At 38.4% G+C, this 72,089-nt stretch overlaps 2 protein-coding genes and 1 pseudogene across 2 annotated transcripts; 1 reads left to right on the top strand and 2 right to left on the bottom strand.

Annotated features, from left to right (window-relative positions):
* Positions 1 to 34,825: 34,825 nt before the first annotated feature.
* LOC149228918 (uncharacterized) lies at positions 34,826 to 35,770 on the bottom strand. The gene is made up of 3 exons (XM_089375748.1): positions 35,590 to 35,770; positions 35,404 to 35,496; positions 34,826 to 35,231 (listed from the first exon to the last, which is right to left on the bottom strand). Exons 1-3 carry the CDS (start codon positions 35,716 to 35,718, stop codon positions 35,088 to 35,090), a joined length of 366 nt encoding a protein of 121 aa, XP_089231874.1. The 5' UTR covers positions 35,719 to 35,770; the 3' UTR covers positions 34,826 to 35,087.
* A 1,718-nt stretch (positions 35,771 to 37,488) lies between these two features.
* LOC149228919 (scarecrow-like protein 1 pseudogene) lies at positions 37,489 to 40,855 on the top strand (annotated as a pseudogene).
* A 21,085-nt stretch (positions 40,856 to 61,940) lies between these two features.
* Positions 61,941 to 71,805, bottom strand: LOC149228920 (disease resistance RPP13-like protein 4). The gene is made up of 2 exons (XM_089380907.1): positions 71,064 to 71,805; positions 61,941 to 64,585 (listed from the first exon to the last, which is right to left on the bottom strand). Exons 1-2 carry the CDS (start codon positions 71,803 to 71,805, stop codon positions 63,132 to 63,134), a joined length of 2,196 nt encoding a protein of 731 aa, XP_089237033.1. The 3' UTR covers positions 61,941 to 63,131.
* Positions 71,806 to 72,089: the final 284 nt, after the last annotated feature.

Genomic DNA, 72,089 nt, shown 5'->3' on the forward strand with positions numbered 1-72,089 from the left:
TTAGGAATCAAAGATATTTTCCTTATGAATTTGGCATTGGTTGGAGAGCTAGTTTTGAGATTGGTTACTGGTCAAAATGATTGGTGAAATCAAGTCCTACTAAAGAAATATCTTTGGGGAAATAGAGAAAACTATTTCGATTCAGCCTGTTCATTCAAGGAAGGATCTTAAATTTAGAGATTAATCTTGGCCAACTACCCTTTAATCAGTTATTAGTTATCCAAGATTCCTATAAAAGGGCATGATATTTGTGCATGTATCAACTCTTTTCAGGGAAAACCACCTCTCAAGGACCAACAAAATTTAGCTGTCCTCCAAAATTAGATGTTCCCTCAAAATAAAGCCAACTTGTTTGACACCTCCTTGTGGTCATATAATGGAAAATGGGTCAATTGTTCATGCGAATATGTCCCTATAAATTCTTCTCCTATTGTACAAGAACTTGAAAAGGGTTTGCATAGGTATGTCCCTTCCCTATTTTTAGCATGTAATCAAAGATGACGGGTCTTGTGCTATATTCATTAAAACGATTCTACAATGCTCCCTATTTCCCTAATAGGATCCCTCCTAAAGTAGTTATGTGGTCTAGGATATGGAATTATGATGGTCTTCGTAAAGTGAAGATTTTTGTTGCATGTTAGCTCAGAAAAAGAATCCTGACAACTAAAAGCCTTGTTGGAAAATGTAACTCCTACTTGTCTCTACTTGTGATTCTTACTAAGTAAAGGAGTTTGTTCCTAGTAGTCAGGATATATTTCCTACATTGGTGTGTGGTTGAAATATTCTCTCAAACAACAGATTGTGTGTGCATGTATATATGTAATTGCATTTGATTAATGAAGATAAAGAAATTATCAGAGTTTATCATGGTACTAGAGCTACAGGATGGAGGGACCTGTACGCTGAGTGGAGGATTTGAAAAGCACAACTTAGTCGAAATCTTCACAAGTGTTAGGTGCACAAACATGCCGATCTCACTGTTACTTCCCTGTGTTTTCATGTTAGCGATCGTAGCAGCTATCTTGTGTACAGTCACAAAGACCTTCGCGAGACCGTGCTGTATAAGAGCGCCGATTGTAAGAGAGGTGTTGCATGAAGGATGGATCGTAGAGGGATTGTATTTTCTCTGTTCCCATGCCCACAAAGGTCTCTTTCCCTTGCCGCTGCTATTGCTGGTGGTGGAACCCTGTTTTTTATTAATTAATTAGAGGGCACACCCCATCTTGATCTGTTGTTGTTATTCCATTTGGATCGGGGGCTTCTTCCCGATGATTGCTTACGCTTTATTTGTTACTGGAGCAGCAGAATCAGTTTATTTCCGGAGCTGCTGAGATGGAGAAATATACAGAATCGGTGGCTGCGAGGGCTGTGTGTTGGCTTCACGACCCTGTAGCTACGTGTTTTCCTTTGAAAGTGTGCTTGAGGTGGTTGTGGAAGTTGTGGCATAAGTAGAGGTTACTGCATGGTATCCTATGAAGGCCGCGCACAGAAGTACTTAGATCTGATTGCTGTCCGTAGTGGGCTGAGAAAAGCCATCGAGTGCTGCTGCTGATTGGGTTTCCTGTATTGAGCTTTTACATTCATGGATCTGTCTCTGCTATTGGGTTTGTGTTAACTCATTCTTTTATGATGAAATTTATTGCTGCTATGGATCTTGCATGAGTATGATGAATCTTGAATTTTTTGTCAAAGCAAATGACCTTCATTCCAACAACGGTTCAGATCGCCTGGTGGGGATTGTCAAGTTATGGTATGGGGTTGGAAAGGCATTGATTCTTCATCATTGAGCTGGTGGACTTGATCCATGTCCATTGGTAGAACCTGATTTCGATATTGATAATTATCATCTTGCATTCCAAACTGGATATTTCATCCTTGGACGGTATTAACAGAGTCAGATTGTCGCTGAAGAAACTGCAGCCAACATGAAGGCGAAAATATCCTTGCTCTTGAAATCATGCGACTGAGTTGAAATCAATGATTCAAGGTTGATCTTGAGCGTTCCGTTTTGAGTAAAGATTTCGCTCCGTTTTAAAGTAATCTACCGTTTTAATATATGTTGAGGTGGCCCCTTGCATAATTAAAGTTTTTTTTCTAAATCTTTAATTAAAAATATGGAGTTTATTTAAATTGAAGAACTCTGCATTATTTGAAGAAATTACTATTTGTATAAGGGGAGCATTTGGATAACAACAATATGGTATTGCTGCCAACAGATTTGTTCTGGAAATTTAAATTGTTTGAGTAACCTAGAAGTTGCAGGTTGTGGAGATCTGAAAACCAATTGGGTAAATTTATCTTATAAGTTATTATGAAAATGCGAAAGTTCGTGCTGATTTGAAGCCATCTTCAGAAATATGTGCATTAGAATTAGATATTGAGAATGTTTCCAGCTTGTGCAACAACGTTTGCAGAACTAGCAAGTAGCGCAACAACCATAATGATTCCCACGCTTCTGCTGCGTAGGTCATCTCCATGCTGACAACAACTGATTATCACGGTGACAATCTCACATAAATATATTTTTGATGATTGCGGCAGAGAACTCGTCTCTAAAATTCATCCTTCGAATCTACAACCACTGGTGATATCGATCTGCACATCCCAGCAGCCACACCAACGATCTCTACTGCACCGTTGCTTCCACGAAACTACGGCGCCTTCACTCAGATCGTTCACCACCTCCGCGGTAATCTCGAACAACCTCCACGGATCTCCAGAATGACACCCTCATCGACGCTGAGGATCCAGACTCTTGTTGCGAGCTTTGCACCTGGATCCAGTGATCTGAACCCCAATCGGTGATGCTCGGCACATGTTGCCTTCAACAACACCGATCGGACCTCCACGGACCAGCCATCTGCACCTACAAACCGCAGGCTCAACCTCCACTATCGATCAAACAGGCCCGCACCTATTCACCAATCTCCTCCAGCAGATTTTAGATCCACTAACTTCGACCAATTCACACAAGTTCGATCCACGCTATCAAGATCTGTTCAAGGATCTTGCCTTCCGCTGCTCTTTAATAGGCTTGTAATGTATTCGATCCACAACAACAAGACAGGCAAACATCTACTATGCAGATGCACACTTTCTGACCAGCACCAACGCTGCCGGAGCACCATAGAACCTCCACTTAGATTCAAAAAATGAGAATATGTAGCCAACCTGCCACCTCTACCACGATGCCAAGCTAACAAGAACGCTGCCACTGCAGCCGCGTTTACTCGGCCTCAATTGTGAAGGAACCACCGACAACCCTCACGCTGATCCACTACAGGAAGACCTCTTCCACAACGATCCGCTGGTCCATGTTCACCAATCGATCCACATAGGAACAGATCCAAAACTTTGAAAGTTGAAAGGCCAAACACTGATCCTCTACATCCTCTTTACCAGTAGTGGAAAATGCACACACTACTCTCTACACGCCAAGATCAACCCGAATTAATGGACAACCCAATAAATGAATAGAAAAATAAACATTCATGAAACTTTTTATTTTCGTCAGCCCAGGATGGGCCAGGCCCTCAGGGCTCTGATACCATGATAAAATCTGATGTTCTATTAATTAAGTGGCTCTCCAGGTGAGATACCTGGAGAGTGCCCAAGCACGTCACAATACACATTATATTCAAAGAGGAGAACAACCTAGTACATATAGGCTTTCACACTATCAGGGTGGTTTCAACCACTCCCTAAATAGTAGGATCTGAGACTTAATCTTAGAGTCTCAATCCTATCCTTAAACAACTAACTGTAACTTTCTCCATTAATTCTAATACAAAATAGGTTTGGGAGTTTGCTTTAACAGACATTTCCCATAAGTTGGACTGGCCCTCCAATATTTCTCAATTTTTTTTATTTGCGAGAAAAGGAATCCAATGGTTCTATCTCTAACAAAACTCTTCTCATAATAATTTGTTGGCCCTAACCAAATATCTTTGTTGGAAAAATTTCCTCGCAAGAAACAAGGCACTCTTTCAATATGCCTTTCTAGGCTACAGGTAGTTGTGATTTGGGTAGCTCAACTTCCTCCGCATTCTCTCCCTCCTTTCCCCTTGATGTCGAGGAGGAAGCTTGGTTAAGTTAATAAACACTTAATAATAGACTCCAATGGATGGTGTAAAACAACGTAGCTGGTAGCTTTTGACTCCCTCCAGAGGAGCTTCCCCTCTCGCTGTCTCAACACGAGAATTTTATTTTATTTTTTGATGGGGCATCAAAAAGTAAGCCATGGGTGGCAGACATGGGGGATAAGCTTTGTTGTTGAAGAAAAATTAGAAATTGTGTATTCCTGGTATCTTGAGACTATCTCTAACAACCAAGCAAATGCCCATGGTCTATATCAAGGTTTTCTTTAGGCTTTTTCGTTAAATCTTCATCAAATTACTATTATAGATGATTCTCCCATTCTAATTTAACACTTGAAGTATGGCTCCAACTTTGTTGATGAAAGACTGCATTCTTCTCCAAAGGATTCAAACTTTATCGTCTAATTTTGAAGACACAATAATGATAAAGATAACAAACAAGCTCATTTTGGAGTTAAGCTAAAATGAAGGGAACTTATGATTAACCAATAGTCATACTACTTCCCCACTCCCTGAGTGTTAATGATTTATTTTTTGGGAAGTTTTAGTCCTAAAAATGCCATAGTAAGTTCTTTTTGTTTATAGATGATTTTCTTTTTAATTGGTTGGCTTAGTGTGCACTTACAGAGACCACTGAGCCTATAGGCCAAATTTTATAATTATGATGTAATATTGTTGCATGTCTCATGTATATTTTTAAGACAAATTTCTCAATTATTGTGTTATAGACATGTTTATTTTGGAATAGAGCTTCCATAATTTTAATTTACTTATAAAAAATAATTAGGTGGATGGTAGAGATTTAACATCCATGGCCATTCTAGAATATTCTTAGTGGTAGTGAGAGAAAAATGGTTGAATTGATTAATTAAAAAGCAATTGTAACATGAACATGTGTCATATTAGGATGAGTTTTGTATTTTTAACCATGCAGTGTTAGTAATTGTCTATTTTACCTCAATTCTATTCTAATTATTAATTTTATTTATTTTTTGTTTTTAATTTTATGTAATTTGACCAAGTAAAAATGTTATAACCCAATAAAAGAGCACATTACAACATTTCTTCCACACAACACTTTTACCATATAATATTCAGAAACATAATAGCCCATCACACAACACTTTTACACATAATAGACCCACTTTCTCCTCAGCTTCCTCTTCTTAGAATTAATTATGAATAATTCATAACAGAACAAAGAGAAAAACAGATAACCTTAAACAATTCATAACACAACAAAAACCAGATAACATTAAACAAATATTAATTAATTCTATAGTCTAATTTTAGCCATGTCCAAATTACTCCAACGATAACAAATTACGGATTCATTGCGATTAAAAAGAAGCATGTGCCATAGCCGACGGCCTCGGTCTTTTCTGTCTCACACGTGGAAGTAACCATTCTATTTTCTCTTTGTTTAATGTATATTTGCCATGCTCAGTGGCCATCGATTCCCTCAACCATCACATCTTTAAAAAACATAAAACTGCACAGATAGTCTATCTAATGATTACGAGCTCTTCCAACAAACAAAAACTTGTTCTAATGATTACGGGTCCTTGCAACAAACAAGAAACTATTTTGTGTAAATTAGAAAGAATTGAAATATGATCCTGCTGTCTCAGAAAATACTCCTCTCCTCAACCTAGAGGAGGCCATCCTCGCAGATGTGGGGCTGTACTCCTCGTCCATTTCTTTGTAATTACTCAGCGCCCTCTTCAATGATTCGCGCATTTGTTTCTAGGGCTGGTTGCACTTGTTTATTGGGAAGTACTTCAACTTTGACATGTCTAGGTAATCGCAGGGGCATTCGTTTCTCCAGGCTGCAGTTCTTCATGAGCAACTGATTCAACATTGGCATTGCTCCGTTCTCCAGACTTGGAAAATTTTCCAAGGAATTAAAGTCTTCTATCATCAGCTTTTCCAGCTTGGGAAATGTCTGGGGTTCTTCAAACTCCTTGGGAAACTCTGTGCATTTTTTGTTGTGCGACAAGTGGAGATTTTTCAAATTTGGAATGTTTTGTAGCCCCTTATACTGTGCACTAGTGTTGTCGCCTTCTATGACAAGCACCATGAGGCTCTGACGTTGAAACATCCATGTTGGAACCACACAGTTCCAGATATGGAGCTTCTCAAGGCGTTCCATGCGTTGTGTGTCATCGGGAAGATGAAGGAGGCCGCGAGCGTAATTTAAACTATTTCGGAAATAGAGGGTCCGCATATCTGTCAAACCCCCAAAGGTGCCCTCGAGGCCAATACGACCTGCCGAACCCGGAGATTCTGATGCAGATGCTGATGATTGACACGGAGATTCTGATGCAGATGCAGATGCTGATGATTGACCCGGAGATTCTGATGCAGTCGATGTTGATGAATGTTGAGCGTCTATTAGTGTAACTGATAGGCTTTGCAGATGGATCAATCCTCTTAGATCCGTCCATTACAAATCCGGTGCAGTTGGTGTGCTTGATTAATCACCTATGGATACTATAGCGCCTTTCAACGTCCTTAAATAGACAAGCTTTGATATTCTAGCGGGCACTGTCTTCAGATTTTTGCAGCCCTTCACATTCAAATGTAGCAAATATTTGTGCCCGCCTATCCCCATATGCAGGCTGCTCAGATTTTCGCACCCACTAACATCGAGATACTGGAGGTGCTTTAGACCGCTCAAGGACTCCGACAGCTTCCTGATTTTTGTCTCCGACAAATTGAGTAACTTGAGATGCTTTGAATTTTCAATGGATGTGGGTAATGAGTCGATGCAAGTATGACTGAAATCTAACACCACCAGATATTTCAAGTTATCGAAAAAATTATGAGGAATGGATTCAAGCTTGGAGTTGTTCCATAGCAATAGAGTGTGCAGCCCCGGACAAGGAAGGGGCTGATCGCTGATTGTGGAGATTTCGTTCTTGATTAAAGAAATTCTCCGTACGCCCTTGCACTTATCCATTGGCACTTGTTTCTGTTGGGGATTTTTCTGGTAAAATCCCAAAAACAAAAAAAATACAGAACAGCACACAGAGAACAATGCTCTGTTTCCTCCACAAGATCTTTAACACAGCGGAAACCAAAAAAAATATTTATTTGCAGCTGACAGAGTTTTCACACACACCACAAATTCATATTCATTAATAAAAATTGCTGTTACAAACTATGGTTCTTCCTCTCTCACAGAGGGATTTACAAAAAAAAAACAAAACAAAAAACTCAGACTGTTGTGTCTGCTGTATATTCTATTTTGCTGCTGCTGCCTTTCTTTTTTTCATTCACGCGCTGCTGCATTCTATATTTTCACTTCTTTGCACTACTGTGCATTACAATACAATTACATGAGTGCTGCTGCGTCTCCCTTCTTCACACTCACTCATAAACACAACAAAAAAAACATTACATATATATATGACAACAAAAGGAAATTACTTCACGTTTTCACTTGCCATGCTTCTGTAAAAGAAATAAATGTTTTTACCAGCCTTTACTTGTGCCCATACTCCCGCTGAAATAAAATTAAAACTTCATCAAAACTTACCAACCCACAGTAAATTCCATTTACTGTTTTACTGACATTTACTGGCGGTAAGTAAAACTTTTACTTCACGTAAAATTTCATTTAATGCTGGCCTGTACTTCGACCATTCACTTCATTTAAATCGCATCGCAGAATCCCATTTGGTCGGAACACAAAATTGGGGCACACACATATGGTGCGATCTGCGATATGCGATCGTATCGCATCGCATCATCATTCGTCATCACAGCGCATGGGACAAGAAGTGGAGGGGGCAGCAATCTGCGATCTGCGATGGATCGCATCGCAAATAAAATAAAGCTGCAGTTGAAATTATATTTCAACACTCCCCTTTAATTTCAACTGCTGGGTTATCAATCATACCCAGACGTTTCCTCAAAAATTCAAAGCTCTTCTGATCCAGTGGCTTTGTCAGGATGTCTGCTACCTGTTCCTGAGTCCTGCAATGTTGTAGAACAATTTCTCCATTGTTCACCAATTCTCTGATGTAGTGAAACCTTGTATCAATGTGTTTCGTTCGCTTGTGAAACACAGAATTCTTGGACAATGCAATAGCAGAGCTATTGTCACAAAAAATCACCGTTGTTGTTGCCTGCTCTTGGCATATACTTTTTAACAGTCTCCTCATCCAAACCGCTTGACACGCTACTACTGTAGCTGCCACGTACTCTGCTTCTGCTGTAGACAACGCCACAATTGGCTGTTTCTTGGAAGCCCATGAAATGGATCCTGAACCCATGTGAAAAATGTAACCGGATGTGCTTTTCCGGTCATCTACACTTCCAGCCCAATCACTATCGGTGTAGCCAACTAAATCTGAGCTCTCTGAAAAAGTATACAAAATGCCAAATCTTTTTGTACCTTTGACATACCTCAGAATTCTTTTTGCTGCCTGCCAATGTGCCTCTTTTGGCCTCTCCATGAATCTGGAAATCAAACTAACAGCATACATTATGTCAGGCCTAGTTGCAGTCAAATACATAAGGCTGCCAACTATGCTCTTGTACAAGCTAGGATCAAAATCCTTGCTGCTGTCCTCTTTGCTGAGTTTTAATCCCATTACTGTGGGAGTGATTGTTGCTTTGCACTCTTGCATATTAAACCTGCTCAACACTTCATTTACATATCTTGCTTGAGAGATAAAAATTCCATTTTCATTTTGATCTACTTCTATTCCTAAGAAGTATCTTAGCAAACGCATGTCAGTCATCTCAAATTCCTGTTTCATGACTGATTTGAAGTTTTCAATGAGGTAGTCATCATTGCCTGTAAAAATCACATCATCAACATATAAGACAACAATTAAAATCTTACCATCCTTTTCTTTGATGTAGACAGTGGGTTCTCCCTTACATTTGTCAAATTTATTTTCCAGTAGATAGGAATCTATCCTACTGTACCACGCTCTTGGAGCTTGCTTCAGCCCATAAAGAGCTTTCTTCAATCTGCACACTTTGTGCTCTTGGCCTTTCTTCTCATAGCCTAGAGGTTGCTCAATGTAAACCTCCTCCTTTAACACTCCATTTAGGAATGCTGACTTCACGTCCATTTGGTAGACTTTCCATTTGTTTTGTGCTGCTATGGACAACACTACTCTCATGGTTTCCATTCTTGCAACCGGGGCGAAAGTCTCCTCATAATCTCTCCCATATTGCTGCTTGTATCCCTTGACAACAAGCCTTGCTTTGTGTCTTTCAATTTTGCCTTCAACATTGCACTTGGTCTTATAGACCCATTTAACTCCAATAACTTCTTTACCTTTTGGTAGCTCAACCAAATCCCATGTCTTGTTTCTCTCTATGGCATTCATCTCTTCATCCATAGCTTCTATCCATTTCTTATCTTTAATTGCATCTTCGAAATGAATAGGATCTTCAACATGACAATACAAGGCAAATAAGGAATTCATTCCTTCATTATAAATGTCACTTAAATTTCTAAACTTCTTACATCTTTCACTTGGTGTGCAAGTGCTTGAAGATGCACTTGAATTTCCTCCTTGTGGTGTGCTTGGAGAAGCACTCTCATTTCTCCTCAAGGGTGTTCCTTGCTGTCCTTGTGTTGGCATTGCTATTTGGGGATGTATTTCAACAATCTCTTCATCATCTTCATCATGAGACAAAGAGTTTTTAACATTAACTGTTTTCTCTATGCTTCCATCCCAAGCTTCCTCCTCAATGAACTGAACATCTCTGCTTACAAAGAACTTCTTGGTGGATGGGATATACAACCTATAAGCTTTGGATTCCTCACTGTATCCAATGAAGATACATTTTTCCCCTTTTCTGTCCAACTTCCTCCTTAGCTGATCTGGAATGTGTGCATAGGCCACACATCCAAAAATTCTCATGTGGGTGACTCCTTGCATTCTCCCACTCCATGCCTCTTCCGACACTTTGTTCAACACTGCTTTTGTAGGACACCTGTTCAAAATATACACTGCACAATTTACAGCTTCAGCCCAATAATCATTTGGCAAATGCTTTGCCTTCAGCATGCTCCTCGCCATATCCATGATGGTCCTATTCCTCCTTTCAGCAACTCCATTTTGCTGTGGGGTGTACCTAGCTGTAAACTGTTTGTGAATTCCATTTTCTCTGCAAAAACATAAAAATTCTTTGGAGATATACTCACCTCCTCTATCAGTTCTCAAAACTTTGATGTGCAACCCGCTTTGGTTTTCCACAAGTGCTTTGAAATTTCGGAATTTTTCAAACACTTCTGATTTGTTCTTCAAGAAATAAATCCAAGTCTTTCTTCTAAAATCATCAATGAATGTTAGAAAATATTGGCTGCCTGCTAAAGATTGATTTTGCATCGGTCCACATAAATCTGAGTGGACAATCTCTAAGGGTGCTTTCGCCCTTATGCTTTTCCCTGATGGAAAACTTTCTCTGTGTTGTTTTCCCAATATGCAGCCTTCACAAACGCTGTTCGGTTTCTCTATCAATGGTAATCCCCTTACCATTCCTTTTCTGCTCAACAAGTTAAGACCTCCAAAGTTGAGATGTCCAAATCTCAAGTGCCACAACCAATTTTCATCCTTTGGCACACTTTGGAGAGCCTCTTGGGTAACTGCTGCCATTGCATCTTTGTTTTTCAAATCTACCCTTATTCTGAGAGGGAACATTCTGTTCCTCGTCATCCTCACTTCAGCAATGCATCGCTTGCTGGGTGGAATATCCATGATGGTGCATACATCATTTTTAAAGAAAACATTGTACCCCTTATGGACAAGCTGTCCAATACTCAAGAGGTTACATCTCATTCCAGGGACATAGTAGACATCTGCTATGGTTTTCTTCTCACCTTGCTTTGTAAATATTTTAACTTCTCCCTTACCCATAACAGAAATTTTGCTATCAGTCCCAAATGTGACTTGTGACTTCACACTTTGATCTAAAGCAGAAAACAAAGCTATGTTTCCTGTCATATGGTTGCTGCATCCGGAGTCTAGAAACCATATGTCTTCATTGTTTGTTTCAGCCATGTTACAAGCTAACAATACATTATCTTGGCTGACATTTTCTCTAGTAATATTTGCACTAGAATTATTATTCACATCATGCTGCTTCATCCTACATTCACTGGCATAATGCCCATATTTTTTACAGTAATAACATTGGACATTGGATTTTTCATACCTTTGTCCTTGAGCATGATGTTGTCCTCCTTGTTGGTTGCTGCCTTGACCTTGGTTCTGATTTGGATCGTTGCTTCTTCCTTGAGCATTTGCTGGACTGTTCCTTCCACCTCTGTTTTGGCTTCTGCCTCTTCCTCTCTTGTTTCCTCTGCCTTGACCTCTTCCTCTTCCAAAAGACATCTGGGTCTTGAAGGCTTGCTCTAGAGATGAGTTTTCATTTCTACTCAACCTCTGCTCATGTGTGATCAATGATGCATGAAGCTCATCAACTGAAAAGTTTGAGAGATCCTTTGTCTCTTCTATGGTGGTGACAATCACATGGAACCTTGAGGGTAAGCACCTCAATAGTTTCTCCACAATCCTCCTTTCTTCAAGTATCTCTCCATGAGATCTTATTTGTGTGACCAGGCCAATTACTTGAGTGAAGAATGAGTCAATATTGTCTGACTCCTTCATGCACAAGTTCTCAAAATCTTTCCTCAGCAACTGTAGTTTTGCTGTCTTCACTCTCTCCATGCCTTGATAGGCCGTTTTAAGAGTTTTCCATGCTTCTTTGGATGTCTTAGCTGCTGCTAACCTTGGAAACACGCTTCCATGCACTGCCTGATACAAGAAGAAGAAGGCTTTTGAGTCCTTCTTCTTGTGGCTCTTTAACATATCCTTCTCTCCCTGAGTTAATGCATTAAACTCATTTTCATCTGCTGGTTGTTCAAAACCATCTTCAACTATTTCCCATAAGTCTTGGGAAGCAAACAAGGCTTTCATTGTTATTGCCCAATAGCCATAGTTTTTACCATCAAATAATGGGAGCTGCATACCCATGCTATTGCTGGTGCTGGTGCCAGCCATTTTTTCACTCTTAACTATGCTTCAAATACTTCACTGTGTATTTAAAATAACAGACTGTCTTCAACAGCAACACAAAAAAAAACTTGAGAAATACCTTGGATACTTTTGCCTGAGTCTTCACACTGCTGGAGAAGTTGCTGCAATTAGAATCCTTCCTTCAGCTTCTTTGAACCCTTCAAAGAGCCTAGACTAGCTCTGATACCAGTGTTGGGGATTTTTCTGGTAAAATCCCAAAAACAAAAAAAATACAGAACAGCACACAGAGAACAATGCTCTGTTTCCTCCACAGGATCTTTAACACAGCAGAAACCAAAAAAAATATTTATTTGCAGCTGACAGAGTTTTCACACACACCACAAATTCATATTCATTAATAAAAATTGCTGTTACAAACTATGGTTTTTCCTCTCTCACAGAGGGATTTACAAAAAAAAAACAAAACAAAAAACTTAGACTGTTGTGTCTGCTGTATATTCTATTTTGCTGCTGTTGCCTTTCTTTTTTTCATTCACGCGCTGCTGCGTTCTATATTTTCACTTCTTCGCACTGCTGTGCATTACAATACAATTACATGAGTGCTGCTGCGTCTCCCTTCTTCACACTCACTCATAAACACAACAAAAAAAACATTACATATATATATGACAACAAAAGGAAATTACTTCACGTTTTCACTTGCCATGCTTCCGTAAAAGAAATAAATGTTTTTACCAGCCTTTACTTGTGCCCATACTCCCACTGAAATAAAATTAAAACTTCATCAAAACTTACCAACCCACAGTAAATTCCATTTACTGTTTTACTGACATTTACTGGCGGTAAGTAAAACTTTTACTTCACGTAAAATTTCAGTTAATGCTGGCCTATACTTCGACCATTCACTTCATTTAAATCGCATCGCAGAATCCCATTTGGTCAGAACACAAAATTGGGGCACACACATATGGTGCGATCTGCGATATGCGATCGGATCGCATCGCATCATCATTTGTCATCGCAGCGCATGGGACAAGAAGTGGAGGGGGCAGCAATCTCCGATCTGCGATGGATCGCATCGCAAATAAAATAAAGCTGCAGTTGAAATTATATTTCAACAGTTTCAATTCCTTTCCAGGATCTAACAAACAGTACTTAGATTCCTTGCTAGATTCACGAAGAGCTAAATCATGCAAAAGATCATGAAGCCGACAATATTTGACTCGCCCATCAGAAACAAGCCTTGAAATTTCGATCATGCATAGATTAATAAGTTTGTTTATATAAGAGTGTCCTACCTCTATTACGTCTCCTACATCTCGATTAGGAGTAGAAATAAAACCTTCAGCGATCCACACATGCACTAGGTACTCTGATTTTATATGAGAATGTGGAGGAAAGGCAGAACAGTAAAGGAAACAAGGCTTAAGGCAAGCTGGCAAAGCTTGGTAACTTAGCCGGAGTGAGTGCATAACGTGGGCTGTCTCTCCCTTTCCTAATTCATCTGGACGATCCAAGCTGGCTTTGAGATGATGCAAGGTACATTCCCACTCATTAGGAACCATCTTTAACTTTGTCATAGACGCTGCTATTGTTTTCACGGCCAATGGTAGTCCCGAACATTTTTCTACAATTTGGCAGGCGATGCTGGTCAGTCGGTCATGCTCTTGGCCAGATGGTCTGATGTTCGAGTTACCCTTCTCGCACACTGGCTCTTGGGGCGAAGTAGTAGCGGGAAAATTAGGAGGAAGAGTATGGGTCAAATTAGCATAAGCAAGGAATAATTTCCAGCTATCATCAGTAGACAAATGCCCCATTTCGTAGATGTGGCGAGTCCCCTTACGAGGATTTCCTATATGCTCTGCAACATTTTTGTTCCGAGTGGTCACCACAATCTTATTTCGTCTGTCAGATGACAAATGCAGCCCAATCTTTTCCCAAGCTTCTTTATGCCACACGTCATCTAGAACAAATAAACAACATTTTTCACATAAATGTCTATTAATTCTGTCTGAAAGCTCCCCCTCGCTTAGCCTTGACATCTTATGACCTTGATCGTCTTCCTCCCCAAGCCTCAGATACTGCCTTCCCGTCACCAAAAGGAGCTCTTTAACCGAGAATTTCGGCGAAACTGTCAGCCACACTAGATGGTCGAAACCCTTTCGGACCTCTGGGTTGTTGAACACGTTTTGGACCAGATGACTTTTGCCCAGCCCCCCCATACCCACAACCGCAATCACCCCATATCCCTCGTCTTCCACTATCCATTTAATAACTTTACCCATGTCATCAGTCATGCCCACTGTGTGAGACTGACACCTATTGAGTATAGCACTCCGTTTCCTCCTGGCGCCGTATTGCTCTTCTAAATCATATGCGTTGAATGCGTGAAGACGAACATCTGCATCGAGGACGGACGTTACATATTTCAGATATTTAGCACTATTGTGTATCATCTTGATCCTTTTCTTTAATGCCCTAATCCTACGGCCCATCTGATACTTGAAGATTATAATGTTGAAAAGATTAAGGTCACGATCCTCGCATTCCTCTACTAAGTATACAACATCGTACAAAAAGTCCTGAACTTTGTCGACCCAGTTCAAAATTGATGAATTGGAAGCGCTCTTTCCTCTCGCGTCATTCAAGAGGGAATTAATGGAATTCACCTCCTCACAAATGAATTCAAAATCATCTTTGAAGTCAATAACAAGCGATACCTCCTCAAATAGTTTTTCAGCTACCATTGAAGCCATTTTTTCTGCCAGCGTGCTAATAACCGCCTGTTCCATCTTCGGTCTAATTCCAATTCGCAATTAACAACCTCTGCAACAAAACCCATGCACAGCATATCCGCACAAAATCAGAGCCACAGTAAAAGATATCATTCAAAACAATAAGCTTGTAATGTAATGTTTCTTCTGATCATGAGACAGAAGATCAGAAGGCACAAGGACTCTAGACTGGATTCAACAACAGAAAAATCACAATATTCTAGTCTGATAATGGTTTTAAGATAACTAGTCTGACCTCTTACACAGAAAACGTTACAGCCACCGATTTCTTTCTCCAATTGCAGTCTGCAGCCAATGATTTCTTCAGTTACTTGGAAAATGGCATTTAATTTATGCCCCGATTCCCAATACTTTTTAGCCTCTATGCCCCGATTCTGTTCTTCTGCACTTTGCAGCCTCTATAGCACTGTTGCCCCACGCTCTCTCTTCTACACCCTCTAAACGATTTTCCAGCGGTAGCTTTTATACATTCAGGAAAGGAGACGACAAAATAGTCTCCTGCAACCCAGCTCTTTCACGCGCTTTTCTCTGCTCTTTCCCGGTTCCTGCTTTGTCATTACATTGTAATGTCCGTTAGTGTAATTAATTTGACATTTTGCAGCTGTTTCACGCGCATTTCTCTTCTCTTTCCTGCTTCCTGGTTTGCCATTACATTTTAATTTCTGTTACAGTGTAACTAATAATTCCAAAAAGATATCGCAAAACAGTCCCAACATACCAGCTATCCACAATCCTTTCTCAGTCATTACACGAACATCAATTTCTGGTTGACTGACAGTAAGGGAAGATTCCAAGGAATGAGACTTGGAACGGTCCACCTTCATGCACATAAATCAAAAAGATGTTAACCGATAATAATGGAAGGTTCAAGGAATGAGACTAGGGTTGTTCAATCTGCCTGCACATATATAAAAAAAATGTCCTGCAGATATATCAAAAACAAATGTCAACGGCCAATAATGTAAGATTCAAGTAATGATACTGGACTGTTCAACCCGCCTGCAGATATACCAAAGAATGGAAGATGCAAGGAATGACAAATATCAACCGACAATAATGGAAGATTCAAGGAATGAGACTGGACTGTTCAACCTTCCTGCAGATATACCAAAGAAATGTTAGACGTACAATAATGGAAGGTTCAGGGAATGAGATTTCCTTGAACCTGCCTATATACAAATCAAATATATGTTGACTGACAATAATGGAAGATTCAAGGAATCAGATTTTGGAGTGTTCAACCTGCCTGCACCTATATCAAAGAAATTGCACCTTTCAAGACATGAATTGGTGTTTAGTTCGTAATGGATATGTGAGTCTTGCTGTCGACTCCAGTGAAACCTCCTTAGCATTGGTTTTTTCTTTTTAGGATCATCGGTTGGTATTTCATTTCATTGTTATCCTCTTGATTAATCTCTCTGCGGGAATTTGCATTACACAGTTTTAAATTTTATGTGATTTTTTAGAATGGCTGTGATTTTTTTAACTAGCATTTTGAGTTTTGTAATATTTTTAGTTTTACTGAAATACTATAGTTTTAAATTGATTAATTTAAAAAAAGGTCGTGTGAACAAGTGTCATTGTCAGGCGGAAAGAGTCGATTGTGCGGACACAACCAACCTCCCTAGGAGCCTAAGACTCTCTAGTGACAAACAAGACAAACAAGAGCAATCCTTCTCTAAACATGCATTTACTATATAAGAAATCATGTGTTTAGATCCTACCTGTAATCCAACGCTGTTGTAGCAGTCCAGCTCCGCTGATCCGGATGAGCTCCTCCTTCACTTTGGAACCTGCATACACTAACAATCAAACGATTAAATAGCACTTGATAATCTCATAAAATAAACATATTTAACACATAGACCAAGGAGTACATGAAACAACTCATAAATAACAAGTTATTGAGAAGAATGGACTCATTTGCATTAATAGGTAACAAAAGGAACAAATACAACCTGAGCCTTGGTGTTGTGCAAGTCCCTCTCAGGGTCCATCAAGAGTTCTCCTTTACTTTGACAAAGCTCACCCACTTCCAAATAGAACAAGCAAAGATAGCAATCTCTCCTCACAAGCTTCTAAATAGGAGTCCTAATTCCTGCAGCATTTACCCTTAGAAATGTATAGCTTCCAACCCCCTTTCCTTCTGGCCCAATGCCTGTATTTATAGTGCTCAAGAGGAAGTTAATCAGGTCCACCATCAATGGGATAATCCCCTCTTTGGATGGGATAGCTCCCTTATTGATGGGATAAGTTCCTCTTTGGTAGGAGTGCATGAACCATCTGGAGGCGCTCAATACACGTCGAACAACCTTCTAGAATACTCTAGAAATGACCACAAGTGACTTTTTAAAGATGAAACTTGCGCATTTTAACCTTTACAGGGGGACGCACCTGCCCCTTTACATACAGAGCGTCCAAAGACGCAGCTTTTGTGAACATTGGGTGCGTCCCCGCAGGTAAGGTTGAGAGAACCTACGTCCCCAGAGATAAATACATTTATAAAAGACTTTCTCTCTTTTGGAGTTTGACATGGAGAGCAGAGGCATAAGACTTGCCTAAGAGGATAGCATGACTTTTGATTGAGCCATACTAACTGTAAATATTCATGGTGACATTTTTTAGTGTAACAGATTGCCCCCTAAAGTGCGAATTTTGTAATAGATTAGGGTTTTGTATTATCTAGGAAGGGTGAAGCGCTTTATCATTTCAAGGATTATCTCGTGGAGAGCCTGGTCAGAACCTGCAATTTTCAACACAAAATACATGTATAAGATTATATCATCACTGAGGTAGGCATTCCCATACTCAGATTAAAACTTTAACTAACAGACTAACTACTCTGATACAAGAATAATCTTGCAGTACATCATAATCATAGACTTTTGTAGACACAGTATGGGCACAGCCATCTGTTTATGATTAGTCTACTTAGATAATGAATACAAAACTCCTCGCAGCCTAGATGGTGGAAACTAGATCCAGGGTCTTCATTTCTACTTCTCGAATTGGTACGATTCTAGCCATGCGAATAAATGAGTTGATGTCGAACATGGTAGAAACCACTTGATTACCAGTCGATGATGTAAACTGTTAACAAGCGTGAGAGAGACCACCAGTAATGTCAATGGTTCTCAAAGTACCCAGTACAATCCATGAGATGTGAATGAATGAGTTGATGTCGAACATTTCACGGAATCCTTCGATCGAAAGTCAATGATGTAAACTGACGTCAAAGGCGAGATACCTGCCATTGATGCATGCAGACTTCAAGGTACTGACGATTTCTAAGTCATCTCTCTAGATAATGTGCTGATGTCGATAGAAAGCGACCCGTTGCAAGCAAGCCCGCAACACGAAATCATTGTTCAAGTTGAAGAAATGTTGTTGTAAGGACTGACTCAGGGATGGTCAAACGGATGACAAGTATTTTGCAGATGAAAGTTTTGCTTGCAGACCTCTTGAACACATAACGACACGACAGATGGCTTGGTGATGAATAACTCAAAGTTAATCCCTGGAACCCGGCTGAAGACTTTCAAAGTGGTTTGATCAACTGTGAGGTAAAGGATTTCCCAACCCAGGTGAATGAAAAGTGTCGTGTTCAAGAGTGGTAATAAAGTTTCTTCTGAGACAAAAGATAACAAACAGGTTCATTCTTCTCTCTTTTCCCCCACCATTTCTGGCAAGTACCTCTTTATTTTTAACAAGCTTGAGGAGGATAACATATGCTTGATTATAAGCTCATCCTTCGGATGAGTCCAACCTAGTTTTGATTCGAACCCTAGGAAGGAGTGGTTCGTTCCTGTTTGTAATTGAACAGGTCCTTTACTGTGAAATGTTTAACGAGCCCAGTATAGGAGAAACTCGGCGTTTTTCAATTTTAGAGAGTCTGAAAAACTTAAGAAGACTCCAAGTTGAACTTTTTCGTAGATTTGTGTCCCTCAAGCCCGAAAAAGTATAAAATAATACCTGGGGGAACCGCTTGATCTTGCCACCAAGGAGTACTTTCATAATTAGTGCCACTGACCTGAAAAGTAAAAAGCGATCAAGGACACGTCGTTTTATTTCCGTATCGAGTTTGAAACGACAAAAACCCGGCAATCTTTTCCAGATTTTACGGTCAGAAAAGGGCTATAAGGGGACCGTCTTTTAATTCCATTTTAACGAGTGTAAAAGAAACGCTCGGCAATCTTTTCATATTTTAGGAGTCAGAAAAGGGCTTAAAAGATGACTCTGCGGTTTTACTTTTTCGTATGTTTTAACGAGTTCGAAAAAATGATAAAAATGTACTCATGGTTTTCACTTTTTCGTAAGTTTTAATGAGTTCGAAAAAATGATAAAAATGTACTCATATGACCGACTTTCAATTTAATTTACGAGCAGGAAAAGACGGAAAGAAATCGGCTTTTCATTTGTTTTACGAGAATGAAAAATAGCAAAATAATCTCGGTATTTTCATGAGTTTAACGAGTCTTGAAAATAACTGAAACTGACTCGAGATAGGTTTCATTTTTACAAAAGCTTGAAACAGAGAAAAACTATGCTTCAAAGTAGTTTCATTTTTACACAAGCTTGAAACAGAGAGGAAACTGTGCTTGATGCCCCCTAAGCAAAACTGCTAGAGCGCATGCCCCCCAGCTTCATTTCATTCAACCAGTTGGATGAAATGAAGGTTGAGTTACGAGATCATTTGAAAGACTCGACCTAAAACTGTAAGAAAATTATGCAAAACACTGAAATAACTAACCTAAATATACAACTTAACATTTACGAGATCTAGTCAATCTCTCGACTCAAGTAGAGGAGGATTTGTTTCATTTTTTAACGAGCTTGACACAGGAAAAGAACTATGCTCGGATTCAGTTTCATGTTTACGCAAGCTTGAAACAAAAAACTATGCTTGTTACAAGTTCACATGCCCCCAGCATAATGACGCAAAACGAGGTACATGCCCCCCAAGCTTCATTGCATTCAATGAGGTGGATGGAATGAAGCTTTACTTTCAAGATCTTGGAAAGACTTGTGGGAGATGTTTCATTTTTTAGTGAGGTTGACACAGGAAAAGAACTATCCTCAAAACCCTTGTTTCATTTTTTAAACGAGCTTGACACAAGATAAGGAACTATGCTCATAACTACTCTCTACAATCTACCTAACAAAAACTCTACTCTAAAACCTTGATTCATTTTTTAACGAGCTTGACACAAGACAAGGAACTATGCTCTAAAATCCTTGTTTCATTTTTTAATGAGCTTGACACAAGACAAGGAACTATGCTCATGACTACTCTCTACAATCTACCTACTTAACCTGCCCTTGTTTCATTTTTTCACGAGCTTGACACAAGACAAGGAACTATGCTCAAAAAGTTTGCATGCCCCTAGGATAATGATGCAAAGCGAGGTACATGCCCTCCAGGCTTCATTGCACTCAACCAGATGGATGGAATGAAGGTTTACTTTCAATATTTAACTTGAAAAGGGAGTTGTTTCATTTTTAAGGAGGTTGACACAAGAGAAGAACTATCCTCATACCTGATTCATTTTTTAATGAGGTTGACTCAGTAACAGGAACTATCCTCATTCACACTGATTCATTTTTTAACGAGGTTGACACAGTAAAAGGAACTTTCCTCGAAACCCTACTTTCTACAATCTACCTACATATCCTAAAACCTACCTGATTCATTTTTTAATGAGGTTGAATCAGTAAAAGAACTATCCTCATGCTCACTGATTCATTTTTTAACGAGGTTGACTCAGGAAAAGAACTGTCCTCATAACTCCTTGTTTCATTTTTTAATGAGCTTGACACAAGACAAGGAACTATGCTCATGACTTCCAGTTTCATTTTTTAATGAGGTTGAGACTAGAAGAAACTATCCTCATGCTAGCCTGTTTCATTTTTTAACGAGGTTGATACCGGAAAAAACTATCCTCGTTCACACTGATCATGGCTTCCAACTGGAAGAAAGAAATTTCAATGGACACACCTTGATCATGGCTTCCAAGAGGTCTTCATCAGAAGGAAGAATATTTCTCTGGAAGGAACACATGTCAAGGGACTCGAAAAGGATAAGAACATCGTGTTCAAGTAATCCCATAGAGTTTTCCATGTCAATTACCGGATCTAAATCAACAGTGAGAGGCTCACTTACATCGGTAACTGAAAACATGGGACCAGTTGCCACATAATTAACCCGTGGCAGGGTAGAGACCACTTTAGAATCAGGAACATTTAGGGGTGTCATATTATTGGTAGTTGAGACAAGACTAGGGAACGAAAGCTGGTCTACAGTCACAATATTTCCATTGTGAGGGAAAGACATCACGCGAAAGAGTGTCGATACGACAACTTTCATTGCATAAACATAGTCTCGGCCAAGGAGTAAATTGAAATCCAAGGGACCTCGAACTACCATAAGATCAATACAGACAGTTTTACCTTCCAAGATAATAGAAAACTTAGGAAGGATCCCTAAAGGTTCACTAATGGTTCTGTTAAAAGCTTTCAGATTTTGCGTAATAGGCGCAAGCTGAGGGGAACCCAAAGCTTTCCAAACAGTTGAGGATAAAATACTAACAAAAGCACCTTCATCTACCTGAGTACGATGTATGTCTCTACCACCAGCCTTGACAATGATTTGGAAAGGGATGGAAGAAGGAAGACGAGGTTCTGTCAGTCTATTCCAATCAAAGGAAAAGACCTCAGTACTTGGAGGGGGTTCTGTAGAAACAGGTGAAATGCCCCCTGGCGTAGAAGAATCTGATGTAACAAGAAGAACCTGAGCGGTATGAAATTCACTTTCTAAAGGGAAAGTGGGATCGACCGAATGTGAAATTGAATCGACCACTTGATCAACTAAGGGATCATCAACCCGAGTGACATGAGTTTCACTCTCCAATGGGAGAGTGTGATCGACTATACTTGAATTTAGATCAATCACTCCGTCAGTTGACGGCAGGTTGGGAGAAAGTTTACGGTAACCAGTTGGAAATTCTTGCTGTGGAACAGTAAGTTTTTCCAACAATGTTGAGGCTTCATCCATGTGAGGGCAAATGTGAGTTTGATGACTCCCTTTGCATAACTTACAAGGAAACCTAACTTTACCCTTTTTCCCAGGAACCTGACTATCACTGGTTGATGGATCAACGGAAAGTTGATGAGATTTTTCTGACCATACTTCCAAGACCTTTGGAATACCAGGACAATTGACAAGGAAGTGGTCACCCTTACAAAGCCTGCAAGGGTATTTGGGTTTACGGTGCATGTCGGAATTTTCCTCAACACAACTAACACTTACAGCCATGGTTGGTTGGTTGACTTCTTTCTTATCTTGCTTCTTCTTCTTCTTCTTCTTCTTCCCTTTCTTCTTCTTCTTAGCCTCCTGGTTACTAGCATCAAGGCTTTTACCAGGCGAAGAGGAAGAAATGGAGGAAGAAAAATTAGGCGAAGAAGGTAAAGGGTCAACAGAAGGTTGGTGATGTTGAGATGGTGAACTCTGTTGAGGTGAAGCATCCGGTTGAGATGGAACAATTGGAGTATTTTGGGCCAACGAAGTTGAAAATAACCATATCTGTAAACCTATTGTAAATCCAGGTAATGACAAAGTAGCCATATAAGGAGGACCAACATTTCCAAAGTAAGGAAAAGTACTAGGATTCTCATTAGGAGGGGTTCCTAGGTTGATAAATTCCGGAACATTTGCCATTATATTCAACTTCAGTGAATTTTATTAACAATTTTTAAAACTAAAATTAACAATTCACAATTCACACCTAACAATTAAAATTCACAATTCACACCTATGGTCTCTAAAAGTAAAAACAAACAAATTAACACGCGCTATCAAATCTAGGAGTCAAACCATACACAAACAGTAGCCTTCCGGACCGAAAACACTAGTTGGTGATGAAGCCCAACATTGCCGAATTCAGTACAGAAGTGGTGGGTGGAATAGTTACCCCGGCAACCTGCTTAATGAATAGACCGGCACAAGTTCCTCCACTTTAACCGTCTCGAGTGAAGTGAACCCCCCGGAAAATCCAAGTGAGTCTAGCCGACGTCTGCTCCAGGTACAGTGGGATCTTCCCTCCACCGTCACCTCGGGTAGAACCCTAAAGATAATGGTCACTAAGGTTACCAACAGCAACAAATGCACCTGGGGGAACAGTCTACACTCCGACAGCACGCAAGGGCAGAGTATCAAGCTCAATCCCCTTGCCGGCTCCTTGACAATAATCCAAGGTTTACCGACAAGTGACCCCTGGCTCCTCGACAATGGTTAATCCGAGGTTTACCGTTTGTAATACGTGTGTGTCTGGCGTCGTTCCCAACGAGGGAGGATTGATCCCCTCACTGGTTCGGACACGAGCTCGTGCTTCTCCTTTAAGAGGAGCTTTCCCAGAGTACAAATGAAACAGTTGGATTTATCCTACCACAAGATGAGCTACTTGTTTGGTTTTGCTGTCTTGGAGAGTTAATTACTCTCCTACTCCAAGACACTAGCCTAAGCTATATTGGTGTATCAGAGCCCTAGAAATGTAAAAATTACTAGATGAATTTTAATTAAGCGCTGTGTTATTAAGGCTGTTATTACTCAAATGGGTAAATGGATATGAAACCAATGGTGTTATGACCCGACTCAACTGAATGCAATCGAATATGATAATGTAATTTTTTCAATTCGATGAATCCTAACTAAAGTAAGGAGAGAGTTTCCATTCACTTCCGACAATGCAAAAAATTGATCACTAAGAGAAAATATAACAAATTCTCTAATGCACTAATTCTATTCAAGAAAAACTAATGCAAATCAATTCCAAACCATTTTTTTATTTTTATTTTTGTGTAAATTCAAATCAAAGAAAACTGATCTAAATCTACGATTGATTTTTTCAGAATGTAAACTATGCAATTGTCATCTATGCACAATTCATTTGAAAAGTATGCAAATGTAATCTATGCACATTTTTCATTCATATTCTGAAAATGAGAATTCTAATTATGCAAATGTGATCTATGCAAGAGAATTCTCAAACACAAGACGATTCTAATGTGATCTAAGAACCAATCAAGTGCAAGTCGAGAAAATTGGGTGAGAGTTCCAAAGATCAAAACATAAAAACACTCAAAGGCGATTAACACTCATACACAATTTAGCCCCCCCCCCCCCCGGCGAATGAGGGGGAAATTTTTTTGCAAAAACAAAAGCAAAAAGATGCAAAATTATGAAAGTACTGAGACAAACCTCCAAGTAATGACCAAAGGAAATCAAATTAAGAATTTCTCAAAAAAGAGACTCAAAACACCCAATTGATGAAAGCTTAAAGCAGGAATGCCAATGAAACAAGCTTAGGTGAAGATCTTTGACCGGAGACTAATGGATCTGGGTAGTAAAAACTAAGAAAAAGCAAAATCTAAGAGAAAAAATGCAAAAAATGGAATTTTCTTAAATTTTAGCAGGGGACGCAGGCGACCCGTTAGAACAGCTGCGGGCCCGCTCTGTGCACACAGCGACAGTGCGTCCAGGGACGCACTGTGCAATACTCAGAGGGTGCGTCCTACTGGAAAATTCAAGAAAAACCAAAATAAATCTAACCCTAAGCTAACCCACCCAAAGACAAAGTCACAGAGCCAAAAACCAAAAAAATAAACCAATTTTCTCAGAGCAAAGTTCATACAAAGGAAAAGACTTTCACATCAATGGAGTCCCCAGTGGAGTCGCCAATTTGTCAGGCGGAAAGAGTCGATTGTGCGGACACAACCAACCTCCCTAGGAGCCTAAGACTCTCTAGTGACAAACAAGACAAACAAGAGCAATCCTTCTCTAAACATGCATTTACTATATAAGAAATCAAGTGTTTAGATCCTACCTATAATCCAACGCTGTTGTAGCAGTCCAGCTCCGCTGATCCGGATGAGCTCCTCCTCAAATTTGAAACCTGCATACACTAACAATCAAACGATTAAATAGCACTTGATAATCTCATAAAATAAACATATTTAACACATAGACCAAGGAGTACATGAAACAACTCATAAATAACAAGTTATTGAGAAGAATGGACTCATTTGCATTAATAGGTAACAAAAGGAACAAATACAACCTAAGCCTTGGTGTTGTGCAAGTCCCTCTCAGGGTCCATCAAGAGTTCTCCTTTACTTTGACAAAGCTCACCCACTTCCAAATAGAACAAGCAAAGATAGCAATCTCTCCTCACAAGCTTCTAAATGGGAGTCCTAATTCCTGCAGCATTTACCCTTAGAAATGTATAGCTTCCAACCCCCTTTCCTTCTGGCCCAATGCCTGTATTTATAGTGCTCAAGAGGAAGTTAATCAGGTCCACCATCAATGGGATAATCCCCTCTTTGGATGGGATAGCTCCCTTATTGACGGGATAAGTTCCTCTTTGGTAGGAGTGCATGAACCATCTGGAGGCGCTCAATACACGTCGAACAACCTTCTAGAATACTCTAGAAATGACCACAAGTGACTTTTTAAAGATGAAACTTGCGCATTTTAAACTTTACAAGGGGACGCACCTGCCCCTTTACATACAGAGCATCCAAAGACGCAGCTTTTGTGAACATTGGGTGCGTCCCCGCAGGTAAGGTTGAGAGAACCTGCGTCCCCAGAGATAAATACATTTATAAAAGACTTTCTCTCTTTTGGAGTTTGACATGGAGAGCAGAGGCATAAGACTTACCTAAGAGGATATCATGACTGTTGATTGAGCCATACTAACTGTAAATAGTCATGGTGACATTTTTTAGTGTAACAGTCATATAAAGCGACTTATTGTTTTTTTGGTCATTAATAAGCCATGTTATTGACCCATGATACAGCTTGAGTTGACTTAATGGTTAATAGCGCCTCTTTCCTCTTAAACGGTCACAGGTTCAAAACCACAGGGAGTAGTGTATGTATGCCTCTGTAGACTTAGCAGTCAAATCGTTGCCCAAGAGGCAGGTCCCTTGTCCCACAAACAAGGGGGTCTAGTACGCCAATTTGGTGTTTAGCTTAGCTATGACTTTAAAATTAGATAATAATATAATAGAATAGAATTAATATTTACAATTATTAATTATTAAACTAGCCTAGATCCATCTTAAATCTGAATCTATCAAGCACTGAGGGGGATCAAATTTCTTGACGTGCAAACCTTTCCTCAAGTTTCGCAATAAAAAAGAGGTCCGCGCCTCGAGAGATTTGATCCTTGTTTGTGCTTGATAGATTCGGAGTTAAGGTGGATCTAGGCCGGTTTATTAATAGTTTTGCCAAGAGGTGCTTCCAAGCCACTGTGGAAGAGATGTTGTAATGTCCTCTTGTATCCCATCTTGTAAACATTTTGACTTGCTAAAATCACATAAAAAATAAACTAATTAATAATTAGAATAAATTTGAGGTAAAATAGTCAATTTACCTTTGGTGGTTTTTGGGCTCTTTGTTTTGACAGCTCATGGTTTTTCCAATAACGTTCACACACACACACACACATATATATTATAAACCAACCTAAATCCATCTTAACTTTGGATCTACCAATCCCCGACAGGGCTCAAACCTCTTTTCACTCTAAAAGTGATTTGAACCCCAAGTGATTTAAGGAGGGAGAGAATGGGGAGGAATTTGACCTAAAAGACTCCACTAATAAAGTAGTGGCCCAAATCACAACTACCTGTAGCCTAGAAAGGTATATTGGAAGATTGCCATCTTTCTTGAAAGCCAAATTTTGCAGCAAAGAAATTTGTGTAAGGCCAAGCAAATTATTATGAGAAGAGTTTTGTTAGAGAGAGAACCAATATATCTCTTTTTCCATGAATCAACAAATTGAGAAATATTGGAAGGGCCAGTCCAGCCTGTGGGAAATGTCTGTTATAGCAAAGTCCCAAACCTATTTTTCCAATTTACACCTTAAAAAAATGAGAAATAGTTTCTACATTTTCTTTGCACAACACAATGAGAGGACCACTTATTCAATGTTTATAGAGGTTTCTAGTTTTAAGGATTTTTTTCTGAGTTGAAATCCAAAAAAAATATTCACTTTACGAAGACCATCATAATTCCATATCTTAGACCACATAACTACTTTAGGAGGGATCCTATTAGTGAAACAAGGAGCATTGTAAAATCGTTTTAATGAATATAGCTCAAGACCCATCATCTTTGATTACATGCTAAAAGTAGGGAAGGGACATACCTAGGCAAAGCTTTTCAAGTTCTTGTACAACCATCGACGAATTTATAGGAACATATTCCCATGAACAATTGACCCATTTTCCATTATCTGACCACGAGGAGGTGTCAAACAAGTTGGCTTTATTTTGAGGGAACATCCAATTTTTGTGGAGAGATACAATTTGTTGGTTCTTGAGAGGTGCTTTTCCCTAAAAGGAGTTGATACTTGTACATATGTCATTCCCTTTTCTCGGTTGATACATGTACATATATCAATGCGAACATCAATGTAGAAGTGTTGGGTATGGAAAATTATTGCACCTTTGACCAAGTTGCTCATTCAAAAAAAAAGTACCCGCAATGGATACACAATATGACTATAGTAGTTGCTGAGATGCTTGATGAGCAGACCATTGGAGCTAACAAGGAAGAATCCAATGACCCTGAAGAAGAAGCCACACCCCTGGATGAGAATGTTGGTTCCATTGTTCTATATTTTGAGGTTATCTATGGAGGGGAAGTCCAATCTGTCCAAGAAGTCAACACAGAATACACCCCTCCCCATAAGCCACCGAGGATCTATAACTTGAGAAGTAAGGGGGCGGTATGAGATCCTTCAATGGAAGAAAAGAAGAAGGAATTGTTAAGAAGAATTCTTCCACTTAAAATCTCAAATCAACCCTCAGTCTCCACCCCCAGGAGTTTTTCAAGCCAAACTCCCAAGGATACTTCGGTTGGTAGAAAGGGAACCCCCTATATTCTCGAAACCTCAACCAAGTCTACACAGTCCCCTTCCGTCAACATCACAACAAGCAGCACCATGAACAACAACTGAAGTCAGCATACTGGATGTAACGAACGTAAGAGGGAGGTTGTTGACAACAGAGAGGTGGAACAAAGTTGCAAGCTCAAGGAAGAACATGTGCTCCATAGACGAGAGAATGAGTTGCAGCAAGAACAGGTATAGGAGGGGGCGCAACATGCACTCACGGATGAAACTGCACCCATACAAGTAATAGATCCATCCCAGCAGCTGGCACGGGGTAGACGTGGTCATCAGTGTTGTTGATTGCATGAAATGGAATTCAACAGTATGCATGTCATTCTGCGCACTCATGTGATCCCACCCACTCAACACACTCACCCAGGCAAAGAAAAGAAGCAAGTCCGACTGGAGCTAAACATGCAAATGACAGTTGATGTGCATGACCACTAGCACACACAAGAAGATCAACATAGACACTGTGCGTTAGTGTGTTGCTAGTTCAGACGCACCCAAGAAGACCATGCGCATGCTAGCAGACGAGTTGGATGGAGTAGAACCAATGCACCCAGGTGCAACGGATGCAAGAGTTCGCTTCAGCAGGACGTCACCATGGAGTGCATACACACCATCATGGATGACCAAGCTTGGCATCAGCTCACCACCTTCACCATCACAAGCATGTCAAAGAGTTGGTATCGCCACAATCGACCGAGTGTTAGTGATGTCTTGCATGGCTTGCTCAAGCCATTTTTTCTCACATGGGAACATGTACATTATAATGGAGCGTCTTATCAAGTGGAAGTTCAAGTGTCGATAGTTGGATGTAAAATTGTCAGAGTAGATGAAGGCTCATCAGGATAGATGAATTGTCACAAAGGGGAATGTCAAAGGCCACCCCACCCTTTTCTATAAATAGAACCTCATAACTCATTGTAAAGGCTTTTGGTCAGCCAAGCTTCCGATAAGACTATCTTGGAGAGAGCTTGGATAGTATTGTAATGAGCCTTGGCTTCTCCACTACGCAGAGCTAGTATATCTATTTGAAGGAGCAGGCGGTTGTGGCTGTAACGTTCCGCTGTCAGAATTAGTGGTTAGACATGGATGTATTGTGTGATTGGAACTTACACTTCTTAATATAGCAGAACCAACGCGTTTCATGCATATGTTGTATTGTATTCTATGCTATGTAGTTTACTCTAAATGATTTATGTATTTGATTGCTCACGCATGCATGTATGGACTATTCTATATAAGTATGTATGAATATTTCTGAAATGTGTTGTTGGTTTAACCATCACTTTGAATTGCTTGCTAACTTTCTTTCCAGCTTGTGATGCATCTTCGCTTGTGTGTTCCCTTCCAAGCCATGTACTATTACAGGTTTCCAAGGGGCGCACTCACCTCACCCTCAGTGTGTTAGAACTTCTCATGCGCCTTCCTTGACTTACTGCAGTTGTCACACCCTTGCTACAAGAATGGACATCTTACCTACCTCTGTGAGAAATTGTGGTCAAGGAATTACTGTACGACCCACTGTTGGGACTCCTACACCAAACGGTCTGAGGTCTAATTGGTACTTCTTATTGGGGAGATCCCTTACATGTTTGCGGGTCCAACACCGTCAACATTTTGTTTGTAGAAGGAGGGCCAGATGACAAGCCGAGTCCTCACATCTGTTTTGAATATCTACATATCTGCCATGACTAACTATATAGTTGCTCCTCCAGAGTGTATGTATTATGGAAATGACTTCATAATCTCAGAAGATCTCTCAGAGAACTTGTCACATAAAACATAAGATGGTGGAGGCCACGTAGCCTTGGTTAGGCACGCGGTCAACGTTGTAGGCTCATAAGAAAGACATGGAATCTTTGAAGAATGCATGACCTGTGCGTTGTTCATCTACATGCTATGACGACACCCAAAGCACTAGTGTGACATACTGCCCAAAAAATCTATTGATTCTCTTGCTCATTCGGTCACAGAGAAAAACCATGCTTTCAATCACTTTAACCATAAAGCCCTCGATCAAGAAATTCTAAAATTACGAAAAGCACCCGATGAATTCATTGATCAGTTTTACACACGATTTTTTAATCTTGCATACCAATTTCCTGAAGATGAAATTGATTGCGAATTTCTTTTTTGGAGATTTGAGTATCTTCTTCGCATCCTCAAGGTGAAAATTTGGAACTTTTTTACCATCCAAGAATGTTTGATATTTGTTTTTGAATTCTGGATTTCTTTGTTAAAGATGTGACCACCCCACAGTCTTGTGCCCGCAATATTCAAGCACGGTGGTCAACTGAGGCAGTCCGCAACAATGTTGGTGTTTCCCTTCTTGTACTTAATGTTCAAATGGAATTGTTGCAGGTATGTGGACCACTTCTGATGGCGATCATTCTACAACTTCCCTTCTGTGTGTATAAACTACAGGGGTTGGTGGTCTGTGTGGATGACCGTTTCCTTCTTCAAAACGCAATGCTTCCATTGTCGACAAGCCTGCACAATGGAATACATCTCTTTTTCATAGGTGGGATACTTTTGTAATGTGTCTGAAAATGTCTCACTGTGATATGCCATTGGATGCCCCTGGTGGGTAATAAGTGTACTAATAGCATAGCCGGTGACATCTGTCTTGACCTTAAAAGATTGTTTTAGGTTTAACAATGTGAGCACTGGTGCAGAGTAGACGCGACGCTTCAACTCAGGAAATGCCTTCTGTTGGGATTCATACCAAAATAGATTTTCTTTCGCTCCTCCCTAGGTGACTTGACTCAAGGGTCAAGTGATATTAGATAACTCCAACACAAACTTGCGATAAAATTTGGAAAGGACCAAAAAGATTTGGAGCTCTGTTAGAGTGGTTGGTGTTGGCCAATCCCAAATGACTTGCATCTTGGCTAGGTCCACATGCACGCCCCAATCATCAATGATGTCCCTAGATATTGAACCGGGTCATACCAAAAGTGCATTTTTCCAAATTGGCACACAACTTGTGTTTCCATAGGGTTTGGACCTGTCGAATATGGTGGAGGTGCTCTTCCTAACTCTGGTTGAAGATAAGAATGTTATCCAAATACACCACCATGAATGATTTGGTGAACGATCGCAAGATTTCATCCATCGTCCTCATGAAGATTCCACGGGCATTTGTCAACCTGAAAGGCATGACGAGCCATTCGAAAAGGCCCTTCTTGGATTTAAAGGTAGACTTCCACACGTCGAAGGGTTTGATCGGTGCCTGGTGATAACCAGACTTTAAGTCAATCTTGCTGAAATATTTGGCCCCCTTAAGTTGGTCCAGAAGGTCATCAATCCATGGGATTTGATACCTATTTCGGACAGTGATTTTGTTTAGTGCCCGATAGTCAATACAGAGTCTCCAAGCCACATCCTTCTTCTGTACCAACACGATTGGGCTCCCACAGGGTGATGAACTTGGTCTGATGTGCCCTTTTTGCAGCAGCTCCTGAATTTCCCTCTCGATTTCATCGTTCTCCAGAACAGAGCATCGATAAATTGGTCCATTGGGTAGTGGCGCACCCGGGGTCAGATCGATGGAGTGCTTGGCCTGACAGTGTAGAGGTACCCCTGTGTGCGAGGTGAAGGTGTCCCTGCACTCCTCCAAAACCTTGTCCATATGATGCTGCCGTGCAGAGGAGCCCTGTTTGGAGGTCGTGCCCACAATATTCTTATTTCCATAATGGCAAGCCATAAGGAAAAAAAAATCTCATTATTGGAGATGATATTATTGCATTACTTCACAGTGGTCAAATAAATGGCGGTAGGTGGTGCTACCTTTGGTATCCTGTACAACTTATCATCCAAAGTAATAATAACAGTGTGAGGCCTAGAATCATACACAACATGTTTCTTCCACAAGTATGTTTGACCTAATAATACATCACAAAATTCAAGCGGAGAAACATAACATAATAATTCATCCATGAATGGTTTGATGCTGCAGGGAAGACAACATTGTTGGCTAATGCAAAAGATCACACCCTTGGTGAATCCAACTGATGGTGTACGGATGTGGGTGTGGTGTGGTCGGCAGAACCAAGTGCTTCCCAACCTCTACTAAAATGAGCTTCTTTTGGCTCCCACTGTCGACAATGAATTACAGTGGGGAACCCTTCACCCACATCTGTGAGTGGAAGATCTACTCCCCATCCTCTAGATCTTTGGGCTCATCCCTCTGGATATTGGTGGTGGCAACGGTGGCAATAGGCTCCACATCGATAATACGATTCCCTTTGTCATTCCCCTTGTCAATTTCTGACTTAGATTTAGAACATGCATTTGATTAAGAAGCCTTCAACTTGGCCACCAGTGATTGTGGCTCGACACTCCCTTGTGTTGTGAGTGGGCCTCTTATGGAACTCACACCATTCCCCTATGTCATTCATTATATTTGTGGTGTTTTTCTTCGCTTGCGGCTCTAGTGGGTTATCTTCGGTCACCCCGCCTTAGGTTTGTCTATTGTTCTATGTCTTGGGGTCACCTTTCCCTTGCCTCGAATTCGCATATCCAAAGTCTCACTTCTTCTGTTTAAATTTATGCTCGATCTTGATAGAATTTCGATAGGTGGCACCAAGAGAGAAGATGTTTGGGAACTCCATCTCATCTTGGATGTACTTGATTAATCAACCACAATACTTGAGTACCAAATGCTGCTTAGAATCCTTAACACCCAACTTCGTGCAAAGGGTATGGAAATAATTTGTGAACTCCAACACATCTTGGTGCCTTCCTTTCCGCAGTGTGGTCCACTTTATGTATTTATATTCATAGCTCCTGACAGGGAAATATTGTTCCTTGATGGCGTCTCCGAAAGAATTTCGAGTGGGTGCGGTTGAAAACAGTGAGGATTCCCTCTCATCCTTTTGTTTATAGTAGGTTTCCCACTAGTCCTTGACGTGTGGGGCAGCTTTGAGAAGTGCAAAAGTAATACTTTCCTGACTGGAAAAGTCGTGAACTTGAAAATATCATTCAAACATATTTAACCACATATCTTCGACATCTACATCTATCTGACCTCCAAATATGGGAATATCAAAGTTAATTTGTACCTTAAAAGGAGTGGCACCTCGAGAGTGACGACTGGATGAAGATGTGTCACCTGTGGGTAGTCGCCAAAGGATATGGGAAAAGTTATCCATGATCCACTACAACAAAACCAGCGATTTGCGCTAGATTTAGCGCCAGATTTTAGTGCATTTTTTTTGTAATTGTGATGAGCAACCTGGCGCTAAATCTGGCTCTATTGTACAATTTTTAAAGCGTCCTTTTTTGCACCTGATTTTGCATCCTTTTTCACGCTAGATTTTGCATCATTTTTTACACCAAACTATGCATCATTTTTTGCGTCAAATTTTGAACCAAGATTTGCATCTTATTTTATGACAGGTTTTGCTTCTAGTTTTGTGTCATTTTTTGCATCTATTTTTCATTCTCTTTTGCTTCCTATTTTGTGTCATTCTTTGCTTCCATTTTTGCACCATCATTTGCATCAAGTTTACACTGTATTTTGAATCCAATTTAACGTCTTTTTATGCATCCATTTTGTGTCAGTTTTTGCATCTAGTCTTACGCCAGGTTTTGTATCTAGTCTTACACTAGTTTTTGCTTCTATTTTTGCACCAGCTTTGGTGCCTATCTTTGCATCATGTGTTGAATTTGATTTAGCACCAAATTTTGCATCCATTTTTGTGCCCATTTTTGCATCTTTTTTTGGACCATTTTTTACATCCACATTTACGTTTGATTTGTCTCCATTTTTCCCATCTCATTTTGCACCATATTTTGCGTCATTTGTTTCATCCAATTTTGCATCATTTTTAACACCATCTCTTGCATCTAATGTTACATCATTTTGAGCATCCAAATTTGCATTTATATTTGCATCTTATGTTGAGTCATGTGTTGTGTCCACCTTTGCATCTTATTTTGTGTCTAATGGTACATTCAATTTAGAGCCATTTTTTACATCTACTTTTGTATTTGTTTTTGCACCAAGTTTTGCATCCAATTTTAAGCTATTTTATGCCCCTTTTTGCACCATTTTTTTGTGTCTACTTGTGTCCAATGTTGCACCATTATTTACACCGACTTTTTCATCCAATTTTGCATTTTTTTGGTGTCTAGTTTTACATCGTTTTCACCATCCAAATTTGCAACTTTTTTTCCCTCATTTTGTGTCCACATTTGCATATAATTTTGTGTCTGAGTTCAAGCCTAAATTTGCATGTGATTAGGAATCATTTTTTACATCCAATATGGCATCCTTGGTTTCACCTTTTTTCAGCCCCATTTTGCATCTTGTTTTATGTCTTTTCTTACATCTTTTTTTTTTTTTTTTTTTTTTTCTTTTTTGCACCCAAGTTTGCATCCCAAATTTACACCATTATTTGCATCATCATTTGGCATATTAATTTGTCACGTTTTTTGCTTCTTTTTAACGCTCAACTTTGCATCTTATTTTACATCTAGTTGTTGTCTTTTTTTGCATCTAATTTGGTGCCCATTTATGTGTCCTTGTTTTTGCCCAATTTGATATCCTTTTGTATGCATGTTTTGTTCCCTTCTTTGTGTCAACTATTGCACAATTTTTCACTTCTAATTTAAAACACTTTGTATGTCAATTGTTTGCATTTTGTATTAATTCCTAGTTTAACATCCAATTTTACTTTCAGTTTCGCATCCATGGTTACATCCGCATTTGACTTCTTATATAGAGTATATTTTTCTTTACATATATGACCCCCTTTATAGATTCATAGTGAAATATATGATAGTTTCTAAATATCATTAAAGCAGATATCACAATTCAAAATCATTTGTAAAGAAATTTAAGAGAAATTGACAACATCCATCCAAAAAAATAACAATGTGTCATTAACAATTTTCAAAACATGTATAAAATAGCAACATAATACTAATAAAATCAATATTATTTTTAATCAAAACGATTAAAATTCAAATATGATTAACAAATCAAAATATTTCATGAATATCGTTATTCTACGATAAATTAACAACATACATAAATCAAACTCATCGTATGATTACAAAATCAAAATGTCTCATTGATATAGGGTAAATTCACAACACCCATCTAAACATAACAATGTCATTCTACACAATAATTTCTTCATAAAAAACAATGCATGTGCATGCCTAGCTACCACCACCAAGATCATCCTCATGATCATCTTGACCATCCTCATTACTCTAATCCACATCATCACCAACACCGCAACTATCATCATCATCTCCTCCTTCACCACCATCATCCTCATCCTCATCCTCATCATCTCCTGATATATGTTGAACATAATTTGGATCATCGTCTTGGCAATCATTACCTATAGCATTCTGACAAAAAAAATCAATATTACATGTTAGTATTAATTACATAACACAACGCATGTTTTTGTTATACAATGTTAACCATAAAATGAGGTAAGATATAATATCTAATAGTACTAAAAAATAAAATGAAAATATGGTTTAAAAGTATATTGGAAATCCAACTAAGATTACATACCATAGAGTCCATCCAAACAACAAATTCAACCCATCTCTTTTGCTGCAGCACCTCCTTTTCCAAATGATTTGGAGGTCTTCCATATTTTAGTTCCTATCAAACAGTAAATAGGGAGAAATTAGATAACAATGACTTTCTTCTAGTACAAAATTTATTAAAAAAATATCACATGTTTAATATACTTACAAAGGTTGTTATCAGTGCTTTTAAACCTTTCTGGCCACTATGATGAGTGATTTTTGTCTTGGTTAACCTCGCCTTGGATGCCTTGTCCTTAAACATAAACCAATTCAATTTATTTTCACAGAAATACATGTCTAAGATACTTATAAGTATTAATACATTCTAAATAATGTTTAATGAAAAATTCAATACCTGAATGCTCTCATTGCCAGCTTTTCTTTGTGCATCCAACTTCCCATATGATTTTACAAGTTCTTTCCATACTTTAAAAGGTATGTCAATAGGTCTTTGTTTCAGTCTTTGATCTTGAGGCATTTTTTTAATTTTTCTTGTTTGGTTGAAAATTTTGGTTTAAAAAAACCGAACAAGTAATTCACATCAATGGCATGGGGACTCTATGGATATGTGTAAAAAAATGGCTATAAAGAAAACATCCAAATAGGGTTCAGGAGTTGTATATCTTGTTGGTCACGAAGATGTCAAGGCTAGAAAGGATTCATGGTTTCCTAAGAAACTGGTTATAATCTGCTTCTATGCTTTCATGAGGGCAAACTGCAGGGCAGGCCCTGCAAGCCTCAATGTACCTCACACCAATCTCTTGCAAGTTAGCATGACATATACTGTCTAACTTGAAGGTTTCCATGAATCAAAAATGCTGAATGTTTTTCAAGGACCAAGTCACAACATCAATATGGTGATGGATAACAAAGATTTCCTTGAAGGCGGCAGAGATGAAGTGAATTTTAATGTGAAGTTAATAATCATAAGTTTTGTTGTCGACCAAGATCTTCATTACTTAGTCCTTGATTTTGTTTGATAGAGAATAATAGCCATTCCTACGATTAATCATTGATATTTATGAACAAAGACACCATTCTTTTTTCAATGAAGATGATAGGTGGTATTTTATATGCATGGTTAAGCCTAAGATAAGCCATGTTTTCTACATAAGAAAGTTATATTAAGTTATATCCATGAAAATGAAAGGAAGATGACATTGCATGTTTCCTCGTATAGCTAACCATCGCTCAATAACATTGGATGCTTCTCCTCCTCATTCATTACATCATTGCTTAAGAACCTTGGATGCTTCTCCATTTTTTTTGACATCATGTATTGATTATGTTGTTGTTGGAGGTTTTACACTAATTTTTTCAACATCGAGCTTACTAGGGCTTGCACCACCGGGGTTATTAGTAAGAATCTCATGAGGTTTGCATAGCCATGATTATTAGAATCAAAATAGTAGGATTTGCACTAAAAAACAGTTCATAGAGCTTTCCTGCTGGGGAGAAAATCACAAGTTCAACTTCTGCAGTGCAGAGCACCGAGAGCTCGTAAGCTTTCTTCAGCAATCCACCTACGTTTGGAAAATGTAGCCTGCCTGCTGGCGATGTTCTCAATCCTCTTCCTCTGCATCTTTCCCCTCACTATTCTTGTATGTCCTCTTTCGTTTTTTCCTCCAAACAAACCCTCTCAAATTGAGAAAGCAGAAGAACTCACTCGATGAGAATCCGAATCCAATTATCGCTTCTAACAATAACCCAATACGATACCAGAAGTGATTACACAAAACCTCATTGACTCTTCATTTGTTTGGAAAAGAGCCAAGCATATACTTCTGACGAGGGTTTCTGTCTCAAGTCTAGCTCGCAGGACGTCGCTTAGTCAATTGCGAGAAAAGTTTTCCACCTGCCTGTCACATACGGTTTGTCACACTATATATTAAAATCAGGGACAATCCTTTCTCGGAGTGGACAATCCATTTGAATGCATTGATCAATGCTTGGTGCAACGCTAGTAGAGTGGACCATGCAAGGAACTATCTAATGGAGATGAAAAAATTTAAATCCTGATATAGTTTTCTATAGGACATTCATTGGAGGCCTATGCAAGTTGGGTATGGTGGATGAGGCAGTGAATCAACTGGCGATAATGATTAGAAAGGGTCTCTCACCCACATATGCTCTGTACTATTCACTCATCAAAGCTTGCTGCAAATCAAAGAAAGTTCAAGCCGCTGCCCAGATACTGAACAAAATGCTTAGGGAATGTGTTGTTCCAAGTCATGCAAGTTTTATCTATGGCATGCATCATCTTGGGAAGGTAGGAAAAAAAATTGAGGCATAAAAAGTTCTTGAAGAAGTGATAGATTGTAAATCCTCTGTACATGTTAAAGTATACATAGAAGTAATGTCTGCTCTATTTCAGACCCGTGAAGTGGAAAAATCATTACAATTAGAAGGCAAAATAATTAGAAGAGGTTGTGAAACTAACTTTTTGACTCTGTAAAACAGTGTTTCTCTAAGGGAAAAATTGATGAGGTATCCAATATTTTAGAAGGCATAAACCAAAGATATCCGGTACAAGGTATTACATTATGAAAAAAGTGAAATGGTCAGATTTATTGTTTTTCCAAGGAGACCACTCTTGCTTGAAGGAATGGAGAGGGCTCTGCTCGTAAGAAAGTACTGAACCAAGACCATTGTCAAAAAATGTTGAACCAAGAGTATTGTTAAAAAGCAATGTTGCTTAGTTGCATGAAAATTTAATTGTCCAAAATTTAATTTTGGACTCTTTGCTGGCAAAATTTCATATAAAGGTATGCCCTTTTGCCTTATAACATGATGATTTTAATGAAAATGGAGGAAGGGAATCAACTTCAGAGAATCAAATGAAGTTAAAAAATATTGGATTATCAATTATAATCCATAGGAAGGGAGGAAAATAAAGGGTATGGTTGTGCTTAGCCTAAAACGTTTGCCTCTCATTTGAGAACTTTTCAAAAACTCAACTTTATTTCTGAATCTATAAACACAACTCTAAGTTTACATCTCAATTTACAGGTAAAGATTCGGTTTAAAGCAAATCTAAAAATAAGAATAAGCAAATCCAGAACTAAGAATTTGAAGCATTATTATTGTGGCAGAGCAAGGCAACTAAAATTTGAGTGTGTGGGAACAAAGTGGGATCTAGAACATGGAAAACTCACCAAAAAAAACAGCAAATATTGTGGAAAGCGGAAAAGAGGAAAAAGAGCATCATTCCTTTGTTAATTCTCATACAGAATACAAATTAGATGCATGGTGTGAAGGAAAATGAAATTTACAGGTTTGTGGTTGAAATTTATTGGTGTATCTATACGTGTGGCCCCAAATCATTTGTAGGTATCATACATGTAATTATGGGTAAGGCCATATTTAATTTGATTTATTTGAAACTAGGTTTGTGGTTAATTCCAACCTAGGAAAACTTGATATATAGGTTCAATAACCTTCTTGTGTTGTATGCCCTCATTGTGTAGGCTCAATAACCCTCTTGCTCTGTGTGCCTTTGTTATGTGGGCCAATAACCCCTCTTGAGAGGATGCCTCATTCGAGTTCAACACGAGCTCTCGTTTGTCTCATCTCATCTTGTGGTTGGAATTTTCCCACACTCTTGCATCTATGTTTTAACTTTTAACTTTTCAGCACAATTGTACTTGGGTTTTGCTCTCTCTGGTGCACTTTTGAGGAGGCTATTTCAATATTTTGGGTGAGATTTGATTCCATCACTTCTCTCATTGACCCTTGTAAATATCAATGGTCGTAGGTTATGTAACAAATTCACATGCTTTCATAACTTCTAGTGTTGTAAGTCGCAGCTGCAATAGCAGTTCATTGTGGCACCATAGGTTTTGGTATCAAGTTCTTCTGGATTATCTGCAATTAAATCCATTTCTGGTCATTATTTCAAACCTTCTATCAACAATTCATTTTCAAGACAAGACAATGTCAAGGAAATTAACACGCCTCTCTACTGTTATTTATATTAATATTTATTCAACTATCGTTGGTTGAATGACTATCAACTTTTCCATAGAATTCATCACCCCATAACTCTTTCAGAAACCATTATATTCATCTTGTTCTTAACAGAAACAACCCCCCAATTTTAAGAGTTGTTATCAAGCGCTGGGAGCTATTTCCACAAATGCAACATTTTGGCAAACATTTCTTTATCCACCCAAGACATACACATTCATTTATCCGTTTAAGGCATGTTCACATTCAACAACATTCCAAGAAAAATACAGTGAAACATGGCATGTAAACTAATGCAGCCTTGCAGGTACACACATATCTATTACTATTTCATATTCACAAACTTAACCTATCAATTGCTCATCTGTATATATTCATTGACTTTCAAACTTAATAAACAAAATCAGCCCAAGACAGACTAAGAGTAAGACCTAAGAACTATAATTATCATGGACACCATAAATAACATGCACGAACCAAAGAGGGCCTACAAGGCATAACACTAAAACCATTGATGATGTCAATAACAGAGTGCGTGAGGATGCCATCCCATCATACCGAGAACTTCCAGATTGGAAAAATTTAATAAATAAAATCAGCCTAAGACAGTGACTAAGACTAAGACCTAAGAACTGTAATTATCATGGACACCATAAATAACAAACACAAACCAAAGAGGGCTTACAAGGCATAACACTAAAACCATTGATGATGTTAATAACAGAGTGTAGGAGGATGCTATCGCATCATACCGAGAACCTCCAGATTGGCAAAACTTTGGGCACATGTAATGCCTTATAAACCACTTCGTCCATACACACATAATTAGGAGGGGAGTCTTAATGTGGAATCAGATCCCAACATAAGGATAAGCCACTATATCGATGTGGACTCAGATGTCCAACCATGGATACTTAAGATAAATCCATATGAGGTTTTAGTAGTAAAATTTGCATTCCAACTGCATCACATGCTCGATCAAAGTGTGTCTACAAAGAACTCATGTGACCGGCTTCTGAGGATGGTGAAGTCTCTCAACCCTAAAGTAGTCACAGTAGTAAAACAAGAGGTTAACACTAATAATACACCTTTCATCCCCCAGTCCATGGAAGCATTAAACTATTACTCATCAGTGTTTAAGTCGCTAGATGCTACACTTAAAAGGGATAGCAGAAATCGTATGAATGTTGAAAAACAATGCCTTGCCTGAGACACAGTGAACATAATTGCTTGTGAGGGAGAAGAAAGGATTGAGAGGTATGAAGTTACAGGAAAATGGAGAGCTAGAGTGACTATGGCAGGATTTAGTGTATATCATCTTAGTGCTAATGTTAAGGACACGGTTAAATCTTTGCTCTGTTAATCATATTGCAATAGCTATAAGACTAAGGAAGAAGGAGGAGCTATGTATTTACTATTTTGGATGGTTGGACAAAATTCTCATTGCAACATCTGCTTGGCATTGAGAGGCAACAACTATAAGAATGTTCTTGTACAATAATTTGTTATAATTTATCAATACCATTGTTGAAACTGCATGTGACTTTCATGTGTGTCAGGGAAGAGTTCAGAAACCTGACACAATAACTTATTATAGGGGTAAAAGATGAAAATAATTTAAGGAAACAATGGTTTTTACCTGTCCTGTTCAACCAGGGATAAGATAGTTATTCGTTTGTATTTTGCTTCCTTATCCAGGTAGACAAGAAAATGCTAAGGCTTGCTAAAATCAATGATATGCCTGCCTACATAGTGGGTAATTGGATAGAGATAGTTACTATTTAACTTTCAGGAACTTATACTTCACTAGCTAAAAAATTTTGGATTTTTTTTCTTATGACCTTGAGTACAGAGTTTCATAATCAACTAGAAGAAAAATCAAGTCTATCTTTCAATTGCTTGAACCAGGACTATATCACGGATATTGCAGCAATAAAAGAAATAATTTCAGTCTATAGAAAGGTAGCATAGTAATAACATACTTGAGTTTTCGGGGTGCTTCAAACAATCTCGTCCTAAAGATAGGATTCCAGGTTGTTTGCAGATTTTAATTGGTGAGGTTGGCTCTAATTTTGGAACTTTGTTGGCTCTGCTGCAGGTATCATTTTGCCCCAAATCTTCGCCAAGCCTTTTCCATGGACTCACTAAAGGACTCTCATTTTCTGCATCCTTCATATGAGTAAACCTTCGACCTAGCACTGGTTTTCAATACAAACTTTCAAAGAGAGAAACTGGCAGTTTGGAGCAGGTTACAAGACCTCCTTCTATAATGAACAGAGATGACCCCGGAATGTGGCAAAAGTTCTCCCCTTCAGCCGGTGTTAAAGAAAACAAAGAGCTTCTCTCTGAAATCTCTAACGGCGTGCTTGGATGGCCTAATCTGACCAAAACTACAAAAATGTACCATGAGTTTTCCTCTACGTTGTTATATTGTGAAGGATAGTGTTTCCCTCAATTACTAACCGTTCCAATAGCCCCTGCTTCCTGATCCATTAGTTTTGACTTCTCCAGAAACTAAAGAGCATTAACGATTCTATTCCATTACACAAAGATGAGCTGGAAGGGAAAACCCTTCGGAGCACAGTATTTCATGTTGAGGTATCAAATTCTTGGTTCCATGGAAATAGAAACCGCATGAAGATATCTACGAACCACTTGAACATCAAAAATGTTCAATCTCAAAACTCTGAAGTAAATTTGTAAAGAATGTAGCATTAGCATTCTTGGCTTAGTGAAATCCCTAATTTTCTATCCTATTTGCCTGTCTTAAAAATCTCACGAAAACCTATAAAGACTGTGCCATTGTGTACGCTTAGCCTCTAAAAGCCCTAGCTTTCTATCTTCTTCTGTGTAATTTGAATAGAACACCATCAAATACCAGAATTATCAATTCCCATTCTCCAAAAATTTTAAATGTGCGGAACTGAGACAGAAATCATTCAATCAAACCACTCGAAATGCATCTGAATGCTGATCCATTAACTTAAAGAACTTCTTCCCAAACTCTGCCATTTTTTAAACAAAATTTTGAGCACAACCTTGTCTAGTCCATTTATAGAGAGCGTTAGTTTATGAAATCTTGCCTGTAAGCCAAAATAGAGTCAAAATTTTCCATTGAAAGCTCAGAATAACTGAACCAGAAATAACCCTTGTGAAATTTTCTGCTTAAAACATTGTTTTGAGCACGGCCTCTTTCTTCAGATTTATTTTAGATAATACGGTAGCTTATTTAATGAAATATTTCCAGAAAGTTGAAATATGGCAAATTTTTCCAATCAAGAACTCTAAATAATTTCATTAGGACAAGGCGTAGAGGATTCATGACGACGACAAGAAAATAATGGCGCTTTACAATTTTAGCACTCTCTTGCAGAAAAATACCTTTTCTGAAATCGTTTTGACCACGAAGAAACGCAGATGAACTGTTGGAAGTCGTGCAGAGAGAGATCTGGTGGCTCGTGGATCGATTCTGGGGCAATGTTTATGCGATTGCAAACCATGATTGTTCATATGCGAGCTACTGAGCTCGTTGAGAGGGATACGTGCAATGGCGCCAAACTACCAAGAGGATTTTAATTTAAAGGCAGGATAGAATATCTACCGTCCGATCATGTCATCGACGGCCATATATTTGTGTTTCAGTAAAACGGATTTTCAAAGAATTTGAAATATTATACATTTTATAGAATTTGAAATATTATACATTCTATTATTTAAGATGAATAATAGTTTTACTTTGGAAAAATAATTGGGCACATCAAATAAAATATTGATGCGACGGACATAGAACTCCGAAACAATAATGCACCCTTCTCTTACTCCAAAACAATAATGCACCCTTCTCTAGCTGATGTGTCAATGCTTTCTTTGAAGTGGAACTTAAAGAATTAAGTAATTATTCATTACTAAATTGGGATTTTATATAAATTAATTGATTATTTATTAATGTTAATTTCATTTTATAATTTTATAGTAATTTTTAACAGATTTTTGTTAAAGATAATTATTTGAGCTATTATTGTATCAAGATTTTTGTTGTGTCTTTTATTATTATATTTTAATCCACTTTAAACATGCTCAAAATATGTTTTCATCTTCATTTGTGGAGATTATCTACTTGCATATTCAAAAAGTTTTGATGTAGTTTTTGCCTTGAAAAATGATTATTGTGATTGTAATGGTAAGAAATTATTCTATAAACAGTGTTAAGTGTTATTTAGAATAAATGAGAAATTCTTTTTGAATATATAAGACTAATCTTTGAGAGAATAGATATATATTCCCTAATTATCACATAAACAAGGGGTTAATCTTGCATTTAGTGCTTTATCTCTGTAGAGTTTCGCTAAACAAAGGGAATACCTCCTCCCGCGTGACTTCGATTGTCCCTCCCTCTTACAGGATTGCAAAGCATTAAGAATTGATTCTTCTTTATTTTAAAGATGTAGTCTTGTCGAATATACCAAAAACATAGTAGGATTCTTTCATTATTGACAAAATCAAGCACATGTGCAAGGGAAGTATTCATCTATGGATGGTTAACAAGTTCATTAATAACTACAAGAAAACACTTCAAACTATGTATTTAATGATCTCTAGTCATCATCTAAAGAGTTCAAGAATCAAATCAATTCCAACCTAAGTTCTAAGTATATGGTAAACCTCTACTCTAGAGGTTCTATTATTGTAAAATTTCACAACTATGGAAGTTGTGGCAAGGTCTCAAAGGAGGGACTTTCTTTTTGGGGCAAAACTAACCTTTTTTCAAAAGATAGTTTCTATAATTGAATCCATCTTCAATATCCATTTCTTCAACCCCACTCTGGATTTGAATATTGAATCCCCCCTACTTATTTTGGGATGAGATGATCTTTCAAAAGCCAACATAAATATATTGGGGACTTACAACAATATACAAACTAAGCAAGGACGGGTATACACACATGTGTTAGAATTTGAATTGAATTTGACTTGAGCAAAGGTATAACAATGCATATTTAATTAAATATTGGTGATTTTAACAACCACGTCCATTAGATTAAAATAATGATACTTTATGTGTATCTATATGCAAAGACAAAATACTTGAAAGGCACCTTCCCAACAACAAAGGTCATTATAAGAAAAATGGAAAAATAACAAGTTGATGGGTGGTATGATTGAATGAAGAATCAAAGGGCAAGAAAGAAGAGACATACAAGTTTAGTCCTAATAAAATATTTTATGGCCCCTTCCAAGGAGTGCGTTATTAAGAGGGACACAAACATGATCATGGAGTCTGTGCTAAACTCTTATGGGAGAAATAGGAAGCATGTGAATGAGAGATTATGGATTTCAAAAGAGAAATCATGTTATTCAATCCAATAGAAGCAAGGGGATTGGTGCTACTTGAGACTCCATAAGCTCTAAAGCAATTGGTGAAAGAAAGAAGTCTAAAAGATAAATGCAAAGAAAGGAATATCCATCTATGTACAAATCTACAATAAATAAATTCAAAATTATACAGTGTAATTTCCATATAGACAATGTTAGGTGCCTATAACACTAGTGATTCCCCATTACTAGTGTCATTGTGGCCCTTACTGTTATTGTTGTGCCCTTATTGTCCCCATATTGTTATTATTGTGCCCCATAGAAGCCCACTATTGTTATTTTTGTGCCCTTATATTATTATTGTTATGTTGACTTTGATTATATTGTGACCCCTTAGACTCCTATATATAGAAATGAGGCTTTGTCATTTGTATCATCCAATAATTGTTCTTTTGTGTAATGTAAAGGAGGTTGCCCCCTCAAAGAGGCTGATTTCTAAGTTGTTGATCTATCTTTTATATCTTTTTGTGAGTTGGTTTCATAACAGACAACCTAGGTTCGAACCCTAAAAAGTGTAGGGTCTTTGTGAGTGTTTGTGAGGGAATGTGTTTGACAACACATAATTGGATTCCCTTCATCATCAAAGAGACATGTGTCCCAAAAGTCAATTTGGTTTAAGTGGATGTTAATATGATACATTGTATATTTTCTGAGGGTAGTAGCACAATTGGAAAAAAGCATGTTGGCAAGCCCTTGTGTATCCAAGTGATCGAAAGTTCAATCCCCCAGACATATCTCACCAATTGAACTTAAAAAAAATATGATACATTGTATATTGCAAAGCCATTAAGTTAAGTAATGACCTTGGCTAACCCAAATATTTAATTAGAATTTAAGCTCAAACACAACATTAGAAATGAAACCTTCACTCTAGATCTAAGGATATAGGAGTCAACATTGGATATTGGATACAAGACAAGGTGATCAAATGTATCTCTTGGACTAGCATTTTTTACAAAGGAATACAAATTTTAATGCTTATATTAACATGTATGTATAATATAATAATGAAATAGTCACTCTTTAGTTCATGGATAAAAGTGTTGGTGTGGAAGGAAATCTCGAGGGATGTGTCACTATAGTCATAAAAATTGCATTTATTGTGGCACATGGAGAACTTATTAATTGGGTGTAGCTTTAAAAATGGATAGGAGTGTTATCCTCCCCACCTAACTGCAATACCTACAAATGACATATTTAGTGATTAATGAGTATATTGTTGTAATAATTTTGAACCCTGTGTTAAGAAATCCCTATGCAATCCAATTTAACTTAGGTACCATCCTCAAAATGAGGAGAAGTCATTTGTGGGTTTCCTTAGAATGTGTATTTCAAGGAAGAATGTGTACTTTGTCGATATGTTGAAAGGTTTTACGGTCTTTGTGTTTTAGTGTACCATGTCATGTTTGGCATTGAGCGTTGGGTGTGTTGGAAGCCAACTCTTGGTAAATTCAAATACACTTGTCCTAAGGAGGGAGTTGGGGTTTTAAGGTTCTCTGGTTGTAAAAGCTTTCAAGTCAATGTTTTTCATCCTCTTCTTGCATATTGCAGCCTTTGCAGCCTCAAGGCCATTCGATGAGTTGGTGGTCATGCTTAAGGTTTTCATCCTATTCTTGCATTGTGCTTAAGGTTGATTGGTACCTTGTTCCATGAATTATGATCAACTTTGGGTCCTCTTTCAGTAGACACCTCCTAGCCACAGTATTAAAGGCAACATATTGGTTTCCTTTACTAATTTTAGCTTGTAATAAATTTAGATGTAATGGTTGTCACACGCGTTCATATGAAACTATCTCATAACAAAGCTAACACAAGCACTTCTACCCATGCCTACATCACATCACAGAGGAGGAATCAATCAATATTATTCAATATCCCGCATTCGAGTATCCCTCCTTTGAGGATTCAATCCAACATTTATGGAGATCAGGTCATCCATTTACAATAACTAGCTTTGCCATATAGCATGTTCATATTCCTATTGTCATGGCCGAAAGTACCACCGACATATATCTTATGCAATACGAATAAATAATTAGAACGCCTCAATGGATGCAATTCATCCTATAATGCATAATGCATATATTAGATAACCCGAACCATAGGCTCTACCGTTTCAAAAAAAATCATTTATCATACATAATCAATAATCCGTCTGCCACAGTTGCATGACACGTTAACATGTGTATCTTGGGGATTATGCACAATTAATCAGAAGCGCATCATTGGATGCATAGCACAAATAACTTGTACCATAGTTTATACAGTCGAGCCTTAACCACAGTTAACAAATTTGCATAGCGGCTCAAGCAGGACTATTCACTATCTTAACAAAAGACAGGTTAACACCAATTCTACACAAGATCCACATACTGTGACTGTAATTAGAATTTCATTTATGTGCATCCATAAAATCATCTCATTAACGCCACATGCAATGCATTTAAAACTCAAGCAAATTCTCTCATATGCTAAGGAATTTATAACATATAGGGTAAGAAACCAACATACAGAACAATCCACGCAAGTGAGTCAAACTAGATCAAAAGAGAGAACGACACTTGGAAAACAGAGCACCGCTACCCAACCTAGAAATGACTCTTCAGTTCACCACCGAGTCGAGGTTCTTGCCATGGATCAACCGCCTCCAATTGATCTATGCAATGGGTATTTAATACCTTCTTTCATGATATGGTTTCCATTAGCGGTGTCTCGCTTTTATGGATCTTTTTATCCATTTGCGTAGGCTTATCTCATAAAAGCTCACCTTTCTCTCCCATGAGGATTTTCCTCATAGAAGATTGCCTTTCTCTCCCGCACAACTTTTATGTTTTTCTCAATGGATATTTATCTCCAATCCATCCAACTTATCTAGAATTAAATCGAGAAGCTTTACCATGAAAGAATTATCCTTTCCCATTCACCAATGTGATTTGGCAAGAATCTCATCTCTTGGTGTCTCACTTTTCCAAGTGATTAATTTATTAATAATGTATTTACTTTTTATATTACACATCATACCTAGCTTTTCTCAGCTTAGGTTTGCAAAGTTTGACACACAAGGGAGGGGTGTTACATTTTGGATCCCTCTCTTTCCTTAAGATCCCTCCAACTGCAGCTAGAGTTCTTAGATGACTGTAAGGAGGAAGCCCCTATTGGAAAGGGACAGATAGTTTGAAGGTGTCTATCTTGTTGGTAATTCCTATATCGAAAAGTTGTATTTTCATAGTCCAGGGGTTGGGAATACACAATTCCCATCCACTTGAGCTCAATTTTATCTCGGAAAACTTCATTGGGATCTACCTAAACACATATGCAAACATAGGTGAAAATTCCTTTCAAAAGTCTTTCCCTGTCTACTTTTACGAATCTTCCAATAAAATTGCCCACTTTTTCTAAGAGATCTAGATGGGTAAAGTGAATGGGAAAACTGGGAATCTTACCCATACTAGAGTAGTCATCGGCAACATAGTGAGAGGATTGAAGTTGGGAAACCATGGCTTCACTAGAAGACCAACTCATCCCCAAAACCATGGACCTTGGTCAAGGATTTTTTTCTTATCCTCAAGACATTTTAAGATCATCACAAAAAAACACGGGTCTACATCCACCCAAACCGGCGTTCATCCAATCCTATCATAATCGAACAGAAAAACACTACTTTTTCAATAGAAAATGGGGAATAAAAGTATCACCCAAGGATAATGACCATTGCATCAAGCGCTCAATCATAAGGGAGGAGAAATAATTTGACAATCACACGTCCTTGATTTCTGTTGATTTAACTCTGAACACTCACGTAATATTCTCTTGCTTGGCGAATTAAACACCACTGCATGGAATGGACGAGGATTGAGCCGAACCCTGGATGAAGCCCACTTCATTCACATCTAAACACAAAACTATATATACGTCAAAGCTATTACAATAGATTCTGACTGTCAACACCTCGAGGTTCTGTTTATATGTGGCTACCTTTTATGGTTACTATTGAATGTGTGATTGGCAATAGTAATGGCAACTTAGGGCTGCCAAATTTCCTTCGATTCCCTCACTACATCCTAACGCAAATAGTTATTCAATGCCTTGGTTGTCTTTCAAAATTGGTAGGCAACATCTTCTTTGATATTTCTCGATGGTTTTAATTCCACTACAATCACAACTTTCATTTACATAAACTTCGTGTTTTCGCACGAGCGACGATCGTTCCAAGGTGAAATGTCACTTGGATGGTTTCAATGTTGTTGACCCATCATAACTAACTAATGGATATGCCCATTACAATTTTATACCACCCCATTATCAATATCAATTATGCATGGGAACCAATTAAAGCAACTTTTCACATTAATTTTATATGAGCATGAGAACATGTGTTAACAAGCAGCCCATAAAGCCTCATTTTGAATGCCATAGTCACTTAGAAGGAATTCCTCTTGTAGTAGCATCCTCCCTACTAAACTTTGCTAGTGCTAACATTAGAACCACCATTACAACAAGATATCTTTCTAGTGTTGACAACACCATTATAGTAAGATACCTCAAGAGAGATAGAAAATTTAAAAAGTATGATAGTAATACGTATCCAGAAGATGGTATTGAAACTAGTAATTGTTCACGAATCCATAAGATTGTAAGGTCATTCTCATTATCATAATCATTGTCATCATCATCACCATCATCCTTGTCATTGTTATTGCCATCATTACATTATCATCATAATCACCATTCATGCCATCATCATCATCATTATGGACATTGTTTTCAATTGTTCATAATTGTAGATGTTGTAAGAAATATCATCAACCCAAAAAATGTGATCGTGCTAGAAAAGGGTTGTTTAGGACACATTGATATACGTAAGAGAAATAACAACTCTATTTTTGACAGATGATCGATGATGATCATCATCACCACCATTATCATCGTCATTGTCATTTTTATCATCCCAAAGGGTTGTTTAGGACACATTGATATACGTAAGAGAAAAAACAACTCTATTTTTGACAGATGATCGATGATGATCATCATCACCACCATTATCATCGTCATTGTCATTTTTATCATCCCCATCATCATCATTAATGTAATTTCTATCGACATTGTTGTAATCATGAATCATCATCATTCATGCCATTATTGTTTTTTATGATGACCTAGATGAAAATGATGATCATGACACCAAAGATAATGCTTATGATTATGACAATGACAACATCTAAAATTGGGAAGATTCGCCAACGTCATTAGCATTGTCATCATCATAATCATTGTCATTGTAACCACTATCGTCTTTATCATCATAATCACAATTCATGTCATCGCCATCATCTTCATTTTCGTCATTGTCAATATTATTGACATTTTCATCAATTGTTCATAATTGTCAATTGCATAAGGAATATCATCAATGCAGAAAATATGATGAGTGTTGGAAAAGGGATGCAAAAGCGAACATAGAAATGGGGGCAACAATAGAAGTAAAATTGGATGAAAAGTGGATACAACATAAGTAGATGCACAACAACATGAAAAACCTGACACAAAAGTGGATGCAAAAGTAGATGCAGTTGTCAATGCAAACTTGGATGCAAACATGAAGGCAAAAGTGGAAGCAAACATGGGTCCAATGGTAGGTGTAAAACTTGGCACAAATTGTGGTGAAACAAATGTGGATGCAACAATGGAAACAAAAGTATATGCAAAAATGGATGAAACAAAAGTGGATGCAATAGGGGATGCAAACGTGGAAGCACATGTGGCTGCAATGGTAGGCGCAAGATATGGTGCAACAAAAGTGGATGTAACAATAGACAAAAAATATGCAAAATAAGATGCAAAAATGGATGTAAAAGTGGAAGCAAACATTGATGCAACAGGCAAAAAAAAATTGGATGCAAAAAATGGATATAATGTAAGTAGATGCAAAATTAGATACAAAACGAGATGCAAAACCCAATGCATAAACCTGACATAAAAGTGGATGCAAAAATAGATGCAATTTTTGATGCAAAAGAGGATGTGAACATGGATGCAAAATTGGAAGCAAACGTGGATACAACAGTGAGTGCAAAACATGGTGCAAATTGTGGCATAAAAAAAGTGGATGTAATGATAGATGCAAAAAAAGAATCAAAGTATGATGCAAATGAAGATGTAAAAAGGGATGCAAAAAGTGAAATTTAAAATGGGTGCAACAGTGGATGCAAAATTGTGTGCAAAAGTGGATGCAATAGAAGTCGATGCAAAAGTAGATGCAAAATGAGACACAAAACCCGATGCAAATCCCGGTCCAAAATTGGATACAAAAAGGGATGCAAAAATAGATGTAGTAGTTGATTAAAACCTAGACGCAAATGAGGATGCAAACATGGATGAAAAATTATAATCAAAAGTGGGTGCAAAAGGAGGTGCCAAACTAGGCGCTAATTGTGGCACAAAAATATTAGATGCAATAGTGGGTACAATAATAGATGCAAAAGATGATGTAAATATGGATGCCAAACAAGAGGGAAAAGTGGATGCAACAAAAGTAGATGCAAAATTTTATGCAAAACTAGACACAAAACACGATGTAAAACTTGGCGCAAAAGGGATGCACAAATGGATGAAAAAATGGATGCAAAAAATGATTTAAAAAAGGATGCAAAAGTCGATGCAAAAGTTGATGCAAGTGTAGGTGCAAAAAGTGGATGCAAAAGTATGTCAAACAAAATTAGGTGCCAAACTTGACGCAAAACCTGGAACAAAACCTGGTGTAATGGATGACATAAAACTTGGCATAAAATTTGGTGCAAAATGTGGTGCAAAACCTATTGCAATACCTGGTGCTAAACTTGGTGTAAGATTTGGTGCAAAACTTGATGCAAATTTTGTGTCATGTTTTGCACCATATTTGATAAATGGATGCAAATAGCACCAAAAATGGGCTCTAGATGCAAAAAAAGAAGTAAAAAGGGACGCTAATCGCTGGTTTTGTTGTAGTGATCACATTGCTCTATCACTCGAGGGCTTCCTCGAGCAATATTTTGAAAGGATCTCCTGCCCCCTTGTCTTTCTTTTCTTTCACTGTGGGAGGCCGTTGAGATTTACGAGGCTGGTCTTGCAAAGGTTCAACCAATTGGAACCCTAACTCCTTACACCCTGACCTCATTGGGGACATATAAAGAAAAACAGAGAAAGAGAAGACCACTCTGATACCACTAATCAAGAGTTATGTAGGGATGCAACGAAATACATAAATACACATCTACATAGAGATGCAACAGAAATAAAACTTCATTTCATTTATATCAAAGAACTAAAATATACTTACATACAGAAATGGAAATAAACTAGCTCGTGTGATGGTATCTTATCTCTAAGAAGAGATGTGGTGGCTACATGCCTCTGAAGTGTGTTACAATGTGGCTCAAAGGCCTATTTATTATTGAGAAATAATGGAAAACCCTAAACATCCAAAAAACTAACCCTAGGAGCTGAAGCGCCAAATCTATGGGCCCCGTTTGGGTAAATTGGTGCATCAACTTCTTGGGGTCGTAACTTTCGCATACGATCTTCATTTGACGCGTACAATTCCTCATTAGAAAGATCTATTTGAGGACTACAACATTTGACTACAAACATGGGTCAAAGTCTCTTGATTACTTGTTTTCCAAAAAAAATTCGTCTAGGGCCTCAAAATGGCTCCGGATGTTTAGGACCTGAAAAACTGCCAAAAATAGTAAACTGTGCTACAATTAAGGAAACTGAAAAACTAAAAGAAAGAGTGGTGGGGGTATAAGTGGAATAATCGGTTGGCCACCAATAACCACCAGGATCACACCGTTAACAGGAACATAAGTCTAAGAACTCAACAACTTCTTCTCGTAGTATGAAATTATATGTTGTCCCTTCTTAGGTCTCTTTTAAATATTAGGGATGCCCATCTCTCTAAAACCTTTTCCTCAACTCTCCTATAATCTTCTATTAGAAAATAATAATATTAAATTCTCCCAATGGGGAGTTCAATGGTTGAATCTTGTGGGAATGATTGTTCTTATAAATTCATTTATCCCTTCCCTTCTTATCTTTCAGTTTACAACTCTTTTAGCCCCTAATGGAGTTAGAGATTCAATTCTCAAAGACATTAATTTTTTCTTATGGCAAGGAGGAATGGCTAACACTAAAAGACTTCATTTCTTAAAATGGGTAGTGGTGAGAACATCAAAACTACATGAAGTATTAGGAATCATAGATATTTCCCTTGTGAATTTGGCATTGGCTGGAGAGCTAGTTTGGAGATTGGTTACTGGTCAAAATTATTGGTGAAATCAAGTCATAATAAAGAAATATATTTAGGGAAACAAAGAAAACTATTTGGATTCAACCTCTTCATTCAAGGAAGGATCTTAAATTTAGAGATTAATCTTCGCCAGCTACCCTTAGTTATCCTAGATTCCTATAAAAGGGCATGATATTTGTACACGTATCAACTCTTTTTAGGGAAAACCACCTGTAAAGAACCAACAAAATTTAGCTCTCCTCAAAAATTGGATGTTCCCTCAAAATAAAGCCAACTTGTTTAACACCTCCCTGTGGTCATATAATGGAAAATGGGTCAATTATTTATGTGAATATGTTCCTATAATTTTTTCTCCTGTTGTACAAGAACTTGAAAAGGCTTTCCCTAGGTATGTCCCTTCCCTATTTCTAGAATGTAATCGAAGATGCTGGGTCTTGTGCTATATTTAGTAAAACGAGTTTACAATACTCCCCATTTCCATAATAGGATCCCTTCTAAAGTAGTTATGTGGTCTAGGATATGGAATTATGATAGTCTTCATAAAGTGAAGATTTTTGTTGGATGTTAGGAAAAAAATTCCTTGCAACTAAAAACCTCTATAAACATTGAATAAGTGGTACCCTTAGTATGTGTTGCGCAAAGAAAATAGAGAAACTATTTTTCAAATTTATAAGGTGCAAATTCACAAAATATCTTTGGGAGTTTGCTAGGCATTTCCCATAGGATGGATTGTCCTTCCAATATTTCTCATTTTTTTTTATTCATGGCAAAAGGGATATATTGGTTCTCTCTCTAACAAAACTCTTCTCATGATAATTTGTTTGGCCCTAACCAAATATATTTGTTGGAAAAATTGGCTTCCAAGAAACAAGGAAATATTTCATTATATATTTCTAGGCTACAGGTAGTTGTTATTTGGGCCACTACTTTATTAGTGGAGTATTTTAGCTCAACTTCCTCCCCATTCTCTCCCTCCTTTCCCCTTGATTCCGAGGAGGAAGCTTGGTTAAGGTAATAAACACTTAATAATAGACTCCAAGGGATGGTGTAAAACAACGTAGCTGGCAGCTTTTGACTCCCTTGAGAGGAGCTTCCTCTCTAGCTATCTCAACAAGATAATTCAATTTTATTTGTTGATGGGGCATCGAAAAGTAAGCCATGGGTGATAGATATGGGGGCATAATTTTTCTCGTTGAAGGAAAATTAAAAATTACATATTCGTGGTATCTTGAGACTATCTCTAACAACCAAGCAAAGGACCATGGTCTATATCTAGGTCTTCTTTAGGCTTCCTCGTTAAATCTTCATCAAATTACTATGATAGACGATTCTTGCATTCTAATTTAACACTTGAAATATGGCTCCAACTTTATTGATGATAGACTCCATTCTTCTCCAAAAAGATTCAATTTTTATCCACTAATTTTGAGGAAACTCTAATTTTCACATTCTCGGCAATAATAATGATAAAGATGATAAACAAAATAATTTTGGAGCTAAGTTGAAATGAAGGGAACTTACGATTAACGAATAACCACACTGCCCCCCACTCCTTAATGCTGAGTGTTAATGGTTATCATGTCATATATGAACGCGTGGTAGAGCTAAAAGCACCAATAATTAAGGAGGTTTTTGGAATGTAAATTTTGTTTAATTTTGGACTTCTTTTGGAAGCTCTTGTCCTAAAAATGATAGAGTTAGTTGTTTTAGTTCATAGATGAATATGTTTTCAATTGGTTGGCTCAGTGTGCACTTACAGAGACCATTGAGCTTCATAGGTCAAATTTTATGATTATAATATAATATTGTTGCATGTTTCATGTATATTTTTAATATAAATTTCTCAATTATTGTTTATAGACGTGTATTTTCGAATAGAGCTTCCATAATTTTAATTTAATTATCAAAAATTATAAAGCCGATAGTAGAGATTTAACATCCATGGAATATTCTAGAATATTCTTAGTGGAAGTGAGAGAGAAATAATTAAGATTTATCTCAAGTAGTTATGCCCTTTCTGTAGTTTTAATTAAATTCATTAACTAAAAAGCAGTTGTAACATGAGCATGTAGTTTTAATTAAATTCATTAATTAAAAAGCAGTTGTAACATGAGCATGTGTCATATTAACATGAGTATTAAAAGCAGTTGTAACATGAGCATGTGTCATATTAACATGAGTATTGTTTTTTTAAGCATGTAGTATTAGTAATTGTCTGCGTTACCTCAATTATATTCTAATTATTAATTTTTATTATATTTTTATTTGTATGTATTTTGACCAAGTCAAAATGTTTACATAAGAGGATAGGACAGGACATTACAACGTTTCTTCCACACAACACTTGTACTATGTAATATTCATAAACATAATAGCGTTACCTTCTCCTCAACCTCCTCTAGTTAAAATTACAAACCATTCTTAATCCAATAAAAAACAATAACCTTATACACATGTTAATGAATTTGGTAATTTATACCCTAATCTAATTTTCACAATGTCCAAATTACTTTAACAATAACAAATTACGACTTTCTCTTCAACTTCCTCCGGTTAAAATTACAAACCATTCCTAACCCAATAAAAAAAATAACCTTATATACATATTAATAAATTTGGTAATTTATATCTTAATTTAATTTTCACAATGTCGAAATTACTCTAAAAGAAGTATGTACAGCGTCATTCTTATCCGTGTCCAAATTACTCTAACAATAACAAATGACGAATTCACTGCTATTATAAAGAAGTATATGCCATAGCCGACAGCCTCATTCTTATCCGTCTCACACGTTCACATACACTGCAATTTGAATTGGCCGTCACACATTCTTCTACATCTCTGTCAAACTACGTAGTCCACGTAATTTCTTATTATATTCTTCCATGAGATAGAGAGAGTGGATACAAACGGATTTTTTCCAATCAAATCAATCACAAACTTTATTATTGATGGTGTAAATCACTTAAAAACACTCCATAAAATACTTCAGATCCTATAATGTGTCCCATTTATACAACAATAAATGCAATAATGTGTCTCATTTATACAACCATAAATACAATATATGTTTACGAACATATAAGAGATTTAAAAGACTCATATTTGTTTTCTAAAAAAGGTTATTTAGGGTTTTCAAATCGCTCTAGAAGTTTAGTATCTGAAAAATTGTCAAAAATAGTAAATTGTGCTACAAATAAGGAAACTGAAAGAAAGAGTGGTGGGGTCTAAGTGGAATAGGCGGGTGGCCACCAATATCTACCTCGATCACACCGCCAACAAGAACATAAGTCTAAAAACTCAACAACTTCTTCTCATAGTATGATATTATATGTTGTTCCTTCCTCGATCTCTTTTAAATATTAGGGATGCCCCCCTCTCTAAAACCTTTTCCTCGACCCTCCTAGTATCTTCTATTAGAAAATAATAATATTATGGTTGAATCCTATGGGAATGGTTGTTCTTATAAATTCATTCATCTCTTCTCTTCTTATCTTTCAGTGTACAACTCTTTTAGCCCTTAATGGAGTTAGAGATTCAATTCTCAAAGATATTAAAATTTTCTTATGGCAAGAAGGAATGACTAGCACTAAAAGACTTCATTTTTTTAAATGGGTAGTGGTGAGAACACCAAAAGTGCTTGAAGGATTAGGAATCAAAGATATTTTCCTTATGAATTTGGCATTGGTTGGAGAGCTAGTTTTGAGATTGGTTACTGGTCAAAATGATTGGTGAAATCAAGTCCTACTAAAGAAATATCTTTGGGGAAACAGAGAAAACTATTTCGATTCAGCCTCTTCATTCAAGGAAGGATCTTAAATTTAGAGATTAATCTTGGCCAACTACCCTTTAATCAGTTATTAGTTATCCAAGATTCCTATAAAAGGGCATGATATTTGTGCATGTATCAACTCTTTTCAGGGAAAACCACCTCTCAAGGACCAACAAAATTTAGCTGTCCTCCAAAATTAGATGTTCCCTCAAAATAAAGCCAACTTGTTTGACACCTCCTTGGGGTCATATAATGGAAAATGGGTCAATTGTTCATGCGAATATGTCCCTATAAATTCTTCTCCTATTGTACAAGAACTTGAAAAGGGTTTGCCTAGGTATGTCCCTTCCCTATTTTTAGCATGTAATCAAAGATGACAGGTCTTGTGCTATATTCATTAAAACGAGTCTACAATGCTCCCTATTTCCCTAATAGGATCCCTCCTAAAGTAGTTATGTGGTCTAGGATATGGAATTATGATGGTCTTCGTAAAGTGAAGATTTTTGTTGCATGTTAGCTCAGAACAAGAATCCTTACAACTAAAAGCCTTGTTGGAAAATGTAACTCCTACTTGTCTCTAGTTGTGATTCTTACTAAGTAAAGGAGTTTGTTCCTAGTAGTTAGGATATATTTCCTACATTGGTGTGTGGTTGAAATATTCTCTCAAACAACAGATTGTGTGTGCATGTATATATGTAATTGCATTTGATTAATGAAGATATAGAAATTATCAGAGTTTATCATGGTACTAGAGCTACAGGATGGAGGGACCTGTACGCTGAGTGGAGGATTTGAAAAACACAACTTAGTCGAAATCTTCACAAGTGTTAGGTGCACAAACGTGCCGATCTCACTGTTACTTCCCTATGTTTTCATGTTAGCAATCGTAGCAACTATCTTGTGTACAGTCACAAAGATCTTCGCGAGATCGTGCTGTATAAGAGCGCCGATTGTAAGAGAGGTGTTGCATGAAGGATGGATCGCAGAGGGATTGTATTTTCTCTGTTCCCATGCCCACAAAGGTCTCTTTCCCTTGCCGCTGCTATTGCTGGTGATGGAACCCTGTTTTTTATTAATTAATTAGAGGGCACACCCCATCTTGATATGTTGTTGTTATTCCATTTGGATCGGGGGCTTCTTCCCGATGATTGCTTACGTTTTATTTGTTACTAGAGCAGCAGAATCCGTTTATTTCCGGAGCTGCTGAGATGGAGAAATATACAGAATCGGTGGCTGCGAGGGCTGTCTGGTGGCTTCACGACCCTGTAGCTACGTGTTTTCCTTTGAAAGTGTGCTTGAGGTGGTTGTGGAAGTTGTGGCATAAGTAGAGGTTACTGCATGGTATCCTATGAAGGCCGCGCACAGAAGTACTGAGATCTGATTGCTGTCCGTAGTGGGCTGAGAAAAGCCATCGAGTGTTGTTGCTGATTGGGTTTCCTGTATTGAGCTTTTACATTCATGGATCTGTCTCTGCTATTGGGTTTGTGTTAACTCATTCTTTTATGATGAAATTTATTGCTGCTATGGATCTTGCATGAGTATGATGAATCTTGAATTTTTTGTAAAAGCAAATGACCTTCATTCCAACAACGGTTCAGATCGCCCGGTGGGGATTGTCAAGTTATGGTATGGGGTTGGAAAGGCATTGATTCTTCATCATTGAGCTAGTGGACTTGATCCATGTCCATTGGTAGAACCTGATTTCGATATTGATAATTAACATCTTGCATTCCAAACTGGATATTTCATCCTTGGACGGTATTAACAGAGTCAGATTGTCGCTGAACAAACTGCAGCCAACATGAAGGCGAAAATATCCTTGCTCTTGAAATCATGCGACTGAGTTGAAATCAATGATTCAAGGTTGATCTTGAGCGTTCCATTTTGAGTAAAGATTTCGCTCCGTTTTAAAGTAATCTACCGTTTTAATATATGTTGAGGTGTCCCCTTGCATAATTAAAGTTTTTTTTCTAAATCTTTAATTAAAAATATGGAGTTTATTTAAATTGAAGAACTTTGCATTATTTGAAGAAATTACTATTTGTATAAGGGGAGCATTTGGATAACAACAATATGGTATTGCTGCCAACAGATTTGTTCTGGAAATTTAAATTTTTTGAGTAACCTAGAAGTTGCAGGTTGTGGAGATCTGAAAACCAATTGGGTAAATTTATCTTATAAGTTATTATGAAAATGCGAAAGTTCGTGCTGATTTGAAGCCATCTTCAGAAATATGTGCATTAGAATTAGATATTGAGAATGTTTCCAGCTTGTGCAACAACGTTTGCAGAACTAGCAAGTAGCGCAACAACCATAATGATTCCCACGCTTCTGCTGCGTAGGTCATCTCCATGCCCACAACAACTGATTATCACGATGACAATCTCACATAAATATATTTTTGATGATTGTGGCAGAGAACTCGTCTCTAAAATTCATCCTTCGAATCTACAACCACTGGTGATATCGATCTGCACATCCCAGCAGCCACACCAACGATCTCTACTGCACCGTTGCTTCCACGAAACTACGGCGCCTTCACTCAGATCGTTCACCACCTCCGCGGTAATCTCGGACAACCTCCACGGATCTCCAGAATGACACTCTCATCGGCGCTGAGGAACCAGACTCCTGCTGCGAGCTTTGCACCTGGATCTAGTGATCTGAACCCCAATCGGTGATGCTCGGCACATGTTGCCTTCAACAACACCGATCGGACCTCCACGGACCAGCCATCTGCACCTACAAACCGCAGGCTCAACCTCCACTATCGATCAAACAGGCCCGCACCTATTCACCAATCGCCTCCAGCAGATTTTAGATCCACTAACTTCGACCAATTCACACAAGTTCGATCCACGCTATCAAGATCTGTTCAAGGATCTTGCCTTCCGCTGCTCTTTAATAGGCTTGTAACGTATTCGATCCACAACAACAAGACAGGCAAACATCTACTATGCAGATGCACACTTTCTGACCAGCACCAACGCTGCCGGAGCACCATAGAACCTCCACTTAGATTCAAAAAATGAGAATATGCAGCCAACCTGCCACTTCTACCACGATGCCAAGCTAACAGGAACGTTGCCACTGCAGCCGTGTTTACTCGGCCTCAACTGTGAAGGAACCACCGACAACCCTCACGCTGATCCACTACAGGAAGACCTCTTCCACAACGATCCGCTGGTCCATGTTCACCAATCGATCCACATGGGAACAGATCCAAAACTTTGAAAGTTGAAAGGCCAAACACTGATCCTCTACATCCTCTTTACCAGTAGTGGAAAATGCACACACTACTCTCTACACGCCAAGATCAACCCGAATTAATGGACAACCCAATAAATGAATAGAAAAATAAACATTCATGAAACTTTTTATTTTCGTCAGCCCAGGATGGGCCAGGCCCTCAGGGCTCTGATACCATGATAAAATCTGATGTTCTATTAATTAAGTGGCTCTCCAGGTGAGATACCTAGAGAGTGCCCAAGCACGTCACAATACACATTATATTCAAAGAGGAGAACAACCTAGTACATATAGGCTTTCACACTATCAGGGTGGTTTCAACCACTCCCTAAATAGTAGGATCTGAGACTTAATCTTAGAGTCTCAATCCTATCCTTAAACAACTAACTGTAACTTTCTCCATTAATTCTAACACAAAATAGGTTTGGGAGTTTGCTTTAACAGACATTTCCCATAAGTTGGACTGGCCCTCCAATATTTCTCAATTTTTTTTATTTGCGAGAAAAGGGATCCAATGGTTCTATCTCTAACAAAACTCTTCTCATAATAATTTGTTGGCCCTAACCAAATATCTTTGTTGGAAAAATTTCCTCGCAAGAAACAAGGCACTCTTTCAATATGCCTTTCTAGGCTACAGGTAGTTGTGATTTGGGTAGCTCAACTTCCTCCGCATTCTCTCCCTCCTTTCCCCTTGATGTCGAGGAGGAAGCTTGGTTAAGTTAATAAACACTTAATAATATACTCCAATGGATGGTGTAAAACAACGTAGCTGGTAGCTTTTGACTCCCTCCAGAGGAGCTTCCCCTCTCGTTGTCTCAACACGAGAATTTAATTTTATTTGTTGATGGGGCATCAAAAAGTAAGCCATGGGTGGCAGACATGGGGGATAAGCTTTGTTGTTGAAGAAAAATTAGAAATTACGTATTCCTGGTATCTTGAGACTATCTCTAACAACCAAGCAAATGCCCATGGTCTATATCAAGGTTTTCTTTAGGCTTTTTCGTTAAATCTTCATCAAATTACTATTATAGATGATTGTCACATTCTAATTTAACACTTGAAGTATGGCTCCAACTTTGTTGATGAAAAACTGCATTCTTCTCCAAAGGATTCAAACTTTATCGTCTAATTTTGAAGAAATTTTGATTTTCACAATAATGATAAAGATAACAAACAAGCTCATTTTGGAGTTAAGCTAAAATGAAGGGAACTTATGATTAACCAATAGTCATACTACTTCCCCACTCCCTGAGTGTTAATGATTTATTTTTTCGGAAGTTTTAGTCCTAAAAATGCCATAGTAAGTTCTTTTTGTTTATAGATGATTTTATTTTTAATTGGTTGGCTTAGTGTGCACTTACAGAGACCACTGAGCCTATAGGCCAAATTTTATAATTATGATGTAATATTGTTGCATGTCTCATGTATATTTTTAAGACAAATTTCTCAATTATTGTGTTATAGACATGTTTATTTTGGAATAGAGCTTCCAGAATTTTAATTTACTTATAAAAAATAATTAGGTGGATGGTAGAGATTTAACATCCATGGCCATTCTAGAATATTCTTAGTGGTAGTGAGAGAAAAATGGTTGAATTGATTAATTAAAAAGCAATTGTAACATGAACATGTGTCCTATTAGGATGAGTTTTGTATTTTTAACCATGCAGTATTAGTAATTGTCTATTTTACGTCAATTCTATTCTAATTATTAATTTTGTTTATTTTTTGTTTTTAATTTTATGTAATTTGACCAAGTAAAAATGTTATAACCCAATAAAAAAGCACATTACAACATTTCTTCGACACAACACTTTTATCATATAATATTCAGAAACATAATAGCCCATCACACAACACTTTTACACATAATAGACCCACTTTCTCCTCAGCTTCCTCTTCTTAGAATTAATTATGAATAATTCATAAGAGAACAAAGAGAAAAACAGATAACCTTAAACAATTCATAACACAACAAAAACCAGATAACATTAAACAAATATTAACGAATTCTATAGTCTAATTTTAGCCATGTCCAAATTACTCCAACGATAACAAATTACGGATTCATTGCGATTAAAAAGAAGCATGTGCCATAGCCGACGGCCTCGGTCTTTTCTGTCTCACACGTGGAAGTAACCATTCTATTTTCTCTTTGTTTAATGTATATTTGCCATGCTCAGTGGCCATCGATTCCCTCAACCATCACATCTTTAAAAAACATAAAACTGCACAGATAGTCTATCTAATGATTACGAGCTCTTCCAACAAACAAAAACTTGGTCTAATGATTACGGGCCCTTGCAACAAACAAGAAACTATTTTGTGTAAATTAGAAAGAATTGAAATATGATCCTGCTGTCTCAGAAAATACTCCTCTCCTCAACCTAGAGGAGGCCGTCCTCGCAGATGTGGGGCTGTACTCCCCGTCCATTTCTTTGTGATTAGTCAGCGCCCTCTTCAATGATTCGGGCATTTGTTTCTGGGGCTGGTTGCACTTGTTTATTGGGAAGTACTTCAACTTTGACATGTCTAGGTAATCGCAGGGGCATTCGTTTCTCCAGGCTGCAGTTCTTCATGAGCAAGTGATTCAACATTGGCATTGCTCCCTTCTCCAGACTTGGAAAATTTTCCAAGGAATTAAAGTCTTCTATCATGCTTGGGAAATGCCTGGGGTTCTTCAAACTCCTTGGGAAACTCTGTGCATTTTTTGTTGTGCGACAAGTGGAGCTTTTTCAAATTTGGAATGTTTTGTAGCCCCTTATACTGTGCACTAGTGTTGTCGCCTTCTATGACAAGCACCATGAGGCTCTGAAGTTGAAACATCCATGTTGGAACCACGCAGTTGCAGATATGGAGCTTCTCAAGGCGTTCCATGCGTTGTGTGTCGTCGGGAAGATGGAGGAGGCCGCGAGCGGAATTTAAACTATTTCGGAAATAGAGGGTCCGCATATCTGTCAAACCCCCAAAGGTGCCCTCGAGGCCAATACGACCTGCCGAACCCGGAGATTCTGATGCAGATGCTGATGATTGACACGGAGATTCTGATGCAGATGCAGATGATTATGATTGACCCGGAGATTCTGATGCAGTCGATGTTGATGAATGTTGAGCGTCTATTAGTGTAACTGATAGGCTTTGCAGACGGATCAATCCTCTTAGATCCGTCCATTGCAAATCCGGTGCAGTTGGTGTGCTTGATTGATCGCCTATGGATACTATAGCGCCTTTCAACGTCCTTAAATAGACCAGCTTGGATATTCCAGCGGGCACCGTCTTCAGATTTTTGCAGCCCTTCACATTCAAATGTAGCAAATATTTGTGCCCGCCTATCCCCATATGCAGGCTGCTCAGATTTTCGCACCCACTAACGTCGAGATACTGGAGGTGCTTTAGACCGCTCAAGGACTCCGGCAGCTTCCTGATTTTTGTCTCCGACAAATTGAGTAACTTGAGATGCTTTGCATTTTCAATGGATGTGGGTAATGAGTCGATGCAAGTCTGACTGAAATCTAACACCACCAGATATTTCAAGTTATCGAAAAAATTATGAGGAATGGATTCAAGCTTGGAGTTGTTCCATAGCAATAGAGTGCGCAGCCCCGGACAAGGAAGGGGCTGATCGCTGATTGTGGAGATTTCGTTCTTGATTAAAGAAATTCTCCGTACGCCCTTGCACTTATCCATTGGCACTTGTTTCAATTCCTTTCCAGGCTCTAACAAACAGTACTTAGATTCCTTGCTAGATTCACGAAGAGCTAAATCATGCAAAAGATCATGAAGCCGACAATATTTGACTCGCCCATGAGAAACAAGCCTTGAAATTTCGATCATGCATAGATTAATAAGTTTGTTTATATAAGAGCGTCCTACCTCTATTGCGTCTCCTGCATCTCGATTAGGAGTAGAAATAAAACCTTCAGCGATCCACACATGCACTAGGTACTCTGATTTTATATGAGAATGTGGAGGAAAGGCAGAACAGTAAAGGAAACAAGGCTTAAGGCAAGCTGGCAAAGCTTGGTAAATTAGCCGGAGTGAGCGCATAACGTGGGCTGTCTCTCCCTCTCCCAATTCATCTGGACGATCCAAGCTGGCTTTGAGATGATGCAAGGTACATTCCCACTTATTAGGAACCATCTTTAACTTTGTCATAGACGCTGCTATTGTTTTCACGGCCAATGGTAGTCCCGAACATTTTTCTACAATTTGGCAGGCGATGCTGGTCAGTCGGTCATGCTTTTGGCCAGATGGTCTGATGTTCGAGTTACCCTTCTCGCACAGTGGCTCTTGGGGCGAAGTAGTAGCGGGAAAATTAGGAGGAAGAGTATGGGTCAAATTAGCATAAGCAAGGAACAATTTCCAGCTGTCATCATTAGACAAATGCCCCATTTCGTAGATGTGGCGAGTCCCCTTACGAGGATTTCCTATATGCTCTGCAACATTTTTGGTCCGAGTGGTCACCACAATCTTATTTCGTCTGTGAGATGACAAACGCAGCCCAATCTTTTCCCAAGCTTCTTTATGCCACACGTCATCCAGAACAAATAAACAACGTTTTTGTTGAAATCTAATTTCAACGCAGACGCCGGGAATCATTCACCAAACCCGCCGGAGAGCTCTCGGGTCACTTTCCGGCGAAGGGAATCTCCGTACTCTTGAACCCGAGAAAATCTGGAGCAGACGTGTGGATCTCCCCTGACATCAGCCAACGTAATTTTCTCAGGCGATAAAGTTAGGTGACAAAGTGCCTTCCGATATTGTTGTCCACCGTCCGATTTGATTGAATGTTCTCCGCCGTTGATCACCTGGAGCTGCATACGAACCTGCACCAAATTAAAACTATTGCGTGGAGTGTTAAATTTTTGGGTTGACCGCCGTGGAAGAAAGGACATGAAGTTTAATGTGTCAACGTAGAATTAAGTGGTGGCCTTTAATATGGTGATGGGCATACGTCCCATATTTTTTTATATATATTTGTTTATATACGGCATGTATTAAATATATGAAATCGTATGTAATAAGTTTTTATGTTTTGAGTGTTGACCTTTTTTTTGTATGTATGGCACACGGGAGGAAAAGACAATGTGTGTTCGCAGCAGCGAGAGAGAACCAGTGGATGTATGCACAGCAGTGCACACGATATACTTGGTAATGTTTTGTGTGGCATTTTGAAAAACAGAGGAGTAAGAAAAACCATGTGTGGTTTTGCACAGCAGTGCATAAAGAAAATGGTGGAGCGAATTTTTGTAAGCCTGTGTAAATTTTTTTTACAGCAGTAAACTTATGTAAACTTTTATTACAGCAGTAAGTTGTTTTTCACAGCAGTGAATATAAAAAGGATTTTACAGTGGTAAACCCCTCTCAGTAAAAGAGGATGAAGTTTGTATCAGTTTTTAATGAATAGAATGTTTTTATGGTGGTGAAATACTCTGTCTCTCAGTGAAATTTTTTTTAATCTTACCTGAGCACAAAAGATCCTGGAGCAAAAGAAACAGAGCATTGTCTCTGTGTTTAGTTTGAATCTTGGTTTTTGGTATTTTTCTCCATTTAAAAATACCCAACAGTGGTATCAGAGCAGGACCAGGCTCTTTAAAGAAGTTAAAGAAGCTGAAGGGAGAAGGTTGTTGCTGCAGCAAAACTTCTCAGGCAGACAGAACACTCAGACAACGAAGGATTCAGGTATTCTTCATAGCTATCTTGTTTGTTACTAAAGAGACAGTGAGTTTTTAAAATACACAGTCAATGAATGGCTAGCACAAGCACTGGTATGGGTATGTTTAATACCCAGCTCCCACAGTTTAATGGGAAGAACTATGACTACTGGTCAATAACTATGAAAGCCTTGCTTGCTTCCCAAGACTTATGGGAAATAGTTGAAGATGGTTTTGAAGAACCAACAGATGAAACTGAGTTCAATGCATTAACTCAGGGAGAGAAGGATCAGCTGAAGAGTAATAGGAAGAAGGATTCAAAAGCCCGTGTGTTGTTGTATCTAGCAGTAGACCAGAGTATATTTCCAAGGTTAGCAGTAGCTAAGACATCCAATGAAGCATGGGAAACCCTTAAGACAGCCTATCAAGGCATGGAGAGAGTGAAGACAGCAAAACTGCAATTGCTGAGAAAGGATTTTGAGAACTTGAACATGAAGGAGTCGGATAACATTGACTCATTCTTCACTCATGTGATTGGTGTAATCACACAAATGAGAACTCATGGAGAGACCATTGAAGACAGAAGGATTGTGGAGAAAATATTGAGGGTCTTACCCTCAAGGTTCGATGCCATAGTCACCACCATTGAAGAGACAAATGATCTCTCAAACTATTCAGTTGATGAGCTACATGCATCACTGATAACACATGAGCAGAGGTTGAGTAGGAATGAAAACTCATCTCTTGAGCAAGCCTTCAAGACCCAGATGTCCTTTGGAAGAGGAAGAGGTCAAGGAAGAGGAAACAAGAGAGGAAGAGGCAGAAGCCAGAACAGAGGTGGAAGGAACAACCCATCAAATGCACAAGGAAGAGGCAGCAATCCAAATCAGAACCAAGGTCAAGGCAGCAACCAACAAAGAGATCAGTATCAGGCTCAAGGACAAAGGTATGATAAATCTAATGTTCAATGCTATTATTGCAAAAAGTATGGACATTATGCTAGTGATTGTAGAAAGAAACAGCATGATATGAACAACAGACAAAATGCAAATGTTACAAGAGAAAACAACAGTCAAGAAAATGTCCTGTTAGCTTGTAACATAGCTGAAACACATAGTGAGGACATATGGTTTTTAGACTCAGGTTGCAGCAACCCTATGACCGGAAACATAGCCTTCTTTTCTGCCCTAGATAAAAATGTGAAATCAGAAGTCACACTAGGAACTAATAGTAAAGTGTCTGTTATGGGAAAAGGAGAAGTACAAATATTTTCAAAGCAAGGAGAAAGGAAAACCATAGCAGATGTCTACTATGTCCCCGGAATGAGATGTAACCTCTTGAGTATTGGACAGCTTGTCCATAAGGGGTACAATGTTTTCTTTAAAAATGATGTATACACCATCATGGATATACCACCCAGCAAAAGATGCATTGCTGAAGTGAAGATGACAAAGAACAGGATGTTCCCTCTCCGGATCAGGGCAGACTTGAAGAACAAGAAGGAAATGGCAGCAGTCACCCAAGAGGCCTTCCAAAGCGTGCCAAAGGATGAAAATTGGTTATGGCACTTGAGATTCGGGCATCTAAATTTTGGAGGTCTAAATCTGTTGAGCAGAAAAGGAATGGTAAAGGGATTACCATTGATAGAGAAACCGGACAGCCTATGTGAAGGCTGCATTTTGGGAAAACAACACAAAGAAAGTTTTCCATCAGGGAAGAGCATAAGGGCAAAGACACCCTTAGAGATTATCCACTCAGATTTGTGTGGACCAATGCAAGCTCCATCATTAGCTGGCAGCCTATATTTCTTGACATTCATTGATGATTTTACAAGAAAGACTTGGATATATTTCCTCAAGAACAAAAGTGAAGTCTTTGAGAAATTCCAAAATTTCAAAGCACTTGTGGAGAACCAAAGCGGGCTGCACATAAAAGTATTGAGAACTGATAGAGGAGGTGAGTATATCTCAAATGAATTCCTAAAGTTTTGTAGAGAAAATGGAATACATAAACAGTTCACAACTCGATACACTCCGCAGCAAAATGGAGTTGCTGAAAAGAAAAACAGAACCATCATGGAGATGGCAAGGAGCATGTTGAAGGAAAAGCATTTGCCAAATGAGTATTGGGCTGAAGCTGTACATTGTGCAGTTTATATATTGAACAGGTGTCCTACAAAAGCAGTCTTGAACAAAGTGCCAGAAGAGGCATGGAGTGGGAGAAAGCAAGGAGTCACCCACATGAGAGTTTTTGGGTGTGTGGCCTATGCACACATTCCAGATCAGCTAAGGAGGAAGTTGGGCAGCAAAGGGGAGAAATGCATCTTCATTGGATACAGTGATGAATCCAAAGCCTACAGGCTGTACATCCCATCTACCAAGAAGTTCTTTGTAAGCAGGGATGTTCAATTCATTGAGGAAGAAGCTTGGGATGGAAGCATAGAGAAAACAGTGAATGTCAAGAACTGTTTGTCTCATGATGAAGATGAAGAGGAGGTGGCTGAAATGCATCCCCAAACAGCAGCGCCAACACAAGGACAGCAAGGGACACCATTAAGGATCAATGAGAGTGCTTCTCCAAGCACACCACAAGGAGGAAATTCAAGTGCATCTTCAAGCACTTGCACACCAAGTGAAAGAGGTAAGAAATTTAGAAATCTAAGTGACATTTATGATGAAGGAATGAATTCCTTATTTGCCTTGTTTTGTCATGTTGATGATCCTATTCATTTCGAAGATGCAATCAAAGATAAGAAATGGATAGAAGCTATGGATGAGGAGATGAATGCCATAGAGAGAAACAAAACATGGGATTTGGTTGAGTTACCAAAAGGCAAAGAAGTCATTGGTGTGAAATGGGTCTATAAGACCAAGAGCAATGCTGAAGGCAAGATAGAAAGGCACAAGGCAAGGCTGGTTGTCAAGGGGTACAAGCAGCAGTATGGGAGAGATTATGAGGAGACTTTCGCACCGGTTGCAAGAATGGAAACAGTGAGAGCAGTGTTGTCCATAGCAGCACAAAACAAATGGAAAGTCTACCAAATGGATGTGAAATCAACATTCCTAAATGGAGTGTTAATGGAAGAGGTCTATGTGGAACAACCTCTCGGATATGAGAAGAAAGGTGAAGAGCAGAAAGTGTGCAAATTGAAGAAAGCTCTTTATGGGCTGAAGCAAGCGCCAAGACCATGGTACAGCAGGATAGATTCATATCTATTAGATAATGAATTTGAAAAATGTGAAGGAGAACCCACAGTCTACATCAAGGAAAAGGATGGTAAAATTTTAATTGTTGTCTTGTATGTAGATGATGTTATTTTCACTGGAAATGATATTTATCTTATTGAAAATTTTAAATCAGTCATGAAGGATGAATTTGAAATGACTGACATGGGTTTCTTGAGATACTTCTTAGGCATAGAAGTAGATCAAAATGAAAAAGGAATTTTTATATCTCAAGCAAGATATGTAAATCAAGTTTTGGGCAGATTTAAGATGGAAGAATGCAAGGCAGCAATCACTCCCATAGTGATGGGATTAAAACTCAGCAGAGAGGATAGCAGCAAGGATTTTGATCCCAGCTTGTATAAAAGCATTGTGGGCAGCCTTATGTATTTAACAGCAACTAGGCCTGATTTAATGTATGTTGTTAGTTTAATTTCCAGGTTCATGGAGAGGCCGAAGGAGGCACATTGGCAGGCAGCAAAGAGAATTTTGAGGTATGTCAAAGGTACCAAAATGTTTGGAATTCTATATCATGCCTCAAAACATTCAGATTTGGTTGGATACACTGACAGTGATTGGGCTGGAAGTGTAGATGATCGGAAAAGCACTTCCGGTTATGTTTTTCATATGGGTTCAGGAGCCATTTCATGGGCTTCTAAGAAGCAGTCCATTGTAGCATTGTCTACAACAGAGGCTGAATATGTGGCAGCTACAGCAGTAGCATGTCAAGTAGTGTGGATGAGAAGAATGTTGAGAAGCTTAGGCCAAGAGCAGGCAAAAGCGACAGTGATTTTTTGTGACAATAGCTCAGCTATTGCATTGTCAAAGAATTCAGTGTTTCATAAGAGAACGAAACACATTGATACAAGGTTTCACTACATCAGAGAATTGGTGAACAATGGAGAAATTGTCCTAGAACATTGCAGGACCCAAGAACAGGTAGCAGGCATCTTGACAAAGCCACTGGATCAGAAGAGCTTTGAATTTTTGAGAAAGTGTCTGGGTATGACCGAATGCCCAGCTGTTGAAATTAAAGGGGAGTGTTGAAATCTAATTTCAACGCAGACGCCGGAAATCGTTCACCAAACCCGCCGGAGAGTTCTCGGGTCATTTTCCGGCGAAGGGAATCTCCGTACTCTTGAACCCGAGAAAATCTGGAGCAGACGCGTGGCTCTCCCCTGACATCAGCCAACGTAATTTTCTCGGGCGATAAAGTTAGGTGACAAAGTGCCTTCCGATATTGTTGTCCACCGTCCGATTTGATTGAATGTTCTCCGCCGTTGATCACCTGGAGCTGCATACGAACCTGCACCAAATTAAAACTATTGCGTGGAGTGTTAAATTTTTGGGTTGACCGCCGTGGAAGAAAGGACATGAAGTTTAATGTGTCAACGTAGAATTAAGTGGTGGCCTTTAATATGGTGATGGGCATACGTCCCATATTTTTTTATATATATTTGTTTATATACGACATGTATTAAATATATGAAATCGTATGTAATAAGTTTTTATGTTTTGAGTGTTGACCTTTTTTTTGTATGTATGGCACACGAGAGGAAAAGACAATGTGTGTTCGCAGCAGCGAGAGAGAACCAGTGGATGTATGCACAGCAGTGCACATGATATACTTTGTAATGTTTTGTGTGGCATTTTGAAAAACAGAGGAGTAAGAAAAACCATGTGTGGTTTTGCACAACAGTGCATAAAGAAACTGGTGGAGCGAATTTTTGTAAGCCTGTGTAAATTTTTTTTACAGCAGTAAACTTATGTAAACTTTTATTACAGCAGTAAGTTGTTTTTCACAACAGCGAATATAAAAAGGATTTTACAGTGGTAAACCCCTCTCAGTAAAAGAGGATGAAGTTTGTATCAGTTTTTAATGAATAGAATGTTTTTTTTATGGTGGTGAAATACTCTGTCTCTCAGTGAAATTTTTTTTAATCTTACCTGAGCACAAAAGATCCTGGAGCAAAAGAAACAGAGCATTGTCTCTGTGTTTAGTTTGAATCTTGGTTTTTGGTATTTTTCTCCATTTAAAAATACCCAACAGTTTTTCACATAAATGTCTATTAATTTTGTCTAAAAGCTCCCCTCGCTTAGCCTTGACATCTTATGACCTTGATCGTCTTCCTCCCCAAGCCTCAGATACTGCCTTCTCGTCACCAAAAGGAGCTCTTTAACCGAGAATTTCGGCGAAACTGTCAGCCACACTAGATGGTCGAAACCCTTTCGGACCTCTGGGCTGTTGAACACGTTTTGGACCAGATGACTTTTGCCCAGCCCCCCCATACCCACAACCGCAATCACCCCATATCCCTCGTCTTCCACTATCCATTTAATAACTTTACCCATGTCATCAGTCATGCCCACTGTGTGAGACTGACACCTGTCGAGTATAGCACTCCGTTTCCTCCTGGCGCTGTATTGCTCTTCTAAATCATATGCGTTGAATGCGTGAAGACGAACATCTGCATCGAGGACGGACGTTACATATTTCAGATATTTAGCACTATTGTGTATCATCTTGATCCTTTTCCTTAATGCCCTAATCCTACGGCCCATCTGATACTTGAAGATTATAATGTTGAAAAGATTAAGGTCACGATCCTCGCATTCCTCTACTAAGTATACAGCATCGTACAAAAAGTCCTGAACTTTGTCGACCCAGTTCAAAATTGATGAATTGGAAGCGCTCTTTCCTCTCGCGTCGTTCAAGAGGGAATTAATGGAATTCACCTCCTCACAAATGAATTCAAAATCATCTTTGAAGTCAATAACAAGCGATACCTCCTCAAATAGTTTTTCAGCTACCATTGAAGCCATTTTTTCTGCCAGCGTGCTAATAACCGCCTGTTCCATCTTCGGTCTAATTCCAATTCGCAATTAACAACCTCTGCAACAAAACCCATGCACAGCATATCCGCACAAAATTAGAGCCACAGTAAAATATATCATTCAAAACAATAAGCTTGTAATGTAATGTTTCTTCTGATCATGAGACAGAAGATCAGAAGGCACAAGGACTCTGGACTGGATTCAACAACAGCAAAATCACAATATTCTAGTCTAATAATGGTTTTAAGATAACTAGTCTGACCTCTTACACAGAAAACGTTACAGCCACCGATTTCTTTCTCCAATTG

Source organism: Pinus tabuliformis, chromosome J, assembly GCF_031772625.1.
Source record: "Pinus tabuliformis cultivar Carrire ecotype Pingquan chromosome J, CPIR1, whole genome shotgun sequence".
Lineage (NCBI taxonomy): Eukaryota > Viridiplantae > Streptophyta > Pinopsida > Pinales > Pinaceae > Pinus > Pinus tabuliformis.

What these genes read in the sequence shown, in the direction of transcription:
- LOC149228918 (XM_089375748.1), bottom strand. Translation starts at nt 35,718, where the DNA reads ATGTATTTCTGTGAAAATAAATTGAATTGGTTTATGTTTAAGGACAAG. An exon ending in AAGCACTGATAACAACCTTT is followed by an intron (nt 35,497 to 35,589) that starts GTAAGTATATTA and finishes ACTGTTTGATAG; the next exon opens with GAACTAAAATATGGAAGACC. An exon ending in TTGTTTGGATGGACTCTATG is followed by an intron (nt 35,232 to 35,403) that starts GTATGTAATCTT and finishes TTTTTTTGTCAG; the next exon opens with AATGCTATAGGTAATGATTG.
- LOC149228920 (XM_089380907.1), bottom strand. Translation starts at nt 71,805, where the DNA reads ATGGAACAGGCGGTTATTAGCACGCTGGCAGAAAAAATGGCTTCAATG. An exon ending in TGGGGAGGAAGACGATCAAG is followed by an intron (nt 64,586 to 71,063) that starts GTCATAAGATGT and finishes GGCATAAAGAAG; the next exon opens with CTTGGGAAAAGATTGGGCTG.